General features: G+C 43.9%; 1 long non-coding RNA gene across 2 annotated transcripts; it reads left to right on the forward strand.

Annotated features, from left to right (window-relative positions):
- The first annotated feature begins 14,144 nt into the window (after nt 1–14,144).
- On the forward strand, nt 14,145–21,194 carry LOC122231937. Of its 2 annotated transcripts, none has more exons than XR_006209235.1 (3): nt 14,145–14,414; nt 19,478–19,603; nt 21,031–21,194. It is a non-coding gene; the product is annotated as an uncharacterized LOC122231937 (long non-coding RNA). The 2 variants fall into 2 exon arrangements; XR_006209236.1 differs by lacking the exon at nt 14,145–14,414 and adding an exon at nt 18,814–18,914.
- The last annotated feature ends 50,895 nt before the right edge of the window (nt 21,195–72,089 follow it).

Here is a 72,089-nt window from a genome sequence, read left to right on the forward strand (position 1 = left end):
TATTGCAGGGGCGAGGGGCTTTCTCTGTTCCCCCTGCCTGGTGGTGGATTTGTGCCAAGACAGATTTCCAGTTCTTATCAGCTGTGTGTCTCAACAGGCCATCATAGGCCGGGGACGGGGAGGTCACAGCTGGCAGTCCTGTCTCTGGTAAAGCTCCCCCATTGCATTTGAAAGGACAAGCGACTGGTCCTTGCTTGTAGATAACGTATGGCCTTGGGAATTGGTGGGACCGGCTGTTGGCCGTGTGAATGCTGCCGTGCGGTGTGGCCGGATGAGACTCTGAGATAATTTGAGCGCAGTTGTAAGACATGATGTATACAGTCACATCCTGTAATTTGATTTTTGCTTTCAACAGGTAAGAGGACCTTAATATTGCTTTATTAATTCTTTGAAAAAATTATTATTAGCTCATATTATGGGCCACTCGATGGAAAATAAGTGGGTGCTGATATCTAAGACTGGTTGAGTGATGGGACAATATGGGGACAAGCAAGCATGAATTGAGGGAGGCTAAAGTAGGGAGCTGAGGAAGCATCCATTAAACCACATTTGTTCTTGGAACTTTCAGGTAAGTCATCTCATTGGCTTTTTGAGGGGGGAGGGAGGGGGCAATGGGAGGGAGAGGGCAAATCTTAAGCACACTCCATGCCCAACACAGAGCCCAGTGTGGGCTCAATCCCACAACCCTGGGATCATGAGCTGAGCTGAAATCAAGAGCCACTGATGGAGCCACCCAGGTGCCCCTCTCACCAACTTCTTAAAGGAACTGATTTTTGTTGAGAGCCCTGTACACGCCACCTGCTCCCCACATATCTCCTCGAGCCCTCCAACAGCCCTGCGAAGGAGGAGGTGTGCTTCCATTTTTAAGATGAACTTTTAGGGCAGCTGTAGATTGATGGAAAAATCGCAGATAGCACAGAGCATTCCTATACATCCCAGAGCCTGTTTCTGCTATTGCTAACATCTTACATTAGTGTGGTGCATTTGTCCCAAAGAACGAATCAATACTGATATATTATTATCAACCAAATTCCATACTTCCTTCAGATTTCCTTAGTTTTTTACTTAGTGCCCTTTTTCTGTTCCGGGATCACATCCAAGATACCACATTACATTTAACCATCAGGTTCCTTAGGCTCTCCTTAGCTGTGATAGTGTCTCAGACTCTCCTTGTTTTCAACATTAATGGATTTGAGGAGTTTTGGCCACATATATATATATATATATAATGTTTATTTGTTTTTGAGAGAGAGAGAGAGAAAAGGGGAGGGACACAGAGAGAGGGAGACACAGAATCTGAAGCAGGCTTGAGGCTCTGAGCTGTCAGCACAGAGCCCAACATGGGGCTCAAACTCATGAACTGTGAGATCATGACCTGAGCCAAAGTCAGACACTTAACCAACTGAGCTACCCATGTGCCCTGGTCATTTTTAATTTTTTTAATTTTTTAACTAGTTAATTTTATTTTTTAAATTTAATTAATTAATTAATTAAATATAATTTCTTGTCAAATTGGCTAACATACAGTGTGTAAAGTGTGCTCTTGGTTTTTGGGGTAGATTCCCATGGTTCATCACTTACATACAACACCCAGTGTTCATCCTAACCAGTGCCCTCCTCATACCCATCATGCATTTTCCCCTCTCCCCAACGCCCCCTATCCACCCTCAGTCTGTTCTCTGTATTTAAGAGTCTCTTATGATTTGCCTCCCTCCCTTTCTATTTGTAACTATTTTCCCCCTTCCCTTCCCCCATGGTCTTCTGTTAAGTTTCTCAAGATCCACATATGAGTGAAGACATATGATTATCTGTCCTTCTCTGACTGACTTATTTCACTTAGCGTAATACCTTCTAGTTCCATCCACGTTGCTACAAATGGCCAGATTTCATTCTTTCTCATTGCCAAGTAGTATTTCATTATATGTATAAACCACATCTTTATCCATTCGTCAGTCGATGGACATTTAGGCTCTTTCCATAATTTGGCTATTGTTGAAAGTGCTGCTATAAACATGGGGGTCCAAGTGCCCCTATGCGTCAGCACTCCTGTATCCCTCAGGTAAATTCCTAGCAGTGCTATTGCTGGGTCATAGGGTAGATCTATTTTTAACTTTATGAGGAACTCCCACACTGTTTTCCAGAGTGGCTGCACCAGTTTGCATTCCCACCAGCAGTGCAAGAGGGTTCCCGTTTCTCCACATGCTCGCCAGCACCTATAGTTTCCCGATTTGTTCATTTTAGCCACTCTGACCAGTCATCTATTTGTAGAATGCCCCTTAAGTGCAGACAGTAGCTGTCTGATGTTTTTCTCCTGATTCTAGGTTTTGGGGTGGAAGACCACAGAGGTAAGCTGCCATTCTCATTATGTCATATCCAGGGCACTCCTTTTTGCTGGTGAGGAAACTGATGCAGAGAGGGGGCAGTGGCCTGCCCAGGCCTCCAGGAGGGTCCAGCACCCATTTGAATCTGGCTTTGTCTAGTCCTTTTACTCCATGATATTGTTCTGTCACAGGCTGGAGGGTGCAACCAGGTCCCAGAAGGGTGGTCCCCTCCAGCAAATAGCCACCTCTTCCTATGTCGAGCCCCTTGCCTCCTTATCTTTCTGGTACAGGCGTTTGGAGCTTTTGGGGGAGATGGGAAGGTGGGGAGGTGTGTTCTAAGTGGGGATGCGGTGTCCAAGCCAACTGGAGGAGACAGACATCCCCTCTGCCCTCGGTTAAGTGTCTACCATACCTTCCATGGTGTTTGACATTAAAATGCGTATTTCCTTCAAGTTTCCACTTAATTTGTCGCACTTAAAATAATAGTTCTGACAGGGTCATTAGCCAAGGCAATGTTTTCCTAGCCTCTAGTCATTCGGCAGCAGGAGATCTGGAGCAGCTTTCTAGGCTGCTATGACTCAGCCGTGACTTTGAGAGTCAGCTCTGATGACTTCTAGTCTGTGTCTCTCTTCTCAATTTCCGGTTCTTGGGAAAAACAATTAAACTGGCTCAACTCTGATAAGCTCTGAACAAGTGGCAGAGTCAAATGGCACAACATGGCCCCTGGGGGCCCACACAGTACACTGGGGCCGGAGGAGGGTAGGGTCTGGGGAATAGACCCTCACTCCTAACTGGAATCTTCCACCTCTATCTTTGTATTTCTAATGCACAAATAACGGTTTTCAGAGTGTAATCCTCGGACCCGTTGCATCAGTGTCTCCTGGGAACTTGATAGAAACACAAATTTATCTGCCTCATCTCAGGCCTGCTATCTCTCAAACTCTGAGGATGAGATCCGTATCCAGAGGTGGCAGCGCTTAGCATATATTTGACTTTTTCATTTTGTGTCCCTCGATATTGAAAACAGTCTCCTTCAAGGCACGCTCACAGCCTTTGCACTAATAGATGTGCTGTTAGGATGTGTCCGGTTGGCGGGAAGCCAGCTCTGCTGTCTGCTCTGATCTTTCCCATTCCCTCCTGGCGGGTCGCTGACAATTTTTACTTGATAAGCACAAAACCGAAACCGGAGCCCCGTGGTCCACTTAAATCCTACTTGGAAAGGTATGTAGGTCAGAACTTTTCCAGCTACAAAGGACAGAAACAAAGGGACTTCCAATGTGTCAAGCCCCAAAGGAATTTTTCCACTCATGTGTCTGAAAACTCCAGGAACTGGTTCTTGCTTCAGCAACTCCAGGCTTACATGTTATCTCCAGCTTGCAGTCTCAAAGAGAGAAAGATCCTTGCTCTGCCGGTATCTACACTGGTCTTCTCTCCAAGCATCTCTGGCTGGGTCTGTTTGGGTTACGTGACCTTTCTTGGGCCCATCACCACCTCTAAGGACCTACATTCCCTATGTGGAGGACAACCTGACAACCATAGAGTCTTGCCCCCTGGAGGTGAGTTAGAACCAGTGGTGTCCTAAATGTCTACCTGCCCACTCTGCTGAAGGGACCCGGGAGGCCCTAATTTGTGTCATTTGCTGATTTCCATGGCGTAGTTGTTCCCACCACGGCTGATTTCAAGCCGCCAACGTGGTATCGCCGAAGGCGGAGTTGGGAAGAAATGTGCGGTAGCATGCCACGAAGAGACCATTTTCTCCATGCAGATATGACAGGTGTAAGTCACCTCAAAACGATTGGTAATTAATTATAAGCTGTAGTGAAGTAATTAGGAACTGATGAGTTTTGAGTAATCATTGCCTTTGTTTTTTCATTATTTGTTTAATTGCAAATCTACGTAAGTTTTTCTTTTTTTCTTTTTTAAAAATATTTATTTTTGAGACAGAGAGAGAGAGACAGAGTGTGAGCAGGGGATGGGCGGAGAGAGAAAGGGAGATACAAAATCTGAAGCAGGCTCCAGTTTCTGAGCTAGCAGCACAGAGCCCAATGTGGGGCTCGAACCCACGAACTGTGAGATCATGATTTGAGCCTAAGTTAGACGCTCAACCGACTGTGCCACCCAGGTGCCCTTAAGTTAGTTTTTCAATAACCCCTGTTCAACAAGTAGCTCACAAAACTCCTGAAAATTTAGCGGTCACCTCTCTCAAGCTGGTACAAGCCAGGTCTAGCACCCCACTGGTCAGAACCCAAGAGGGCAGAAAAAGAATGGCGTGGCCACTCTACCTGCCATTTTTTCTCCCACTCCCAGGTGGAGACGATACCAGATTTACTCCTGAGCGTTACTGCAGCGGGCTCATCGAAGTCGATGGGTGTTAATAGTTTAGCACCCAGGTCTTTACAGACACCTGGCCCGTAGCCCCTTGCTGTTGAACAGTTCACTGCCAAGTAGAGCTCAGATGGGAGCACAGAGCATTAGTAGCCTTTGGGCATAAGGCACAGTTCAACATAAATGTCTCAGCAGAGCGAGACAGCATTACACTACTTCAGTCTTAAATGTGTTTTGCAAAGTTTGAACTAAGCAGAAACCGAATCTCTTGCTCGTGCTTGGCTCATCAGAATGAAAGTTTGCTTGTTGCCAAGTGCTTTCACTTACAAAAAGTCACACGCAGAGGAAGGAGTATTGAACATGTGCCTACTCATCTTTTCTTCATTTTCATCTTGCTTTTCTTGAATTTACTGGGAAGGAGCAACACTTTATACCTGCTGTTTGCCCCACCCCTGAAGCTTCCTCTCACTTAGAGGGGCTGAGGCTAGAGGCAGGGAAACCAGTAGCAAGCTACTGCACTAGTCCAGGCAAGAGACGACTGAGCCTGAACTTGAGCATGCCAATGGGGATGGAGAGAGGTGCCCAAGGGCACCTCTAAGTTAGACCCAGTGATCTAACTTTTCGCTAGAAGACCACAGGGCACAGACCTGCATGCTCAAAGAAGGTAGATCATGTGAGTACAAATGTACTCTGTATGCCAATAAGTTTAACACATTTCTTGGGAAAAGCTACTTACCAAGAAGAACTGAACAAATTATTTCATGACAAAAGTCAGATGCACTCCAGCCTCGAATATGCAGTGTAAAAATTTCACTTGTACACTGTAGGATTTGGAGATGCAAAGAAAGAATGGAGCACTATTTTACTGGGGATGTTTTCAGTAGGTAAAATTAAGAGAGTTAAAGAATTAATGCATACACAGTGTGTGATATATCTCAGTAAATATGGGGCCACTTGGAGATGATCTATTATCTACAAGAAACCTAGTGAAGGTCAACACGAGACATTAAATCCATTTTAGAGGCTGCGATCAAAGAAAACTCCTAGGGCAGCTTGCTTAAAAAAGAGTATTAATGTAACAAAGCTGTGTTGCTTTCCTCTTGAATTGGCTGAAAGCATCAAACCATTTCTTCTATGGAAATTGAGTCACCTTTTCATCTAGAGAACAAAGCGGTCAGACAGGGACCAGACTAAGGTATAAACTCAAAAAGGGCACTTCATGCACCCACCAGAAGCAACATGGCTCCAGTTAAATAATGTTCGCATAAGCTCTATTAAAGGACGAAAGAATAATCCCTTAGTGCCTCTGAGAAACTGTTGAAAGTCTTTCTAATGTCAATCAAAAGCCTTACAATGCACATCACTGTACATCATCAGTAAATACCCTTCCAATGCACCCTAAGAACCATCTTTATAAAGTGAAACCTTCTTGGGAATATGGAAAGATACCAGCAATATCTAACAGATGAATGACTGAATTTTTTTAAAGGGGCAGGTACGTCGTTCCTTAGATTGTGTTTGTTTCCAACAAGTTAATGAATTAGCGTCAATTTTTTATGTTCAGATTTGGCTTTGGGTCCAGGAAATTCGGCTTCTGCTGTGACCTGGTAGGATTTTAGAACTACTTCTTTGTTTAGGTCACAACTATCACTAGGTGCCACTAGCTGGGTACCAGTCTTTTTTTTTAATATTACAATTTTTTTTAATGTTTATTTTTGAGGGAGGGAGAGAGAGGGAGAGAGAGAGAAACCAAAGTAGGCTCCAGGCTTTGAGCTGTCAGCACAGAGCCCGATGTGAGGCTTGAACTCAGGAACCGTGAGATCATGACCTTAGCTGAAGTTGGACGCTTAACCGACTGAGCCACCCAGGCACCCTTGGGTACCAGTCTTTATAAGCATTTTCTCTGGGAGATACAGATGAGGTAACTGAGTCTCAGAGAAGTTAGGTAACCCCCAAAGCCAAGAAGTGATGGCTTTGGGTTTTGAACTCACACGCCTCACCCTAGAATTTGTCCTCTTAATCACTATCTTATATTGGTTGCCCCGCTGAGTAATAACTATACCTAATATATAGGGTGTACTTTACAGTTTGCAAAGTGTTTTGCCAAACCTGATCTAATTTGAACATAATATTAGGAATATGATGACAGAATTATTCTTCATCTCTGCGTTACTCATTTTAATTATTGACTTCCTTCATTCATAGGGAGAAAATGAAATGATTGGGCGAGTGAAGGGTGTGTATACACTTACCCTGGGATGTGGGGTTTCAGCTGGGCTCTCTGTGTCTCTCCCCATCTCGATGTAAAGCATCCATCTCACTTGGTTTCACACTCAGCTCTTAGGCTCCACTAATCACTGGCTGGCTGATTGCTCTATTGTTTTCAACACTGCCCTGGGGCATTGGTTGCCCCACATCTGTTCCAAGTTCACTAGGGTAGGGGTAGTTTTGGAGGCCAGCCTTTGAGGTTTGTTCTGATCCCAGTAAGGCTCTGCTTAGCTGTCTCTTTCCTTGATTCTCTCTGATGAACTGGCTGGCCTGTGGTTTAGCTTGTTTCTCTTAATTAAGAAGAGCTACCGTCCCTCTCTCATTTTTGTAGGACCCAAATCTCCTTGTTTCCAAGATAACCCTTAGGCTCAAGCTTTCCCATGCTGTTTCAAATAAGGTTGATTCCTTTGGGGACTGCTACTTCCCCCCAGGAAAATTCTCTGAACCACTACTCCAGTCACTGGGTGGGCAGTAGCCTCTGGCCTTCTGGGCTTGCCTCTGTCAGTGTGGAGCCTCTGTCCTATGAGTGAGCTGGGGAGGGACAATGGGGGCCCCAGTATTCCTGTTCTGATGAGCCCTGAATCGAGTGTCCATCCTTCTGACTGGGGGAATGGGTGCAGGAAAGGAAGCCCCTGATGTCTTGACTGAGCTCACCAGGAATGTAGCCTCTTCAATAGAAGTTGGAAGGAATGAGGAATGCGGGCCACCTGCTCCCTTCAGTGAGCCGTATCCTTATTTAGGAGCTGAGGGGAGAGGGAGCCCTCTTTTTTGGCCACAGCTACCCAGAGTGGATGGTTGGGGGTAGGAGCTGAGCTGGGTGGGGGAAGAGAGGGAGTAGTGGTTCAGGGGCCACAAACTTCTACAGTTCTTAGCAAGTTCTGGTAGATTTTCTTCCCCCCTCCCTCTCTCCCTCCCTCCCTTCCTTCCTTCCTTCCTTCCTTCCTTCCTTCCTTCCTTCCTTCCTTCCTTCCTTCCTCTTTCCTTATTTAAATTTATTCTCAAGTTAGCTAACATACTATGTAGTCTTGCCTTCAGGAGTAGATCCCAGTGATTCATCTCTTACGTTTGGCACCCAGTGCTCATCCCAAGTGCCCTCCTCAATGCCCACCACCCACTTCCCCCACCCGCATCAACCCTCAGCTTGTTCTCTGTATTTAAGAGTCTCTTATGGTTTGCCTCCCTCTCTGTTTTTGTCTTATTTTTTCTACCCTTCCCCTCTGGTCATCTGTTAAATTTCTCAAATTCCACATATGAGTGAAATCATAGGATATTTGCCTGTCTCTCACTTATTTCACTTAGCATAATACCCTCCGGTTCCATCCACGTTGTTGCTCATGGCTCCAGTAGATTTTCTTGAATAAATGTTTCTTCGTTTGCTATGGGCCCTTGAAACAATTTCCAGAGGAAATCGGTTGTTTTTAAATAGTTTTCACCAGGTGTGCTGGTTTCTCCAGGTAGCCGGTCTGCAGAGCTCCTCACAAATGCTCCTTCTTGCCATGAGCAGTTTGTAGATGAGAAACCTTAGGCACAGAGAGGTGAAGTGACTTGCCTCAAGTTACACAATAAATGGCAAAGCTGGGCTGCAGAACCATGTGGTCTGACTCCTAAAGTTTGCGCTGGGCTGAAAGGAAGGAAATTTCTGGGGGAGGTGGCACCCCCATATCCTCAGGTGGGGGAGAGGCTCGAGAGCGAGGCATACTGGGAACTGTACTGAAAACCTTGCCCTCCCTGACACAGCTGCGTGTTGAGGCCTGTGCCACGTCACGCTGACTTTCTCTGGTCAGCTTGAGACATCCTCAGGGAGGCTGTGCGTGTACCTTTCCGGCAGGCAGTGGAAATGGATTCCGCCTAAGCCAGTATGGCTGTCCCTCTGCAGGAGAAACGCCGCCTCACGGAAATCTCCGCTGCTTGTCTTAAATTGACATCTTTGTCTCTGCAGTCGGGAATTTGGGCTGAATACAAGGGGGTTTGGTTCAGGTCTGTCATGCAGGCCCTAATTGACAGTCTCCTCCTGAGACGCCTTCCACTCTGGCCGCCTCCCAGGGCCTGCCCCGGGCTTGTCTCTCATCATCAAAAATGTCCCATCCTGTGCCCTCCTCCCTACCTCCTTCCTCCCTCCAGGCTCACAGCCTCCTAAGGAGAGGGCTTTCAGATCCCATCACCTGAACTGTGGTCGTGTGTGAGTCCATAGTATGCTGTAGGCCATTTGTTAACACCCCCCCTGGAGACCCAAAGCCTTTCTCCAATGAAATGAAGCCAGTAATGGGCATTTCAAACCACTGTGACTGTTGGAAAAGTGTCTTGGGGTGGGTAGAACTCTGTGGTATCTGCTTGCCTTTCAAATCATACGTTGCCTACTTTATAGAGCTGCTTAGATGCCTAAGCGCCACATTGGCAATGCAGGTTCAAGGCCGAGCTCTTGATCTTCAACCCCAAACCTGTTCTAGTGTCTTTCCTTCTTACCCTTAACAGCTCACTTGCCAATCCATCGATAATCTCCTCGAAAACATGTTTCGTGTCTCCTCCTTCCCTCCACCTCCATTGCTAACACTGTCCCAGGCTCGCCCCCCCACCCCCGCCATCATGTATCCAGAACACTGCAGTCACCACCTGTCTCCCCACTTCACGCTCTTGCCCCTCCCCCATCCATTCTCTACCCAGTAGCTGATCATTAAAAAAAAAAGTGAACCTGACATATTTCCCCCATTTATAAGCCTTTCATAGCTCCTCATAGCACGTAGAACAAAATCTTGACTTCTTAATGGCTTGCAAAGCTCGTGGCATCCAGGCCCTGGCCACCCTCCAGCCTGGGCCAGTGAGTTCCTTCCTCACTGTCCCATCTTCTGGCCACACTGGTCTTCTTTCAGCTCCTATGCCAAGGCCTTTGCATGCGTTGTTCCCTCTACCTGTGGGGGTAGGCAGAGGGGACTCCAGAGATAAGCACTGCCTCCTCCCTAAACCACTGCTATGTTTTGTTGGACAGCAACAGGTGCCATTAATGCTATAGACCTTAAAGTAGGGAGTGGCCTTTGTCGTCCAGGTGGGTGCGATTTCATCACGTGAGCCCTTAATAGCAGAGAACTTCCTCGAGTCGGAGGCAGGAGGGATGCAGTATGAGGCAGGGATGACCAACATGTGTGGGCTCCGTGCTCTGTTGCTGGTTTAGAGATGGAGGTGGCCACAGGATGAGCTGAGAGGAGTCCCTGGCTGACCGCTAGTGAGAAGTCAGGAACTCGGCCCCCTGAGCACAAGCAAGTAAAGTTAAGTTCTGCCAGCAACCTGAGCTTAGAAGCCGGTTCTCCCATGGGGCTTTCGATAGAACTCAGCCAGCTGATGCCTGCATTTTGGCCTCGAGCGGAGACATCAGTAGACACCCTCGATTCTGACCTGCAGAACTGTGAGGTGGCAAATTGTTGTTGTTTTGAGGGGCTAAGTGCATGGTCATTTGAACAGCAGTCATAGAAAATGAATGCAGCCCAAAATGTTCTCTCCTCCCTGCTATGTTCCTGGGTGACCATTTCTCATGCTTTAAGGTACAACCATTCTCCAACAAGCTTACCTAGCATAGGCCCAACTGTTTCATGCCACCCTATTCCTTTTCTTCCTAACGTTCAAACCACACGTGGGCTTTTGAGGGGCTGATCTGGTACGGGAGAGCTGGTGTGGTGCTAGGCAGTGTTCTTGTATCTAAGGTCTGGAGCTGCAGGGCTCCAAGCCTCATTCATTCCATTTGCTACTTGTGTGACTTTGAGTTATTCACATTTCTATGCCTTAGTTTTCTCATCTGTCAAACGGGCATGATACTAGCTCAGAGGGTTGTGAGGATTACAGGAGGAAAAATCTATAAATTATGTCCCACGGCACTTAATACGCAGCAGTCTCCAGTCATTGTAGCGATTAACTGTGTTTAATGGCCTTGTGGATCTGAGGTTGGCAGACTACTGCCTGTGGGTCCTATCCAGCCACCGCTTTTGTAAACAAAGTTTTATTGGAGCATAGCCATGCCTATTCATTGACATATGATCTTCGTTTATATATAGCGCCGTCAGGCTGTGAAGGCAGACCTGAGTAGTTGTGACCGCAGGGCCTAGAAAGCCTCAATTATTTGTTCTCTGGCCTTGGATAGAAAAACGTCGCTCCCGATTAGACCAGGAGAGTTGCGGTCCCGTGTGTCTTGTTCATCTCTGTGTACTCTGTTCTCCGCACGCTCCCGGGACACAGTAGGTGCACAGTGCGCGGGCTTGAGCTGAGAGAGGAGGAGCTGTGTGTGAGGCGGGTGTTCCCCGCCCACGTGTGGAAAAAAGCATGTGGGATCCACGCGGCTTTAGAAGCGGCGCTCCGCTGGATCCTTTCTCCACCCCCACTCCTCACCGGCCTCACTAGGGCTCTCCTGGCGGGGGCCTTGGGCTCTGCCATCCTGTGCTGTTTTTACTTTCTCAATTAAAGCTGCTTTGAGGCTGTAGTTAAGAGGCTCCGTGTCCTTCTGTTCATCTCCAGGATCGGGACCTGAGTTTCTGAGATGTTTCCCAGTGTCCAACTGGCCAAGTGGTAAATCGGTAGGAGTCCTGAAACACACAGCTTTAATGAAACCCTGATGAGAGCTTTCAGTTGTCCCATAAGGAGCTTTAAATTGCCTCTTTAGAGGCCGAAAGATAGCGCCCGCCTTTGACCTGTGCTGCTGGAAAGTTGTACAGCATCTGAAGTTTTCATCAGTTACATCCTTGCCTTCTTGCAGCTGTGTTTTCTGGGGCTGGTCGATTGCCACCCAACATGATCTTTTCATGTTTCTGTTCTCCTACTGTTTCATTATTCCATGGAGCTTTCAGAGTCTTTAATGATCAAATATATTATACTTGCAGGGAAATCAGGTTCCCTTTCCACGAGGAGAAGAGACGGCTGTTACTAATTGAGCTGCTTGCCACTGGGATCCGTTGCCTCTGCCAGAGCCTTCTTGGTTGGAGGGGACAGAGGCTGGCAAGTTCCCCTCTGCTGATGCCAGAAAGTCTACCACCGGCTGATAATCACCTTGCATTAGTCACTATGTATGTATTCGTCAATGCTGATCTATAATAAAGTTTCATGTATTTCGCTTTTAAAAATGTATGTTCACGCAGATAAGTACTGCCTAACACTGGCATCTGCCCGTGAGCCCAGGCTTCTCACTGAGCACGGCGATTGCTTGAAAGGCAGAGCACTTAGGGGCACCCAGGTGGATCAAGTCTGTGAAGCATCCGACTCTTGATTTTGGCTTGGGTCATGATTCCCTGGTTTGTGGGTTCAAGCCCCACATCGGGCTCTGTGCTGGCTGATGTGGGGAACCTGCTTGGGATTCTCTCTCTCTCTCTCTCTCTCTCTCTCTCTCTCTCCCCCTCCCTCCCTCCCCCCCCAACCCCTCCCCCACTTACACTATCTCAAAATTAAAAAAAGAATTAAAACAAAGCAGATCATTTAGATAAATTAGGCATCACTTCCTCTAAGAAGCTGTTTCTTGTTCTCAACCTACCCCCCAACCCCTGTGCAACCTAGCTTTTGCTTCCATCTGTATTATTGTCTAGGGAGGTTGCTTTTTAATGATTATTGGCATAACTTCACAATAACTTGCTGTATGAATTTAGGCAGGTTACTTTACCTCTCTGTGCTTCAGTTTCCATAGATTTATAGCCTGTAGGGCTGTAAGGAGAAGTGAAATCATTTTTGTATACTTTTCTCATAGACGTGATGTTCTGCCTTGTAATTTTAGGTTGAATTAAGAGAGCTTATCAAGCCTGTGGGAAAAGCTGATTTCCAACCATTAAAAAAGATAAAAACCATTTTTTAGCCGTGGACCATATGAAAACAGTAAAAGGCCAGATTAGGTGCATAGGCTATGAATTTGCTGACTCCTAGTCACAGAGATGTTGGGATCGTGATTTTACTGCAGCATATGTCTATAAACAAGATTTATACACACACAAAATCTGTGTACATGCTTGTTGGAATTTGGTATTAGAGCTAGCTTTGAAGAAATAACTGGGAATTTTGGAAGTCTGTTTCTATACTCTGCAAACTTAAAACACAGATTTTGTTTACAAGGTTTATTAGAACTTCCCTATTAAGAGACATCTTAAAACTTAAAACACAGATTTTGTTTACAAGGTTTATTAGAACTTCCCTTAATATTAAGAGACATCCAAGGCTAGAATATGTTTTTGGAGTGTGTCTTTGGCTACTCTTTCAATTATAGTTGCTACCAGCCATTTGTGATAACTTAAATTTAAATTAATTAAAATTAAATAAAAATTCACTTCCTCAGATGCACTAACAATATATCAATTGCTTAATAGTTGCATGTGGTTAGTGGCTAACATTTGACCGTGCAGGTACTAAATATTTCCATCTTTGCAGAATGTTCTATTGGATGGTATTAGAAAATTACCATTTTAATTGGGTTTTCCAGTTTTTGGCATAAAATTATAAAAAGTCTTAAAAAAATAACTTGAGTCTATGTGGAATTATTTCTTTTTGTATGCCTAATGTTTATTTACATCTTCTCTCCCTCTCTCTCTCTGCCAGTTAGAAATTGGAAATGCCAAAAATCTTTTTCATTCACCTTCTCAAAGAATGTTTGATTTTTATTGACTATTTAAAACATTTAATTCATATTAAAATTTTTATTACAGCTCCTTTTTAATTTTTAGAGTATACTTTTGGCTCTTTCAATCGAGTTTCTTGAGTCAAATGCTTTGTTTTCTTCCATTCTTTCCTGGTTTCTAATAAATACTAGATTTTAAGCTGGAAATATTCCTTAATTTGGCTGCATCCTGTGGGCTTTGATATGTAGTGTTTTCACTTTTATTCATTTCTAAGTAGTTTGTAATTTCGGTTTGGTCTCTTTAACCAAGAATCATTTAAAAGGGTTTCAAAATTCCAAGAATAAATTATTTTTGTCATTAACATTTAATTGTATTTGTGGTCAGGCCAAGTATAAATTTCAGTTTGGAGAAAAAATTTTTTCTTTTAGTGGCTTGTATTAGTTACCTATTGTTGTGCAACAAGTTACCCCCCCAACTTCGTAGTTGGAAGTATTTGTTATCTCGGTTTCTGAGGGTCAGGAATCTAGAAAGAGCTTAGATGAGATCCTATCTAAGGATCTCTCATGAGGTTTCAATGAGCTGTGGTTGAGACTCTAGGCATCCGAAGATTTGGCTGGGGCTGGGGTAGCACCTTCTTTGGGTCAGTCACCTGGCTGTTGGCAGGAGGCCATGTGGAGGGGCGGTGGCCTACAGCACGTGGAACCACATGCAGACTATTCTATTCATTACATCACATTCACCCTATTCTATTCATTAAAGGGAACTCTCCCTTGTATTCGTTGGGAGAGAATCACTAAATCCGACCATACTCAGTGGAAGGGGACCACACAAAGAAAGGGTTCTGGGGAGATGAGGGTCACTGGGGCTCATCTTGGAGGCTGCCCACCACAGTCAGATCCATGTTCAATTTTCGATACTGACTCCTAAGGTTTGAAAAGTTTTCTTTTTTTTTTTTTTTTTTGGGTCCATGTTGTGATATGTTCCATGTAGATCTGTTGGCTCCAACTTGTGTTAAATCCTCAAAATTATTTCCCATTTTGCTCGTTATAGCAGTTGATTTTTGGTCTGGGATAAGTGTCTATCTTGATGAGTATTTCATGTGCCTTAGAGGAGATAGTGCATTCTACAGTTGTCGGGTAGAGTGTTCTAGAAAGGTCAGTGAGGTGAGTTGTTAGCTAGTATTAGCTAGTGTTTTAGGTCCTTACTTTCTGTCCCCTCCCCCCAGCCCCACTCCCAATGATTACTGAGCAAAGAATGGCAAATTCTCCAACTATGATTGTAGATTGTTTATTTCTCTTTTTGAGTTCTGTCAACTTTTACTGCATGTGTTTTGAAGCTCTATTGGGTATGTCACATTTAGAATTAGGTCTTGATGAACTGACCGTCTTATCCTATGAAATGATTCTCATTTTCCCTGTAATATTCCTTGTCTACTTCGGCTGATTCTTATGCTTAGTGTTTCCATGCCTTATCTTTTTCCATCTTGTTATTTTCTACTTGCCTGTATTTTTAAAATTTAAATTCTGTCTCTAACAGCACATAATTGAGCCTTGCTTTTCTATCCAAACTGATCATTTTTGCTTTTTAATTGTAAAGTTTAAGATCAGTTGATTTTTGGAAGCCGATATATTAAAATCTCCTACCGATGATTTGTCGGTTTTCTTTAGCAAATTTTGATGTGCGTATTTAAAAGCTAAACAGTTACGTACCTTTTGAGTTAGAAACTACATCTAGCTCCAGGTTACATGGTAAGGGTTTGTTGTTCTTTTGCTTAGAAGTCTGGATGTCCAGGCCTGGCACGGTGGTTCTGTAATGTCAGCAGGGACCCAGGCTCCATCTAGCTTTCTACTTCACCAGCTCAGGACATGACCCACCTCCTCATGAACATGGAGTGGTTGCCATAGCTCCGCCCATTACATCCAGTTCTAAATGCAGAAGAAGGGAAAGGGCAAGGGATTAAAAATAGAGCCTAAAGCATATTAACCTCACCTAGTGACTTCCACTTAAATGTCATTGGCTAGAACGTGACCACTTTAGCCACATGAAGGTCAGGAAATGGATTTTTAGGGTGTATGGTAAGTCATTCCTTTTCTTCAAGGCTGTTCTCTGCTTTTAGCCTGAGGCCTAACATTTCTGCCCTCGTAGATCAATCTCTTCAGGTGACCCAAACTCATTTCTCAGGTTTCACTGGCGATGGCCAGGCCCTCTTCCTCCCCTGAACCTGTGCTCTGGGTGGCTAGCCTATTCCTATACCTGCTCCTGCCCTGTGAGACCAGTACACCTGTGTTCTCTCTCGACAGCTCTTCCTTTCTCTGCTCGTTTCTTGGTCTGTTTGGTTCTCTCTGCTTTCTGTCTCCCGATAATTCATCCTACTTCCTGGTTCTCTGATGGAGCCCTTCCCATGCTGTCTCCCTGCTATGCTTTTATGGACCCATCTTTAAAAAAATACAACTTCTGATATTTAAGGAATCTTGGAAGTACATTTTTTGCTTGGATGGTTTACTTCTGCTGGTTTGATTGACCTAATCATGTCACACATTTTTTGTGTGGTCTTTCACAATTTTTTTCCTTGCTGTAGTGAAAGAGAAGTTTATGCAATGTATATTTAATAGTCTCATACAGGAGTTATTAAATTTTATATAACTTGCATCCAGTTATTTACATAATTTTGGTCTTATAATTTTCCAGGTGGCTTCTTGGGTTTTCTAAAGAGACCACTGCAATTTCTGCAAGTTTTTCTTTTTCAATATCTATACCTCTTATGTATGTTTAATATTTTAACTGGTTTTTAAAGTGGAAGAGGCTCAACTAGAAGAGGTTAATATTCTTTTAAGTTAGAACAAAGTCAACAGGGGACCCAGAGTATGAACTGCCTTAGTTTTACTCAAGATGTATTTTCTAAACTCTGCTCCCCCCCTCCGCTAAGAGGGACTTCTGTTTTTCCTTCTTTATTAATGAGCACAAGCTCTGTGTGGGAATGCTATTGACCACCTTGTTGGAAATGGATGGGCAAAGCGAATGCTGGTGGCACCTGAGGTTCCTTTCAAGCCACATGGTCCAATTTGAAGGATTCTGCGCCCCACCTGGTGCTAAGTTCTTAGTTCTCGGTTAGAACATGGCAGTCTGGTTACGCTCGGCTTTTAGATTTAGAAGGGAGTGAGAAAGTTCTGGTTTTTTAAAATCGAACTCTCTCTTAATACCACCAGCAACAACCTCCTCCTCCCCCAACAACAATAACGCCACCCACAAACGAAGTTGAACGGCTTTTAAAAGGTCATCAGAGGAGATGGACCGACTTTACCAGGAAATTGTCCGAGCTACGGACTCTCAGCTCCAAATTCAGATGTTTTGGCTGCTCTGTAAAGATGGATCCGGATCCTTTGAAATATTTTTCCTGAGCCAGCCGACGCTGCCATTTTGTCAACAGAGGCTGCTGGAGAGACACTGCGGGAGGAGAAGGGTTTTGCCTCCTGGGTCTGGTGCGCTTGCCTGGCAGGCTCCTGTCGCGTGCCTAGCTTTCTCCAGCGTGCACCAGGCTCATGCAGTGTCGGCAGCTTCTCCAGCCCAGCTCTGTAGCACACGGTGGCCGGGGGCTTCTCCGGCACTGCTGTAGGAGGCTTTGTAGCAGAGGCTCTTGGGCCCCGGCACTGCTCACTGCCTGTAGCATGCTGCAGCCAGCAGCTTCCCCAGAACCTTGTCCTCATACTGCAGTGCCTCTGGCGAGACCCCTCCCACAAACAGGTTTTCACAGCCCTCTAGAAGGTGCCCACCAGTGTCTCCTCTGCCATCCATTGAACCACAGCTATGCCCTTTCTAACAAGGTCCGACCTCAGCCCTGGGGCAAGCTGGGGATGCTGTCTCCTCTCTACAGGTAGTGGCTCCTCCTTATGAGTGCTTTTCCCGAATTCTTTAAACCTCCTTTCACTGCTTTTTAACTGGTCCCTTGGAAATCTAATCGCTTTTATCATTAATACTTTTTTACATTAACTTTTTACTGTTCAAATTACTGTATGATTTCTCTCTCCTGATTATACTCGGATTGATCTGGAAGTCCTCCCAGTTAGACAGTTAATCCCCGATCATCGTGAAACAGATTGCTGGGAATTTGAAAAGGGGAGATCAAAATGGCAAGAGTGTGGCACTGAAGAAAAACAAAGGATCAGCCTCTTTATTTCTCAAAGTCATGGTTTCTGAATTCAGGTCATTTATCACAGGCTATTGTTAGTCACTTTTATTGAATTCAGATCTGCAGTTGAAACCAAGGCAAGAAGCCAAAGATCTGGATTCCATTCTCCACTCTCTGCTTAGCTCTTCCTGGGCTGCCATTACTTCTCCCAGATTTCTGTCTCTTGTTCTGCTTATTTTCCTAGGTCTCTGCCCCACATCGGCAGCCTCCTGTTGACAGTTTGAAAATAGAATACAAAATCATGGTCTCTGTTCAAGTCTCTACTCCCTACATGACCTTGGCCTCTGTTCTCCCACCGTAAAAGGGGGATACTATGCCCGTCTCCTGGAGCTTCCTTGATGAGTACATGAGCTAATATGCATAAAGGGCTGAGAATGTAGTTGGCCCATGGTGAGCTTTGAATAAATGACTGTTTTATTGCTAGACATTTTTCTATGTAAAATCTGCAATCATCATATTTACTCTGCTTGAGTCTGTATTGTGTTGATTAATGACCCCAGTCATCTGGGTCTAAAAATACAGGGTCTGCTTGCGGCCTCTGTCTTCCCTATCCACTTTGTCTCCAAACCAGAACATTCCATTTTCTCAGCATCCCTTACCCACCTCCTTCCTCCCATTCCCTCTGTCACGACCTTGGCTTAGGTGTGATCTACTTCAGGGGACTCGCACTGATCCCCCCCCCCCATCCTGTAATTCATGCCCCCACCCCTGCATTTTGTACGGTGTAGGAACATGACTCTAAATCCTGTCCTTCCTTTGCTCAGCCATCTGTTTTTTCCCCAGTTGTCTCCAGGAAACCACCCAGACTCTACAGCGTGGTGTGCGGTGTTATTCACTCTCTTGTGTTACTTGTATCTCTAGTTCCTTCTCTGAGTCCTCACTGTAGGTAAAGCTCTTGGTTTGGCTTCTCCCCACCATTGTATTTGTTTTTTTTTTTGTTTTTGTTTTCTCTTTTCTGTAAGCTATTCCCTTTCTCTCCAACCTGGCTGGAAAGTCCTCTCTCCAGCGCCTGCCCTTTCTGCTACATTCAACACACACTGCCCCCCACCCCCACCCCCTCCTGACCACCTTGGAGGAAGAGGAGTGTTCATCCAATATGCTGCTTTCCATGGATATCTTTTTCCACAGCCGCCCTATTTCCAAGTTTCACTGAGCATTCCGCAAAGATTTTTACAGACGTCTGGCAACAGAGACCACTTTCGAATGTTTTGTTGTCGCTCTATAGTGCCTCACCCATTTTAGGTATGCTGTGCATGTTAGGGTGGATTAACATTTCCTCTGTGTCCCACTGGTTTATACCCAACCATCGGAAATCTGCTCCCCTCAGTATTTGTTCATTAGTTCGGTGATTTTATCTGCCATCCTTCAAGCAGTAGCCATTACTGCAAGTTTTGGAAGAAAATAAAGAAAATGTGAAACTGGGAAAATGGTGCCTGTTTTTGTTTTCCCTTTGCAAATTGGGAAAGGTTAGCCAACATTAGATGCGTTTTAGTCTGAATCACAGAACACCTTGGCACTAAAAGGCAGAATTTGAAAGTCCCAGGTGTAGGTACAGATTTTTCAAAAGTCATAAAAAGGAGGGCTTCATAACTGCAAAGAAACTATTTAAAGTTATGAGGTAAAATGCAATGGTGGCCAAGACTTTTGGAATTGTGACAGGAGAATCCTTTAAATTCCTCAAGAGACCATAGGAAAATTGTATCTAGAGGGCTTTGCATTTGCATCCAGTAAACCACTTACTTAGGGGAGGTTTACCTCTAGAAAGTTCCCATTTGTTAATATGGAAATTATCACTTCTAAATTAGAAGCAATTCCAAGGGCAAACATCTTGAGCAATATTACCAGAGACAAGAAGATAGGACCCTGGGATCCTGCTGGCTGCACAGTGAAAAATCTTCTTGGTCATTATTTCAGAACAGCTAAAGCCTGGGGTAAGTCCCATCTCCATCAGGCCATTGAATCTACTGTTAGTCTGGGCTGGTCATGTTGGATCTTCAACTTCCTAAGGGGATAGGAAGGTACCTGTGGTGACTTTCATTAATAAAAGAACACTAGATAATTTCCAAATTAAGTTCCATTAGAGGTTTAAAATTTTCATAGAGAAGTATAGAGTTGGGTGATTTATTGTGTAAATCTAAGTTAGATTCCTTAATTTTTGTTATAAGTTGTTTCTGTGCTCCGTACCAACCATGATGCTGACAACTGACTTTACAAATTGTAAAGTTACATGGAGATTTGGTACAAAGTGGGGCACTCCAGTTAAAATCCCGGCAGGTAGTATTTGTTTACTGGATGAGGACTGGTCTCCTTGGTCCTGGGGAGCAGCTGCAGCATTTACCACCATGATGAACTCTCACCAGAGGAAGAGACCCAAGTTCTCTCATGTACAGCTTTTTTGTGTATTACCATTGAACTTTATACTGGTCAGTATTGGAATTATGAATGGAAATGGCAAGTTTTTTAGTGAAGTCTTTCTAAAGCCTTGAGGATTCATTTTCAGAAATGCCAAATAAAAGCTGTGTTGTCTAATTAACAATAGGTTTATAACCTATTGGAAATATGTGTGACCCCCACCTCCTCCCATAGTAGAGTCCCAAACCCTTAGACACTCTGATTCATGGTTTTTCTTCCCCTCTCCATTTTTTGTGGGCTTATTTTCATGGGCTTTGCAATGAGCATTCGCCAAAGAGTAAAGGGAGGAGGGACTGAAAGTCTCTGCGTCACCTCAGGGAAGTTCCAATCAGACTACTTTTTGCCTTACATGGGCATAGGCGATGTCTGGGTAAGGCTGTAACCTCTGTAGGACTCAGCCAATGAGGAACCAGGGGAGGGACTTATCTCTGTAGTGCTCAGCCAGTGAGGAACCAGGGGAGGGACTTGCCTGTTAGGAGATAAATTGTCTGCTGTAACCGCCCAGAGTGTACCTGTTTGTCAGACAGCTGCTCTTGCAAGAATGTTGATTAAAGCCTCCCTTCACTGTGCTCTGTGTCCCTCCTTTGACTGGGTCAATGGGCTTATTTCTAACAATGACCAAGGAGAAGGCATCTCTAAGCAGGCATGTGAATTTTTCAAATATGGGTATATTGATTACAATTATGAAATTCAAGCATACAAGTTGTCAAAGATGGCTTTTGGAAGAGGACAAGCTCATTGAATAGATAAAACAAGTCAAATACACATTGAAAACACATAAAGCACTCATAAAATACAGTCTGGTTGCCAGGGCTGTAGAAGATGTTTGGTTCCAGGACTCTGGTGTTCAACTCTGTCCTGTGACTTTTTCCTCAGCTAACTATGTAGGGTGAAGTTCTTACTTTGCAGAAACTCATTAATTTCTTTATCTGCCCATTTGTTACAGAGCTGTGTGCTGGAGATAGATGAGCGAAATAAGTTCTTCCAGGCACTCCTCTCTAGTGGGGAAAATGGATATGGAGACCAATCACTACAGTACAGCGAAATAAACACTAAAATGAAGACATTTTCCAAGAGCCATAGAGTAAGGGGAAGGGAGGTAAATCAGAGAGGGCTTCCCAGAGGTGGTGACACTTGGGCAGGTGATGTTAAGTCAGTGATGGCCTGGGGGCTTCTAGCAAATCACCTGAAAAGTAAAAGATCTGGAGATTTATACAATTACCTGGAAAGATGTTAGAGGCTATTTCTATTGTTTTCTTTTCTCTTTTACTATTTTTTTAAAAGTTTATTTATTTTGAGAAAGCAAGTGTGGAAGTGGAAAGACAGAAACACAAGCAGGCTCTGTGGTCTCAGCACAGAGCACAATGTGGGGCTTGAACTCACGAACCATTGGAACCATGAGATCATGACCTGAGCCAAGATCAAGGGTCAATTGCTTAACCGAATGAGCCACCCAGACACCCCTAGAGGCTATTTCTTCATTTTACAAATGGAGAAAGTAACACACCATGATGTATCCAAGGTCACACAGCCCATCCCCCTTACATCACTACTGAGGCTCTTCTCTCCATATGCTGTGCTTGGGAATCCAATAAAATGGCACCTATTCCTCTCAATGGCTCTATTTCATTACCAAGTATTTTCTTTGTAGAAGGAAATAATTAAATTCAGTGAGTCAGCATTATGGGTGGAAAACAAAAAACAAATGAAGTCTTGGGTTGTATATTAGTTTTCTATTGCTGCTGTAACAAAATGCCATAAACTTGGTAATAACAGAAATGTATTCTCCCTTGCTCTGGAGGCTAGAAGTCTGAAACTGGTATCACTGGGCTGAAATCAAGGAATCTGTGTGGCCGTGCTCCCTCCTAAACTCTACGCTGTTGCCTTTTCTAGCCTTTTCTGTGACTCTAGGCATCATGTGGCCACATCACTCCAATCACTGCTACGTCTTCACGTTGCCTTCTCTTCTGTGTGTATAACACCTTCTGCCTCTTTCTTATAAAGATGTTCATGATGGTGCTTAGGCCCACTCACCTAATCTGGGACAAACTCATCATTTCAAAATTCTTCATTCCTTAATTTCATCACATCTGCAAAGACCAATTATTCCAACTACATTAACACTCCCAGGTTCTGGGGTTTAGGACATGGGCATATCTTTGTGGGTTATTCTCTGCCTCCCACAGGGTACGTTAGCAGGGGGTAGTGTGAGAACAATGGAGGTGCTAGCTCTCCTCTTTTCCTCAGGCCTAGACTTCAGTGTGATTTGTACACTCACTTCTGGGCCCCACAACCTCAAGGGATAGAACCTGGAGCTCATTCAAGGAGAGTAAACCGGATGGTAAAGGGCCTTTCTAGGAAAGGACAATGGGACATTGACTATGGAGAAAAGGCCGGAAGCAGCAGGGTGGGGCTCCAGAGTGGAAATAATGACTGAAGGTTGAGGAGTGACCTCTGTGAGTGAGGCTGGAGGGTGGCCGGTGGCTTTTCTATCATTGCTACAGTGGCTTTTTGAGGTAGAGTCGAGAGGAGGGGAGATTGGAGGTTCAGCCTCTGGTTCCTGTGATTCCAAAGGATTTTCATCCATCGGGGAGCTTGGCTGATCACCTTAGTCTCAGGACAGGGACTCAATGGTGGCAGCTTTCAGATACCAAGGGTTTGTACCTGCTCTGGGAGAATTATGGAGACATCAGTATTCAACGTTATTTTTTTTTTTTTTGCAAAACCCTGTGACCATTTAAGTAAATATAATCACCGAAGAAAGGACTCCAACACAAAGTATAAAGTACATTAGAAAGTGCTTCTCTACTAAGAATTGCCTGTGGCCAAAAATGATTTTTCTAGCATCACTAGAGGACTTTTAAAAGACTGTTTTCCTGGGGCACCTGGGTGGCTCAGTTGGTTAAGTGACTTTAGTTCAGGTTGTGATCTCACGGCTTGTGGATTCGAACCCTGCATCGGACTCTGTGCTGACAGCTCAGAGCCTGAAGCCTGCTTCAGATTCTGTGTCTCCCTCTCTGCCACCCTCCCACCCGCCCCGCTCTCAAAAATAAAAAAAAAAAAACATTAAAAAAAAAAAAAGACTATTTTCCTGAGAACATAAAGAATTTCAAATGGAAAAACTATATAATAAGTTATTTAAAACCTACAACTAGATATATAAAATATATAAACTATACTAATTGTGTATCTGAAAACTACAACTATATATGTATACATATATACTTTTTGTTCTAGAAGATTCCACATTTAGGTCTTTTGTACTGAAAGCTGCACAGCTGTTTCTGTGCCTCTATCTTCTCCAAATAGAATGATTCATCTGCCATATGCCCGGTGCTTGGTAGGTCATGGTGTCCCCTGTAGCAATAATTTGGAACAATCTCCATGCTGTCCTTCTGGCTACACATTGGAGGACAGAGGCGGAAGTGAGAGGTCTTGGATCTTGGCTAAGAGACCATTTCCAAGTGCCCCCGGTCTTGGCATAGAGGCCAATGTCCCATCCCCAGCTGACCACGGATTTGTGCGGTTCTATCTGGTGAGGTTAGGATTTCAGCTGCAGACAGATGAACAGTGTGGAGTGGCTGTCAGCAGTGGGTAGACCACCTCCCAGGATTACCCAGGCCTCCAGCAGAGTTCCATCAGCATTGCTACATCTGCACAAGAGTCAGCCCCACCTGGAGAAGGCATAATTTCTGAGCCCCAGGAGTCCCGCTCATTATTTTGGTGGACTTTTCAGTGAAGGATCGTACTTACCTGAAGGTGAGTACACAGATTCTGAGTGTACAGCTTGAGCTTTCCCTAAGCGTACTCATCCTTTCCTGAGCACCCCCTCAAGTAAGAGAACGTTACCATCACCCCAGAGATTCTTTTAATCTCCTTCAGCTGCTATGCCTCAAGAGTAACCAGTTTCTTGACTTTTGAGACAGAGTATATTAGAATAGTTTCACCTGCTTTTGTACATTCTGGAATCATGCCCCGGGCACTGGGTTGGGTTGTCTGGCTTCTCTGTCAATGTTATGCCTGTGTGATTCGTCTATGTTGCTGTGGCTGTTCGTACATTCTCACTGCAGGATAGTAATCCAGTGGAGAGTGTACCACCATTTACCCTTTCTCCTGTTAATGTACTAGTCAATTTCTCCATGGGTGGCCAGGTCTTATCCATTGTACTCTTTGGTAGTTTCCAGTTTGGGGGATATCACAGAAAATGCTATTATAGACATTCTTGCACATGGTGAACATCTGTACACATTTCTGTTGGGTACGTACCTGGGAGTGAACTCGCTGCCACGTAGGACTATGGTCAACTTCAGTAGACACTTGGGCCTAACATTCATGGGGGCATTAATGAGACCCCTCAGCCATACTAAATGTAAAGGATGTGAAGATTAAAAAAAAAAAAAACTTGATGAACTAATTGAATTCTTTCCTTTTCTTATTGCACTGAGTTTTTCATCCTTTGTGCTGATTTCTGGGCACTAACACTGTGTCGAGGGCTGGACATGCCACTATCTTGTTCAGTCTGCATGATAACCCTGCGACTCTGGTACACTGGTACTATTTCCAATCTCTATTTTACAGATGAGAAAGCTGAGGCTGCTCATGACAGAGCCAGATTCAAACTTGACTGTTAACCCCTATGTATATACTATTGCCTTTCATCCATTCCATTTATGCTACTTTACAAAACCCAAGGAGCCTAATTCCTTTTCCTTGAGAGAGTCCAGAGGTATCAGCCAATGGATTGTAATCTTCACATCCCTCCATCCTTAGATGTGTTTATGCAAAGATGAAAGGCAACTCAGTGTAGGTTTATTTTAATTCAGTAATTCAACGTAGGTCAGTTTTTAAAGAGATTTAAAACTGATCTGAACCCATTGGGACTTTTATATCAGTCCATTTTCTTTCCAGCCACCATCTAGTTTTCTGCACACACTTTAGGATGATGGACATTTAATTATCATGCCGATTTTATTGTTCAACAGCGCATGGGTGAAAGGGAGCCTTCACCTGCCCTCTGCACCTTTTAGCAAATTTGCCTTATGGTATTTTGAGCTGGGAAAGTGAAAAGATAATTACCTATCTAATAGAGTTTATAAGAATGAGTGCAAATATTTCAGTGGTGCCTGTTTAATAAACAGGCCACTGAGATTTCAGGAGTCAGGCAAAAGTCACACTTGCCTTGATGCAATTAAAGTGGAATTATGCTTTAGGCTTGTTTTCTATTAAAAGTTTGCAAGATTTAACAGGTTGTAGTATTCTGTGATATATCACAATGCACAGTAGCATCTAGATATTACTTACAAATGGAATGTATGTAATTAAAAAAGGCAACTGGTTTATAGGAGCATCTTATGATAGTATAGCCAAGTTAATGACGATTGGGTGTGGGTACAATCCAATTAGCGGACTCTCTCATTTGGTAAATGCAACCTAATTTCCTGGCCAAGAAATGGTGGCGGGCCTGCTCTATACAAAGCCTCTTATCAAGAGCCCTGGGGTCTAGAAGGTGAAGAAGAAACAACCCCTTCCCTTCAGGAGCTCATACTGTCTTTGGAAAGATAGGTGGGTGAACAATGAAAGGTAATACGAGATAAGACAGTGTTGTACTAATGGGAGTCCTACAGATGTTAGGTTTTCTGCCTTGCCAGCACCCCTTTCTGGGAGAATATGCCTTACTTGCCTCAGGTAGGGTTTCTCTAGCAGCAGATCTTGAGACAAGAATGTGATCGCAGATAGTTCATTTTGGAAGGTGATCCTAGGAGCTGTGAAGGTAGTCAGTAAAGGGTGTGTTATCAAGCAGGTTAATACTGTGGGCAACTAAGGCTTGATTCTGCCAACCAGGTCAGGGACAGCGTGATGAGCACCCCATGTCATTAACCCAACAGAGCGCTAGAGCTGGCTTATTAACCATCTCCCATCAAGTCTTTGGTGGAGAGTTTCGGTGGGGTATCAGTTCCCCAGCACACTTGACCTTCTCTGTGAGGCACCCAGGGAAAGCCCTCGACAGAGTGCCTCAGGTGCTGGCAGTAGGGTGCCACTGGGTTGCTGTGCACAGGAATGGTGGGAGGAGGGGGACGCGGGCAGGGCATCCACAGCCCCTGTTGAAAGGCAGACCTCAGCAGATGGGCTTGTCTTAGGACAGCATCCGGTAGCCACAGTTGAGTTACCTGGTGGGATGAGAAAATGGGATTATCTGGGAATGTGCATAAGTGGCAGAGACCTGCTGAGGAGGCACTGGACGTTTGTCTGCCAGGAGGATGGGAGCTAGGGTAGAGACTGCAGGAAGACTGAAGGCAAGGAGTAGGGGAATGTGGGTAGATGGAAGAGGTTTGCTGAGAATGTCAGTCTGTGGAGGGAAGCTGGTGGATGGGGAGAGAGACATGGAAGGGAACAGGAGAGAGCTGTGAGTCCGGGAGACCTTGGGGAGCCAGCAGGCTTGAATCCCCAGTTGGTGGTTTGAGTCCTAGTGTGGCTTGGCTGCCTTTTATTTCCTGTCCTTAGAAGCTGGTGCGACTGCACAATGTCCTCCCGGTACACATCCCCTTACCTAAGCTACCTCGAGAGGGTTCCTGCTCCTTGTAAGCGGTCGGTCTCCAGGACGAGTGTGCCAAGGGTACCAGCATAAGAGGTGCACTGGAAGTGATGTTTGATCTGGGTCTCTGCAGAGAGGGAAGGAGTGGGGAGGACATTGCTGGCAGAGGGTCCAGCATAATCAACGGCATGAGACTTTGTGTCCTGTTGGAGCAAGGAGACCCCTGCTTCAGACATACCTTAGGATCCTGGAAGAATGTGGTGATGGGCCCCAAGTGGGAAGAGCTCTGAGGGCCATGTTAGGAGCTTACACTGTATTTAGTAGGTGCTATTGGGAGACACTGGCACTTTCACAGGAGGGGACTACCACAGTGATTAAGATCAAGGGCCTCGGAATTAGGCAGATTTGAGTTTCAGTCTAGGCTCTCCACTGCTTAATAGTGTGACCTTGGACCACTTCTTCATCTTTCAAAAACTCCTTTTCTATAACATGGAGTTAACAATAGCTCCTACCTCATAAGATTCTTATGAGGGTCATATGTGATTATGCACATAAAATACTCAAACCAGTGTCTGATGCCTCATAAGTGTTCAATAAATGTCATAATATAATGTCATTCTCCAAGAACTATAGTTTAAAGAGTAGCTTTTCCTTGGGGCGCCTGGGTGGCTCAGTCGGTTAAGTGTCTGACTTTGACTCAGGTCATGATCTCACAGTTCATGAGTTCGAACCCTGCACTGGGCTCTGTGCTGACAGCTCAGAACTGGAGCCTGCTTCGGATTCTGTGTCTCCCTTTCTTTCTGCCCTTCCCCTGCTCACACACTATCACTCTCTCAAAAATAAATAAACATTAAAGACTAGCGATTCCAGGAGCAGGTGGAGTGAACAGGATACTACTCTTCATAAAATGAGAGCCTGAACTGTTAGTGTGGCTGAGGCGAAGGGAATGAATTTGTTTTAGGATTATCAGATTGGGAGGAACAGAAAGCCCAATTCACACTAACATCAAATAAAGAGAAGTATAGGTATATTTAGGTAGAGAGCTCAGCAGTAAATGCAACCTTCGGGCAGAGCTTGATCCGTCAACAGTGTCCCTGGAGACCTGGCTCCTTTTTAGATTTCTGATCTTCTCCGGTTGGGTTTCCCCTAGAACCAGTGCTCTCTTATCCACCAGTGAGGGAGAGAGCGTGCACTTCAGCAGTTCCCGTAGAAGACTGAGGATATTCCTTTCCTTGGCGCTTTCCTCAACCATCTCTTTGCATTTCACTGGTCTGAACTGGGTCTTGTGCCCAACTCCCGAAGGATGGCTGTAGACAGGAAGGATGAGCCGTGCTTACTCTTTATACCCATTGGTGCCCACTCCTGGGGCTGGTGGTGGCCAGACTGACCCAACTGAACAGCATGATTGGGAAATTCAGGGTCCTGTTAGGAAGGGGAACGTGAGGGAGTGGAGAGTGGTAGGGTCACAACCACTACAGGAATCAAGACACGTTTTCTAAGGGTCATGAGTGTGGCATGGAGACACTGGGTGGGAGGGAGGTGAGACAGAGGTGGAAGACAATATGGAAGTTTCAGGCATGGGCATCTGGTAAACAGGTTATTGACTGTGACTATACAAACAGGATAGGTTTTATGGAGAGTAGGTGGGGAACAGGCTACTTTGTTTAATTTTAAATGTATTGACTTCTGGTTACCCACTGATCACTCTTACTGGTTACAGAATGAGATTAATTTTAATGAATGGCATGGGCACACAAACCACCCTGAAGAAGCACTTCATGTCAACTTTGAAGTAGAAATCATAAACGTGAAGAAACGTTTGTGTGCTTTCAATTTCAAGCGTTCGCGAGCTTGCAATTTTAGGACAAGTGTCCACTGGCACATTAGCCCCGTGTTCCCCGGGGGCTTTCTGGCTTGTTCCTGTCAGGATTGTGCACACATTCTCTGAAAGGCTCAGGCTTTACAGAGACAGCAGGAACAGAATAGGTCCTTTGAGGGGGTCTGTCCCCACTGTGAGCATTCCCTCTATGCAAATGGAGCTTTGGTCCGGGCTATTGAAAATGGAATGCTTAATGCATTCTCATAAATCCTTAGTGGCACCTGAATGGTCTGAAAAAGAGACTGCTTTATGAGGACCAGAGAATAATTTATTTTCAGTAGGTTGAAGTCCAAGGGCATTAGACTCAAATCATGTGGGGGCAAAGAGCCCTGAACTAGGAATCCGAAGTCCTGACTGCAGCCCTGGCTTTACCCCTGACCAGTCTTACTGGTTTGGGCAAAACAGGAAAGCTTTGTGTCTCCCGCTTTCGCTGTGAAACAGCAGCAATGAACTGGATTTCTACTGTACTTTCTCTCAGGTGTGATGGTCTGTAATTCTAATGCTTTTCTTAGCCATAAAAACCTCACCTAGGAGAAGCTGAATGATGAGTAAATGCAAGATACGGGTTGTTTTACACATATGCCACCAAAAAAGTACAAAAGGACAATATGGAAAGACATAGCCCTCATGTTCCTTGGCGAGTTAATGGTGTAGCAAAATTACCATGTCTGTATCTATCTAGAAATAAATATATTCATTGGCCAAGGAGCTAATGGGTCTGAAACAAATTTTCAAAACCGTGAACATGAGAAGCATGGTATTTGTTCCTGACGATATGGAGAGGTGTTCGTTACCAAACAGTGATGAAGGGATTCTTACTAGTGTGAAATCCATCAGGAGACCACATTGCAATGTGCTTCCAAGGCTCTTGATAAATCACTCAGATCTTAGGTGCAGTATAGGAAACAGTCTCTTGGGATGTTCCTTCTTCCTTGTGTTTTGATTATAATATGGCTTCTGAATGGTTAACCTTCCCTGGGGGAAAGTCTCTCGTGACATATCTAACTTGAATCTTATGAAGTTGGGCATAAAATGGTTAATGGAAAAAACATAGGTTACTACACTCTTGGGTGTGATTAATCAAATAAGACTAAAGACATTATTAAGTTCATGAATTCTTTTGAGGTTACGTGTAATTTGGATGTTCGCTCTTGCCAAAGACAAAGGATATCGAAAACAGAACTCAGACAGTATAGCTGATTGAGTCCAGAAGCATGCATTTTGCCAAGCCCCATTTAGCAATATCACTAATCCTAGAGATCTACAGTTGCTAGTTGAAATAGGGATGCTAAAAGGAGAGAAAATTCAGTTCATGGTGATTTTGTTTTTCAAGCCTAAATTCTGAGCAACTGAGGTCAAGACCGTGCATTCTTGACAGCTGTCGTGAAAAGCCCAGCTATGAGGAAGAAACCAATGGAGCATAGACCAGAATGATGATGTGGATTACTTTCTTTCTTTCATTCACTCATTCATTCATTTATCCGCTTTGATGGATTCGGTTTCAGATGTGCCAGGTTTGAGTTCACCCCTAGCACATTCATGACAAGTAGTCATGAAACAGCTACTACCCTTTGGTGAGGGCGTGTCCAATGGCCCAGTGGGGTCCAGGCTTCTTGAGAGGTTATTCCAGGCTAAGCCACATTATCCCCCCTTTCAGAAAAAAGGGCAGAAACCTACAGAGCTCAAATCGATGGCCCTAAATCACACAATTAGGAAGATAGAAAAACCCAGATTTTTTTTTTTTTTAAAAAAGCTTTTGTAACATTTTATTATAGAACATTTCAGACATACACAAAAGGAGAAAAATAACCTATTGGACCTTAGTGTGTAGTGTCACTTAGCTCCACTAATTATCAGGTTATCTTGTTTTATCTGTACCTGCCATTGGATCATTTTGGTGGCAAACACCACTTCATATGTAAATATTTCAATGTGTCTCTAAAAGATAAGGGCTTAAAAAACCCCTCCAATCTTATCTCCCCACATTAACGATAATTCCTTAGCAGGAAATGTCCAGCAGACAATGTTCATTGTCTCCTACTTCAAACTTTTGTTCAAATCAGGGTCTAAGAGGGTCACATGTTACAATAAAGTGATAGGTTTCTTGTCTTTTTAATCCATGGTTTTCTCCTTGTGCTCTTACAAATTGTTTGCTGAAGAAATACATGGACGTTTACTTCTCTATTTCCCCGCCCCCACCCCCGTCCTTTTTTTCTTCCCACAGGGAACTACTTTCAAGTATTTATTAGTCTGTAATACCTTTTTATGCCTTGTAGACATACATACATGTATTTCATGTGTATCAGTGTATGCCCTGGTGATCCCTCTGTGTTGAGGATATAGATTGACCTAATCCTCCTAGTTGCTATCTGGTAATTTCATGGATGGGTCCCTGTACTACAGTGTATCTCAATGAGGCTATTTTAGATTCTTTTTTTTTTTTTTTTTTAAAATCTCTGAATCTGACTGTGGAACATAGTTGAAAAGACAGGCTCAAAATCTTTCTGTTCTGTGGTCCTGGAAGAAACGATACACATAATAACCACTAGTATTTGTAGAGTGCTTGATTTCTTTGCTAAATATTTTCATACCCCTTTTCTTGTAGAACTTTATAACTTAGGAGTTAAAAAATGTTTCTCTTACTCACTGGAAAGTAGGCTTGGTATAGGAATGAAAATTCTATTTTGGAATTATTATTACTCCAATCTGTTTTTTTTTTTTTAAGTTTATTTATTTTGAAAGAGAGCATGAACAGGGGAGGAGCAGAGAGACAGGAAGAGAGAGAATCCCAAGCAGGCCCTGTGCTGTCAGCACAGAGCCTGATGCTGGCTTGAACTCATGAACTGTGAGATGGTGACCTGAGCCAAATGAATAGTTGGATGCTTAACCCACCGAGGCACCCAGGCACCCCTTACTCCAATCTGTTTTCTTTTAAAGTTTATTTATTTTTGAGAGAGAGAGAGAAAGAGAGCTAGAGTGAAAGTGGGGGAGGGGGAGAGGGAGAGAGGGAACATCCCAAGCAGGCTTTGCACTGTCAGTGAAGAGCCCCATGCAGGGCTGGAACTCACGAACTGTGAGATCATGATCTGAGCCAAAATTAAGAGTCAGATGCTTAACTGACTGAGCCACCCAGGCACCCCCATTTTTAAGCCTTTATCTACACAGCTCCCAGTGGCAATATTATCAATGGTTCCATTGGTGGGGACCCCCTGCAAGAAAGCTGTATTGTCCCTCAAGGGCATGAAGGGCAATGGATCTGGCAGTGAGAAGTATGAGCCAGAATCAAGGGGACAGAGGCAAAGGCTGGTCATGTTTGGTAAAAGCCAAGGAAGGAGATGATTTGCCTTTGGGGATTATAAAGACACAGGAAGCCTAATTAGTTCAGGAGCCCAAACTGGAAAACTGAGGCTGACCTTGCCTCTCTTATATATTATATTCTTACTATAGAGCTGCACCCCCACCCCGACGCCCATGACCAGGGTCTCAGATGCTGTTACCAAGATCCTGACAGTACCTGCCATGTGCAAAGAAGAACAAAACAGGTCAGTCTAAGTTACTGAAAACTGTGCATGGCGTCCTACTAATATAGTAGATTGAACCAAATGAGATTGCCATTATGTCTATTTTTGATCCACAAAAGTGCCAAATTTGTCATATACATAAAATGAAATGTCATTCAGTCTTAAAGGAAAGAAATCCTGTCACCTGCTTCAACATGGATGAACCTTGAGGACATTACGCTCAGTGAAACAGAGCAAATACTCTGATTCCACGTACAGGAGATACTTAGTCAAAATCAGAGACAGAAAGTGGAACGGTGGTTTCCATGAGAGGGGGAAGGGGCAATTACTGTTTGATGGGTACAGAGTTTCAGTTTTACAAGATGGAGTCTGGAGATGTAAGGTGGTGATGGCTGTACAAATTTGTGAATGTATTTAACCCCACTGAATGGTACACCTAAAAATGGTTAAAATGGCAAAGTTATGTGTATTTTTTCCACAGTAAAAAATGGAGAAAAAGTGCCAAATTTTATATTTGGCATATTTTAACTGTGTGAGACAACTTAAATTCGGCCAGCCATTTTCCCTAGGAATAAACAGACCCAGCTGTTTTACCTGGTAAGTAGACTTGAGTTAATGAGCAGGAAAGACTCTGTTGCCACATTTATTTTCTGGAGTTGTTGAATGGTAATTTTGAACTTCTAGAGATGCACACAAATACAGTAATTGGTACTTGGGTAGTTTATTCTTTCTGTAATCGTGACCCCTCTAAAGGCTGACCTGTGTCGTCATCTGTCCCGTGGGAATGCTAGCATCTACCTTGTTGTATAGGAATATCCACTTAGAGTTGGATGACAGTAATATCATTAATATATTAGTAATGGAAAAATAGTTTAAATCTGAATTGCCCATAGAAACTGCCATAGAATCCCTATGTTATACACCTGAAACTAATAAAACACTGTATATTAACTATACTGGAATTAAGATTAAAAATAAAACACACTGCCATAGACAGACTCATTTAAGTCAAACTCCCTTAACAGATGATGATAATATTAGAGCATTTTTAAAAAACACTTTTGAACAGACAAAATTCTTGCAAACGATGGAAGTATGCCAAGCGTGTGATTCAGACTTTTCTAGAGACATGATGAAAAATGTCTCAGATGATGACAATGTTGAGGCTTGAAATTGTGCAAGAGGTAGGAGGCGGTTAATGGGGCTTATTTGTGTATCGGAACACATTTATGTCTTAATGAAGTCTCGCAAGTAGTATGAGAAAATCCACCAGCCTATTGTACCTTTTTTTTTTTTTTTCTTTCAGGCTCTGGGTTTCCAAGAGCTGTTTTTCTCCTTTTATAGACCCTTTCAGTCGGTCTTGTGGATATGGAATGGCATCATTTCCCTGCCTCTGTCTCTTTCCCTTTCAACCTGTTGTCTACAATAGTCATTGTTACAGTCACAGTGACTTTGAAAAATACAATTCTGATCATCGCATTACTCCCTGATGATGAGGCTCATCCATACCCACATAATAAGGCCTAGAGCCTTCATGTCTGAATCCAGGCCTTTCCTCCTCTGGAAGCAGAGAGGTATGAAGGAGCTGGACGGCCTGTGTTGTACACATGAAGAGCTGAGAACGGTGCTTGGCATGAGGGACACTGAGCCTTGAGGACGATCTGACTCTGCCATACCTTCTGTCTCCTCTCCATCCTCAAGCCCTCCGTATTCTCATTCTCACGACAGCCCATGGAGCTGGGATTTTTGAAATTAACTCCTTTTTATAGTGAGCCATGGGACTCCTACTATATCGGAGTCAGTTGGGATGCTTTTAAAACCACTGCTGCTGGAACCCACACCTTGAGATTCTGATATAATTAGTTTGGAGAGGGACCCAAGCACTGGTTTTTATTTTTTTTTAAGCCTCTGGTTGATGCCGATGTGCAGGTAGAGAGGCAGAGTTCCTCTGAGGCAGAGTTTGGCGATTTGCTCAAAGTTCTCCTCGATCACAGACCAGTGGGCTCAGAGCTGCCCTCCTCACCCTGCTGGGCTCCTAGCTGTTCGGCCCTCACTCTTCCTATTTCTGGCCCTGGTGTCTTTGCCAGCATTGCTCCTTCCACCCCATGGAAACCCCATTCCCTCACTTCTTCACGCAATGAATTTTCCCCTTTCAACTCTTAGCTCATGATGCTCTTGGGCACACATCACCACGTACTGTAATGTGTTCACTAGTTTGGTTCTCCTCCTGGACTCAGCTCTTCGCAGGCAGGCCCGTCTCCTGCCTTTAGGGGCCCAGCACAGGGATTGGCATCGAGTAGATGCCAAGAAGTGTTTGGCGAATCAAAGAATGGATGAATGGCTGAGTGCTTTTGGGTCAGATTCTTCCTGTAGAAGAGCCGGATACCTGTTCAGAGTCCCTAAATTTTTCTTTTAGGGGATTAGGGGATTAGTTCCCCCCCACCCCTACCACCCCCCCTCCCCCCGCCTTTCTTTGTAAGTAATTGGCCCCGTTCTTTTTCCCTCTGGTGGACTTCTGGGAAGAGGCGTTCTAAAGGCCCGTTCTAAACATCACCTGTGTTCTCCTCCACTTGATATCTTGTAAGTCAAATCCTTAATGTAGTTGTAGGAAATGAGTCTTAGTCTTTACTTCCCCTCTGGGTCTTTGGAGGGAGGGTGCATAACAAAAATGCAGTTTCTTACCTTGTCATTCAAGAAAAAATTTGGCCATCTTCCTTTCCTAAGAATTCCCGAGTCTCTGAGAAAGACCATGGAACCTGTTAAAAGCAACAGTTCTTGGGAAGAGACTGAAATTTTACCCTCGAGAACAGAAGACTGTGGGCATCCTTTTCCAGAGTTACTCTCCTGACCTCCATCCAAGGAGTGTCAGTGGTATCCTGTGGTTCTAAGCTTTGGGGGGGTTTGCTGACGTTAAGAGCCTTGTGATCAAGGAGGGGCCCTTGCAAAGTTAAGATGCCCATTCTGCTTGGAAAACCCCGTTAAAATACTCTAAATGTCCAAAATAAGATCCCCCCCGAATCAACAAAAGGTTTTACTTTCGACTATAAGATTTATTATTTTATAAAAAGAGTTGAAACGGGGGCATGCAACAGATTATTTACTGCATCTGAGAGAGAAATTACATTGCTTTCAGGTTTTCATCAAGAGAAGTTGATTCTCTTTTTGTGTGTGAAACCATTAGGGATTATAGTCTTGACATGGTAAAGAATATTTTCTTACTGTGTTGACTATTCACGTTACAAAATTACCATAAACTATGAATAAACATTAATGGGGATGTTAGAATGGTTATTCTCTCAGATCCTCAGGGTGTGTTCGTGGGAAAGTGATTATTCTGGCAGCCTTAATAAGTTCTAATTCTTCTAATAAAACAAAGGTGTCGAGAAAGAGCAGCTTGAGACAAGTTTTAAATAAACGGATCCGTTTTCTGTGAAGGTTTTAAAGGATAGTTTTGTGGGGTTCAAAGTTTAATAGCGCTCCCATGCCACTATGGATTGTGTTTTCTTCACTAAGACACTTTGATTTCATAAAGCATATTGGAAAGGTTTGTAGGGCAGGGAGGCACGCAACTTGTATGGATGTGTCCGCACAAAGTCATTAGGAATCTCTCCTAGGAGTAGAAAGAGCTGAATTTTTGGTGCCTAGCGATCCCCCTTTCCAGCCATGAGATTTAGCTGGGTGGACACATTTGGTCTCAATGGTTCTCCACGCACTATTTTGTAGTGATTTTTTTCCTGTTATCTTTTTTAGAGGAGTTGGCAATTATTCCTGGGTGGGTAGCAATCACTTTCAAACATACTACACGCCTCTTGAGGTTCAAGGAGCTAGTGTGTGGCAGACTGGGGCCAATTTTATTTCAACTAATGGCTTAAAGCAGAGTGCTTACCTGAATCCTCAGAAAGACGTAAGAGAGAGACTCAAGGAAGAACACTTTGGCAAACATATTCTCCATATGCCGGAAATAGTGACCCACAAAGTACATCTCAATCCCTCTTGCCCAGTGACTAATGTCACTTGCCCAGTGACTTCTCTTGGCCAGAGAAGATTGTCTCAGATAGGGTCTCTTGTATTTTTAGCATAAATTACCATTTATGGTAATACCAGGCTTCTTCCTCCCTGCCTGCCCTCCCCCCTTTTTTAAAGGCCAAACACCTACTCTCTACTGTAGGTCCTTTTTCCGCATTAATTACCTTAAGATGAGAGTTGCAATAGCCTCTAGAATTTCCTTCTAGAATTTTTCAATCTTTAATCAGTAGTGTGGAAACAAATGTTTAATGATATCTTTAATAGAAAACGTTGCTCCTGACAGGTTTTTGAGGGTAGGGATAACACACTCTTGATCTTTGATTTCTCCACGCTTAGCAGAGTTTCTGGGGTCCTTCAGGCACTTAATAGGTGTCAAAGGAACAAATCTTACCGCATGGCTGATGTTGCAGGAAAGAAAATAACTTTTTAAAAGGGAAAACTAGAAGTGGACTAGGAATGTTATATACACAGGGATGATAGAAACTGTGGTAGAAAATGTGAGACGTGTTCTATAATGTGTTGCCCCTTCTTTCCACCCTGTTCTTTTGTAATCATGTCCTTTAAATTCTTTGGTAAAGAAGGGAATTGTAAAAGTTTGTTGGAAGTTGGCCTATTCTGGGGCACCTGGGTGGCTCCGTCAGTTAAGCACCTGACTTCAGCTCAGGTCATGATCTGCTGGTTCATGAGTTTGAGCCCCACATCGGGCTCTGTGCTGACAGCTCAGAGCCGGGAGCCTGCTTCAGATTCTGTGTCTCCCTCTCTCTGCCCCTCCCGTGCTTGCACTCTGTCTCTGTCTCTGTCTCTCAAAAATTAACATTAAAACAAAAAGAGAGCCTCTTCCTCTAAAAAAAAAAAAAAAGAGAAGAAGTTGACCTATTTGTCTCCATACTGTAGTAGTGTTCCTGTGAAATAAGTGTCACCAGTTCTGATTTAGCATGTGTCAAATCATTTTCTCTAGACAGAAAGAGCCTAAGAATGTGGCAGTTGCCCAGGGGTGTGTATGTTCCTGTGTGGGGTACTCTCCCCTCTGTTTGGAGATTGTGGGAACCACAGGGAGGAGAAGAGAGATTACTTTCTGCCTTTCAATGGCCAATTTTTAGACCTCTACTTTTTAGAACAAGCAAAATTCCTTATAAGGACTATCTTAGCTGTTTTCACTCTGGGACTTTGTACTAGTTGTTTAACCTATTCGGACTGAAATGTCTTCCTCAATTTCTATGAGAGACATAAGTTTATATGGCTGCATTAGATACGGTCAAAATTAATGCTTTTCTTAGGTAGTGTAAACATATGAATATTTTTATAAAAATGATATGAACTTTGTTATATTTAAAAATCAGACTATGGGGCACCTGGGGGGCTCAGTCAGTTAAGCATCTGACTCTTGATTTTGGCTCAGATCATGATCTCACGGTTCGGGAGATTGAGCCCACGATGGGCTGTGTGCTGACAGTGAAGGGATCTTCTCGGGATTTACCCTCTCTCTCTCTCTCTCTGTCCCTCCCCTGCTCCCTCTCTCAAAATAAATAAATAAAAATAAACATGAAAAAAATCAGGCTATATGGAAAAATATAAGGATGAAAGGTAACAAATCATTAACCAGTCTCACCACCAGAGATTACTAACTTTTATTAATATTAGAACATGTGTATAAACAGAAGGAGTGACAGATGGATAAAAATGGTTTGGGAAAAACTGGATTGTAGCATATTCACTTTTTATTAACCAAACGATTACAGTTGCTTGAGTGTAACTGAAAAAAATCAGTGAAATAGAATGAGAGGATTGCTGGATTTCAGAAAAATGTCTCTGCCACTGTTGATGGGATTCTGATCGCTCTCTGAAGTACCCCACAATAATTGTCTAAGGCAGTGACCTTACAAATGTTTGTTGAATGAGCGTATGAATATATTTCTGTATTTGTTTTCGAGAATTGATTTTTCTCAAACAGATAATAATTCGGCCTTGCGTGACTTTGAACTCAAGGTCGATTTTGTGTTTGTTCATGGATTATTAATTCTTTTGTAAACATTTATTGAGACCCTATTTCTCAAACACCACGCTGAGGACTAGAATGCATGTTAACATGTCACCTGTATCCCCCTGTGACTTACTGTGGATATCCAAACTCCTGCTAGACCTGCCTTTGCCCCTCTTCAGCCTCAACTGTGACTGCCCAGCACCTCACTCCGGGACTCCAGCCACCCTGGCTTCCGGTCTTCTCCTTAAATGCTTCTTCCTTAAGTCTTTCAAGTAGGTTACTCTTTTCTTGGGATGCTAGTCCCTATCTTCTTGATAGTCAACTATTTGTATCAAAGTGACCGGTGTCTGTTTGGTTAAACATTATTCTGGGTGTGTCTGTGAGGATGTTTCCTGACGAAATTAGCACTTGAATCAGTAGACAGAGTAAAGCAGACTGCCCTCCCCAGTGTGGGTGTGTGTCATCCAGTCCATTGAGAGGTTGATAGAATAAAAGCTGAATAAGGTAGAGTTCATTCTCTGACTGTCTTCTTGCTGGGACATTGATCTTTTACTGCCTTTGGACTTGAACTTACACCTTTGGCTCTCTCAGGTCCTCAGGTTGTCAACTGCAGATCTTGGGACGTCTCAGGGTCTGTAACTGCATAATAAATTTCTTTGTCTCTGTCAATAGATCTATAGATAGATACATAAATTTAGATATAGAGGTATAGATTACATACATATTTTCTAATTGGTTCTTTTTCTCTGGAAACCCAAATGGAAATACCCAGCTTCTCTTAATTCATCCTTTAAAATTCTTCTTCTTTTTTTCTTTTTTGAATGTTTATTTATTTTTGAAGGAGAGAGAGACACAGAGCGTGAGCAGGGGAGGAGCAGAGAGGAAGGGAGACACAGAATCCAAAGCGGGCTCCAGGCTCCAAGCTGTCCGCACAGAGCCTGATGTGGGGCTCGAACCCACAAACCACGAGATCATGACCTGAGCCAAAGCCGAAGGCTTAACCTTTGACTGAGCCACCCAGGCACCCCTCTCAATTGCTCTCTTAACTCAAACATCTTTTCCTAAGGGAAGCCTTCTAGAACAAACCAGATCCCTTTGTTGTATACTTTGTACTTTCTGTGTGTAAGATTTTCACAATGTATAATTGCACACTTGTTTATGTGGTCATTCCACTGTATTTTTTCCAAACTACATGCCACGTGGGCAGAATGCCTGGGTCCTCACATTGAGTCCCCATTGCCCAGCAAGACTTGGCCAGATAGTAGCTACTTAATAAGCATTTTCTTTTCCAAATAGCACATGACAGTTAAATACAACATGGTCCTTATCCTCAAAGAACTTATACTCTACTGAGGTTAAGGGAATTAATTATCGTAGCAGGTGTGACAAGTACTATAAGAGATGTATATTTGTGGATATTTGTAGGTTGAGTATTTGGATATTCGAAGGATGGGTAGGGAGGTGCTGGATAATGGAGTGGAGGGTGGAGGGGAAGGTAGAGGTGGTGGTGGTGGGAGGGATGGGACCAGATCGTGCAGAGCAAAAGCACTTTGTCCAAAGTCACCGTGCGAAATGTTCAAAAGCGTTAAAACAGAGTGACCTGGTCTGCAGGTCGTTCAACATGGCTGAAGCCAGAGTCAGGGAGTGGAGAGGAATGAAATTGAAGAGAATCGTGGGGCAGGATATGACAGACTTTAAATGCTCCTGAAAACATATGCTGCATAATAAAGATGTGTTCAAAATTGAAAAGGATTCTTGCTTTTAGGGGAAAAAAAATAATATGCCTAGCATAAACAGTTTATTTATAGGTTACAAAAGGTCACTTCATTTTTCTCACTAAAAATGAAACCTAATTTCTTATAATGTCAGGTTTTATTTTGGTATTTATATGAAGTCATGGAAGTACAGCTTATTGTAGGAAATAAAACTTTAATTAAACCTGTGGATGAAGGATTCAAAATTAAACATAAGGAACTAACCAGAGAGGTAAACTGGATGCCTAAATAAAAGATAAAAGATCCCTAAGTTTTTCACGTAGGACTTTTAAGAAATGAGTTTCCTTTTTGTGTCAAATGCATTCTTGCTGCTGATAATTAGAGGATTCTAGTATTCTTGGGAAAGTGGAACAGTGGATTAGAGACTCATAGGAGGAAATCCTTTGTATGGAAGGGCATCACCTAAGAAAGTGATGGCATGTAGTGTGGGCTTGCTGTTTATTATTTCTAACTGGTGGACCATTAAGCTATACTTTGCTCTTCTTCTGTTGATGGAGAGAGGAAGTTTCTTGAAGGCACTAAATTAATTAGTATTCCTCCATTAGTGTTTCTGACACTAATGTTCTCTTAGGAAATATAGATTCTTAGCCTATCTCTGCCGATACGTAGGATTACTAGACCCAGCAACGTGATGAATAGATTCCTGAGTGCCACATTCAGACTTTTGGTGCAGGAAGTCTAGAATGGAACCCAGAAATCAATTTTTTAAAACCTCCTGACTTGATGTCAGGGATTGATGTCTTAATACAAAGTCTCAGTCCCATACAGGACAGCACTCTGTGCAATGCTGGGAACCTTGAAATGGAGGTATGAGAAATTCCATCCACCTGCCTGGGGAAGGAGCAAGAAAGTAGGGGCCTCTGTATGGGATGGTAAAAGGGAAAAGAATCTTCTGTGAGAACATGGACAATGCCCAGAGCGTTAGGACTCCCATGGGAAATGATGTCACTTGAAGATAAGCTCCCCATCTAAAAAATTAAAAGCTTATATGGGAAAACACCATCAAGGAGAATTATGACCCTGGAGAATTTACACCATAAGGACTAGAGATAGTAATACAATAAGATACCCCAAAAGAGAAAAGAGCTAGAAAACATAAGGCAAGAACAGAACCATATGATAAATGAATAGACACATTTGAAAAGGAACCAAATAGAAATGATAAGAAATAAAATATAGCCATTACAGGGGGAAAAATCCCTCACATGAGGGGTCTAAGTATAGGTTAGACACACCTACAAGAGACTGATTTCCCCGGGAGAAAGATCTGAGGAAATCATCCAAGATGTAGTGCAGAGAGAAAAGGAAACTATGAAAGAGAAATGACAAGATATACAGCAGAGATTGAAGGAGCATGTGGAGTCTCCAGAAGGAAAAGAAAACACACAGACACCAACATAGGGAAATGGTGGAATGCGCCTATCCAACAGAAATCCTAGAAACTGCCAAGATAATGTATAGATTATCTACAAGGAGTGACCATACACTGTGATGATAGGGTTCTCAGCAGAAATCAGATGCCAGAAGACCACAGAACGATGATTTCCTAACGCTGAACATGAAACTCAACCTAGAATTTTATACCCAAACTATTCAGGAGAGATGATGGGAAAAAAGACACCTCTAAACATACAAAGACTTGAGAGAGTTTGTTCCTTGCAGACCCCGTGGAAAGGGATGGATGTTTCCTTCTTGCTGAAGCACAATACAGATGGAAAGAGAAGGGTGCAAGAGACACTTGATGGGGAAATGGATAAGAATGTTGGCAATTCTAAATATAGGTTGGCTTAGAAAAGACCAGTTGATGGTGGTTTTAAAACAAGGTGAATCCAAGAGCAGGCAGTGGTAACAATTACAGAGGTAAAGAGGGTGGGGAGTTAGGAATTAAAATATTCCAACTTTGTATTAATGTCAGCAGGATTCAGCTACTTGTTTAAATGTTTATTGAAAATATAACAGTAACTATGAAGAGAATAAAAATGGAAAGCATGACTTCTAAACCAGTCTATAAAAAGAGACAGAACTCAATACAAGGCCAAAAACAAACAAACAAACAAAAAAAGGAGCAAAGAAAAATCAGGGTAAATAAACACAAAATATGATTGTAGAAATAAGTTATAGGAGCATCCACAACAAACACAAATTAAAATTCTTGATTCAAAGACAGCCTCAAAAAACACGAAGTTAAAAAATACAGCTTAAAAGAGATACATCAAAAACATAATGACTACTTCAAAGAAAATAAATGAAATGCATCTTCATGTATCATGGATAAATTTAGAAGAAAATGTTCAGTGAAAAATCCCAGTTATAGAATATGCACAGTGCTATATGAATATTTTAAAACCTAAAATAATACAATATGTTGTTTATGGACACACACATTTACACTAAAAATGTAAAGATACGTATGGGAAAGGAACATACCATCTTCAACATAATAATTGTCTTGGGAGAGAAACAGAAACCATGCAGGGATACAAAACATACTTGAAATGCATCTGTGATGACTTTTCATGTAAAATCAAAAAAACCCAGAGAAAACCTGGGAAAGATGAAAAATGCAAAAGTGATCTGTGCTGGGTACTTGGCTGATTTACCATATGCCATTTCTATATGTTCGAAACGTCCGGGGATATTTCAGAGCTTTAGAGTGATGCTTTTGTGCTACCTAGTACACAAATACTACCTAGAGTGAGTAGGGCAGATGATCCTGTGTCCCTTTCTAATTCAGACCTTGTTCAAGTCCCCATGTATTTGAAAAGTGCCTTGTCGGTGCTTGTGTAGACCCAAGTCTCTTTGTGTTTTCTGGAGAAGCTAGTAAGGATTGGGTCACAGAATTGCTGAAGACTTAAAGGGAGCAATTTAATCGTGGGCTGTCACATTGAATTGGTGGCTTCTGCTTGGGCCATCTGTTCCAGTCATAGTGCATTGAATCCCATCCTGTGTGCTTGGCAGGGTCTCCTTCCCATCATTACCCTTCAAAGAGCTCTGGATTGGAATTTTTAAAAATTTCGAATTGGATGTGAGGGAGAAATCGTTGGTGGGTGAAAGACTGTGGATGACATGTTTTCACCCCTGGCATTTTTCAGGGGGAGAGGGTGTGTGTGTGAAAGTATAATTAGATGATACTTCAGAGTTTTGTCCCATAGAGCTCTGTGGGCATTTTTCCCCTCCGAGCAGAATTATCTCCATTTCCTGCCAATGTGTTCTTTTTCAGTTACTCTTAATATCCCATCCAGAATTAGAAATGGAGAAAATAATTGGGTCAGCTCATTTTCGCTTTGCCAGTGCAGGTGTTTTCCAACAACATGTTTTTCATGATGATGCCCAGTTCTTAATAACAAGCCTGTGCACTGTGCAATTATTGTGATAGAGAGACGATGATAAAACAGCACCTCTTTTGTGCAGTGAGGGTGATTTCATCACAGCTGTTGTACGTAGCATCTTCGGGGAACTGATGGATTCCCACATCTGCACTGAAGACCCTTGATAAGCCCCCCTGCAGATCAGGAGTGCCAAGGATCTGGAGGCTTTAGGGGATAAGCAGAGCCTCAGGTTGCCTTAGTTTTGAAACCTTATTTTGAGGTTTCTACAGACATGGCATAGCCATGGGAAGTAGTGTAACCACAACCTTAGATATTTCAAGGCAGCCTTGATTTAGCAGAGTCTCTACTGTGGTGCTCATAGTATTCAAGAGATGATGGTCACTGTAAGTATAATTCTTTCCAAAATGGGACCCAGCCCCCTTCAGTGGTAGGTTATGTGCCTCTTATCATCTGTATTTATCGTGACATCTATCATCTTGTGTTGCAATGACCTGTCTGCCTCTCCCACTAAATTGAGAACAGAGATTGTGCCTTGTTTGCCCTCATTTTCTGAGGACTCCAGCACTATATTTGAAATGTATATGTGGGGCGCCTGGGTGGCTCAGTCGGTTAAGCGGCCGACTTCGGCTCGGGTCATGATCTCGCGGTCCGTGAGTTTGAGCCCTGCGTCGGGCTCGGTGCTGACAGCTCGGAGCCTGGAGCCTGTTTCAGATTCTGTGTCTCCCTCTCTCTGACCCTCCCCCGTTCATGCTCTGTCTCTCTCTGTCTCAAAAATAAATAAACGTTACAAAAAAAAATAAAAAAAAAAAGAAATGTATATGTGGTGATTTTTTATGTAAAATTAAAAAATCCAGAGAAAACCTGGAAAAAAATGACAAAATGCAAAAATGATCTGTGCTGGGTACTTGGCTAATTTAATATGTGGCATTTCTGCATGTTTGAAATGTTCGGGGATATTTCAAAGCTTTAGAGAGATTCTTTTGTGCTACGAGGTTTGGGAATGAGTAGGGCAGATGATCCTGTGTCCCTTTCTAGTTCAGATCTTTCAGAGGGCTCCAAGGGGGCAAAAGGGGGCTGGTTCCATTTTGGAAAGAATTATACTTACAATGATCATCCTACATAATTGGTATTAGGTAGATATTTTTGAAAGGATGAATTCAGTCAATATTAGGTCTTCATGAAACAGGTGGTTATGATGCCCTAATAGGGGGTACCACAGTTATGTGGCATAATTAGTGCTGGTGAATAACTTCAGAAAAGATAAAAATTTTACTAATCACAGTAAGAATTTGTGTGTGTTTGAGCTGATAAGATACGGTATGGCCATGTAGAGTACAAATGAGAAGACATGTTCCCTGTCCCACAGGAAAGGTAAGACAGAAATAAAGAAAAAAACGAGAGTAATGAAGTGATGCTTATTGGGAATGTTGATAAGAACACTTCAACAAGCTAGGACGTGACAGTAGTTTTTGGCTAGGTCAGAATAAATTGGTATTATCTGTTTAGGTATTATAATTTGGAGTTTTAGGGAGACAGTAAGTGGCATCCCTTTCCCCCCATGTATATAAAAAAATCTCATTGTGAATAAGAACACTTTTTTATATGACCACAACACAATGTATCCACAAATTTAAAATGCATACAATTTAGCATCCATGTTTCTAGTCACCCAGTAATGCCCTTTGTAGGTGACTTTTTTTTCATATATTGCATTTGTTTATTATATCTCTATAGTTTCTTTTTAATCGAGAAGAGTTTCCCTATTGTTTGACGTGGATACTTGGAAGGTCCTGACCTGGGTGTCTTGTAGAATGTTCCATAATCTGGATTTGCCTATATGTTTCCTTATGATCAAATAGAATGAAACATTCTTCCTGAGAATACCATAGAGGTGATGTTGTGTTCTTCCTGTTGCATCACATCAAGGGGCACACGGCTAACAGTTTGTCCCACTGGTAGTAAGGGCAGATTCCATCACTTAGTTCTAGTGTGCGTCTCCAGATTACGGCATTGTAACAATTCCCTGTTTAATCCATAATCTATGGGGTGGTGCTTTGAGACTGTGTGAATATCCTATCCTCAATAAGCTTTCACCCCATGAATTTCACTCAAGGATTTTAACATCCATAGATGATCCTAGCCTAAATCAATAATTACATCAGTGGTGAAAAAATAGTAATTTTCTAATTCTATCCTTTTACATTTCTTAGCTGACATTTTTCTATAAAGATCTCCCTCACTTATTTTTAAGTAGTAGTTTGGATTAATGGGTTTATTTTTTATTTTTTAAAAAACTTTTTAAATTTAATTTGTTTTTGTTTTTGCTTTTTGCTTTTTGAGAGAGAGACAGAGCGTTAGCAGGGGAGGGGCAGAGAGAGAAAGAGGGAGATACAGAATCCAAAGCAGGCTTCAGGCTCTGAGCCGTCAGCACAGAGCCCGACGCGGGGCTCGAACTCATGGATGTGAGATCATGACCTGAGCCAAAGCCAGACGCTCAACCGACTGAGCCACCCAGGTGCCCCTGGGTTTATTATTAAATTAACATATAATTTCCTTTTTGCTCAATTTGTTCCAAGTTTGACCAATGGAGTCCTTAGAGCTGACTCCAGTGTTCTTTTGATATGTCTCTTCATTCGAACATTTCCTTATTGTTTTTGCCTAACAAGATGGTCCAGGCTCATCTTCTACTTTCCCTGTCTCAGATATGGAATCAGCCATTTCTCCAAGGAGTTCTGATTCCTTTTATTAGAGAATAATATCTAGAAGAAGAACTGGACATTAGGTATGCTTATTGCTGCGAGGCTGTCTTTGATTCTAGACCTTTCAGTGGACAGAGCTAGGGAGAAAAGGATATTTTAACTCATGAGCTTATATTGATACCACTAATTCAAATAGAATACCATAGGTTTCTTTCTCACTCTCTGTTACTCAATATTTATATCTCCCTTCTCCTTTTTGCTAACTGGCCTTCCTGCAACTCACTATATTTATGAATTTGTTCTATCTTTAAATACACAGAAAATAGTTTCAGGATTATTATGTTAATATCACTGCCTATGACAAAGCACCAAGTAAAGTTCACGATTTTGGGGCAGTTCTTTGTGTGCTTAGAATCTATCTGAAGTCTATGCAGTCAAAGAACTGTGCTATAAAAAATTACTTGAATTAATTCCTGATCTTTTCTATATGGCATTGTTATCAACTTGATATACAGTTATATTAATGTGTGTCTGTCTTCAATTGTATAATTTGTTTTTCATTCTGTTGGTTCAATATTAATTTAATTTAATTTTTAATATTTAAAAAAAGAAAAACAGCTATATAATTCAAAAGTCAAAACTATGCAAAAGGTATAGTCAAGACTCCTCGCTATCTTTATTTTTTTCTACCTCTATTCCTGTTCTCCCCTTAGATAACTTTTTATTAGATTTTGAGCAATCCTTATGTTTGTGAAAAATGAAGTAAATACATACATGTATGTATGTGTGTATTCTTCCCCTTTACTCTTCTGCAAAACCTATGCTAAATATTTCTTTTGAATCTTGTGTTTTTCATTTAATAATACATCCTGGAAGTTATTCCATATCACTTTATACAGATCTTCCTCATTTTTATCAAATGGCTAACATTACAGTTATGTGTATGGTACCATAAGTTTGTGCAACAGTGTTCTGTGAATAGGCCTTTGAACTGTTTCTAATATTTTGCTATTTTAAACAACACGGCAATGAATACTGTGTGCATATGCCGTTTCTTACTCGTAGAGATGGCTTCTCAGGGTAAATTCTAGAAGTGAGATTTCTGGGTAAAAATTCCCTCACTTGAATTCTGAGTCAGTCTGAAATCGAGAAATCAGGCAGGTTTAGAGGAAAATGTCAGCTCTGGGACTCTTAGAGCAGTTGAAACACCATGGCCTTGGAGCTTCCTATTGTAAATCCCCAAGTTGGCAGACTTAACCATCTAGTCCAGCCCATTCTGGAAAACCGTGGATTGGTCTGCATGGGCAGAGTTTCTACTGCTAAGCTTTCAGCTTTTCCCCAGGGGAAGACCAAAGCACTTACACATTGTAGGAATGCAGGTCCCAAGGGAAAGCAAAGAAGCAGAGACACAACACGCAAGTCTTTATCCCAACCCCAACCATCAGCGAAGCCCCTTCTCCTCCCATGGGGAGGGAAAGTGAAGGTCAGGGAGAGGCAGGGAGTATTACTCTGACTGATGTCCCTGTATGTGGAAACAAGGAGAGACAGGAAAAATCTTCCCTCTTTCCAAATACCTTCTAGCTACTAGTGTTGGAGCCCTTTTGGTGGACTCTGGAAGAGTGGGTGAGTGCTAGGAACAGCTGAAGAATAGATAAAAATGAAAAAGCATAAACAAGTAAAACGTAGGAAGCTTCGAGACTGGTATTCACATATTCAGCTGAATGGCCTAAGGAAACCCAGTGCCACTTTCCCTCTGTTTTGGTCCTGTGATAGAATTTAAAATGTAAAATTCCGGCGTACCTCCGCCATGACGGTGCACGTAGGGCAGGGATGGGACGTCTCCGTTGACCCTGCCATGCTGGAAGTTGTGTTCTTTGCTTACATGTCCCGCGCTACCATGACCTCATGGAGGGCTCATCGTGTTACACGTGGGTTCTACTGAAAATTTCCTGGCTAGGCAGGGGATGTGAGCGGGGTACGCATTGCTTCTTGTCTATAAAATGTTGCTGAGGCATTTAGGACACTGCGGTGGGGGAGGGGGGTGGTGGTGGTAGCATTTGGAGTTTAAATTCTCCAGAAGCTGTTTGGCAAATAGCTATGCTTTTAAATATTTTGTATAAAGGAGGGTAGTGCTTTGAGTTGTCAAGCTAGTTCGTTGAAGGATAGGACTCCAAAAGAGTTTGAAGAAAACATTTCCATGTTTTCCTTCAGATTATTAAAAATTAAACATTTTCAATAATGTTTCACTGCAAATATGAAAAATTCATACCCAGAGCCTGATAAGATTTTGGACTTTTTTGAAGTTTTATTTTGAAACAGGAATTTTTTTCTTACTCATGTGGTAAACGTTGAAACCCTGGAGAAATGTGTAAAGGAGAAAGTGGGAATTCTCCACAGTCCCACATTGCAGAGATCATCTTTTTTATGGTTTGGTATATAGCCCTCCAGCTTTTTGTCTATTGTCTTGGTAGTTGTTCTTTTCTTATATTTGGGTTGTTCAGTCATATTTCTTTTCCTTGGGTTATAGGAGTTAATAACTTTTCCTTTTCTCTCCTAATCTTGTGTGAATTGTGTTTCTTGCTATGTATACTCAAAAGTATCTTTACTAATACATATTCCCATGCCAATAATCATTGTCCACTTGTTTTATAGGGTAGATTTTCTTGATATGTAAACTCATGTTTTAAAAATCTATTTATAATTTGTATTTTGAAATTTTAACTTCAGACAATGTGGCCATATGTGGTTTTGTATACTTCCACAGTTGTTGAATATATCTCTAGAGAAAAATGCTAGGAGAAAAGTAAAAGGGTTCAGACATGTTGGGGTTAGATTGTATCAAATTACCATGGCAAAAATCAGCACTAATTTGTATTCCCACCAACAAGGCACATAGTGCCCGTGTCTTCCCAGCTAGACAATAGTTCAGATCTTTGCAAATAGAACAGACGGAAAACATTTTATGGTTGTTACTTGTATTTTAAAATTATTCCTGTGGAAAAACACTTTTTTAACATACATATTACATGTAGAGGAACAAACACAAGGATGATAGCAGATTTCTTGTTGTAAATGATCAAACCCGAAGACCATGGAACAGTATTTAAAAATACTGAGAGGAAAACCAACAACCTAGAATTCTATATCCATTGAAAGTCTACCAGGAATTTGTTGTTGTTGCTGTTGTATAAATTGATAAGGTAATTCAATGCAATTCCAATCAAAATGTGAATAGACTTTTTTTTTTTCTTAAACTGACAAGTGGATCTCAAATTCATATGGAAATGCAAAGTGTCTGGTATAAATAAAACAACTTTGTTGAAGAACAAATTTGAAAGACTTATACTCCCTGACTTCGAGACATATTTAAAAAAAATTTTTTTTTAATGTTTATTTATTTTTGAGAGACAGAGAGTGAGACAGAGTGTGAGTGGGGGAGGGTCAGAGAGAGGGAGACACAGAATCGGAAGCAGGCTCCAGGCTCTGAGCTGTCAGCACAGAGCCTGATGCGGGGCTCGAACCCATGGACCACGAGATCATGACCTGAGCTGAAGTCAGACACCCAACCGACTGAGCCACCCAGGCGCCCCAAGACATATTTCAAAGCTATAGCAACCAGGGCAGTGTGGTATTGGCATCAGGATAGATAAATAGTGAATGGAACAGAACAGGGTTCAGTAATAACCCGTGTGTGTACAATTTGTTTTTGATAAAGCTACAAAGACAATCTAACAAAAGAAGGATAATTATTTTTCAACAGATGATGTCGAACAATTAGACATTTCTACTTAAAAAGCTAACTTTGATTCCTGCCTCTCACATGTACAAAATTAACTCAATGGATTATAAACACCAAACTGTAAACCTTCCGGGAGAAAATACTTGCACCTTTGGATCAGGCAAAGAATTTTTTTTAAAGGGCATCAAAAGCACAATCCGTAAAAGTAAGACCTTACCAAAGTTAAGAATGGTTCCTCTTTGATAGGCACTCTTAAGAGTGAAAATGCAAGCTAAGGAGAGAAAACATTTACAAATCAATCTGACAAAGTATTTATGTCCAGAGAATAATTTTAAAACTCATAAAACTCAGTAACCACAAAACCCAATAAAAACCATGCAAAGATTTGGACATTTCACTAAAGAAAATATATGGATGGCCAATAAATGTATGAAAAGATACTCACCATTATCATCATGAAGGTAAATGTGAATTAAAATCAACAGAGACTATCACACACGTTTTGGGATGTTCAAAATTGGAAATGACTGATCATATCAACGGTTGGCAAAGACGTAGCATAACTGGAGCTCTGATCCACTGCCGGCAAGAATAGGAAATGGAGAAAGGACTTTGGGAACCAGTTTGGTAGATTCTTTAAAAGTGAACCATACAGGGGCGCCTGGGTGGCTCAGTCGGTTAAGTGTCCGACTTCGGCTCAGGTCACCATCTCACGGTTCATGGGTTGGAGCCCTGCATTGGGCTCTGTGCTGACAGCTCAGAGCCCGGAGCCTGCTTCGGATTCTGTGTCTCCCCCTCTCTCTGACCCTCCCCTGCTCTCTCTGTCTCTGAAAATTAAATAAACATTTAAAAAATTTTTTTAAAAACTGAATCACACATTTATGATCTAGCCACTCCTAGGCATTTACCCAGGAGAAATGAAGACAGAAGTCCATACAAATACTTGTCACAAATATTGAGAGCATCTTGAGCTGTGACAGCCACATCTGGAAACGACCCATTATCCGTCAATAGGTAAATGGAAAAACAAATGGTGTGTCTATGTAATGAAGTAGGACTCGGCAACACATGTAATGCATTATTGATACATGCAACAACATGGATGAATCTCAAAGCTATTAGGCCTTGTGATAGAAACCAGACCACAGAAATAGTATGGTATGATAGGATTCCATTTATATAAAATTCTAGAAAATGTAAACTAGAGTGACAGCAACAGCAAGTTGTGGGGAGTGGGAGATAGGGCAGCATATGAGGAAGGATTATAAAGGGGTACAAGGAAACTTTTGTGATGTGTAATGGAGACATTATTACCTTGATTGTCTTGTTGGTTTCACAAGGGTCTATATGTCAAGACTTACAATGTATTCCTTATGGGTGTGTAGTTTATTCCATGTCTATAATGCTTCAATATGGGTTTTTTTTGTTGTTTTGTTTTAAAGCTGGCACTGAAGAAACCGTTAACCACAGGTGCATTGATCTAGAACATGGGCTTTGGAGGCTGATACACTGGGGTGACACCCTAACTCTGAATCTTGGAAAAATTTCTTTCTAGAAATCTCCATTTCTTTATGGTAGAGGATAATGGTGAATTAGAAAATGTATTCTGCACACAGAATGGGGATAATCATGCTTCAACAGAGTTGTGATAAGGATCACTTGTACTATATATAATAGTACAATTATATAAATTGAATGCCATTATAGAAAAGGGAACACTTGTACACTGTTGATGGGAATGTAAATTGCTTCAGCCACTATAGAACACAGTGTGGAGGTAACTCAGAGAATTAAAAATAGAACTGCTGTAGGATCTAGCAGTTCTACTGGGTGTATATCCAAAGGAAATGAAAATAAGAAATCAAAATATCTGTGCTTCCATGTTTATTGCAGCGTTATTCACAATAGCCAAGGTATGGAAACAACCTAAGTGTCCATCAACAGATAAGCGGATAAAGACAATGCGATATGTATGTATATATGTGTATATGTATACACATATACACATATGTATATACACATATACGTACATACAGTGGAATATTCAAGCTGTGCTTCTGCTCAGAAACAAAGCTGCAAATGTGCCTCTAAGCTTTGCAGAAAATGCAACTGGTTGCTCTTGTACCAGGAGCCATACCTTTTGGAATCTCTGCATTGCTGGATTGATCCTGAGACTTCTGTAGGATAAGTTATATAAACAAACTCTCTTGGTGGTGAGTGTTTGTCAGCTGAAACAGAGACCAGCTTCTAGAGCCTGGTTTACAGATCGTGGTTCCTGTGCTACACAAATCCCGCCTTGTTCCCAAAGCTACATCCTGTAAGAAGGGGTTTGAGGGTTGATGGACGTGGCTTTTAACAGATGACAGAAAGGGTGATGCCAATTAACGTAAGCCTGATCCCCAGGGGCCTCATGAAGGCTGCCCATTGTTTCACATTTTAGAAATGGTAGTACTCGAGACCGTGCCTTGGATAGGGTACTGTTTCTGCCGGCTTTGTAGGAATGATGGTAATGTTATTTGTGAATATTTAATTTTGGGTGCACTGTGATCAAATTTTCATCCTGGTGCCAAAGAACAGTGACTTTTATAGGGGAGTCACTACACTTTTTTTTTAAATGACAGATAGACCATTTAAAGTTGTCTGTAATGACTCCAGTATGCCTTCAATTAGAGTGTTTTTAAAGCCAATCAGCCTTAAAGCCTGTAATGTGCCCACGATCTTGTTATGCTTGTGTTTTTTCCCACAGATAGTTGAGCCAGCAGCTCATATCCTGCTCAGTCCACATCAAGATGGCGATGGTTTGAGCATGTCAGTTATGTGGAAACTCCATGCGTTCTGGGGAGACTGCACTGAGGGCTCTGTGAGACTGAAAACCCAGCTTGACTGGTTATGATCATAACCATAGCAACAAGCCCAGAGCCTGCCTTTTCCTCCGTGCTAAATCAATCCTTGTTGAGTGGCTGATTGATCTCTGAAGCCTGCTACTCTAGCAACGACTTATTTTTAAAAATCTATCTATGCATCCTCTACCTGTCCATTCATTTACTATATCTCTTCCTCTGTTAAAGGTGCTTTTCATGTATTCGTGCATGTAATTCTCACATACCCTGTGCAGTTGGTACTAAGATTATCCAGATTTTACCAATAAGAAAACAGACACAGAGAGGTTAAGCAATTTGCCGAAGGTCACACAGGTCGTGGCTTGTGGAGCTTGCATAAAAAACCTTGTGGTATTTTCCACACCTTGGCCTCATTCATTGATTCATTCATTCATTTTAACAAAGACCATCTTTCCCCAAGGTCACGTCCTTGGGATGTAGGAATAAGTGGAGTAGGATAGATTTTCTCTTTTTGACACTTATCCTAACCTGTGATTCCAATCTAAGCTGAAGGCAGAAAGGTGAAGTCCCAAAGCAATTCAACTCTGTATGTGTATATGCATATGGCTGCACGAGTACACAATGTATGCCCTATTTGGGGGGCCTGGGGAACCTGATGCAGAGAGGTGTAGAGACCCAGTTAGAGTAACCTGAGCATCCCAGTGAGAACTTGGCCATGACTCTTTTTGGAAACATAAGAATAAGACTTTTCTGACATTAAAAAATTTTGTTCATATGTCTTGGGTGATGATATTCCCTTTGAAGAAGCTTAACAATATGACATAGCTGAAAATTCTCTTGAACCTAAGAAAAGTAACAGAGAGTAACAGATGTTGACCGTGGAGCATTAAAGTATATTCCAGTGACTATATATATATATATATATATATATATATATATAATCAATTAGCTTTTGCTTTTCTGTAGCATTAACCACGGTGATGTTTGGATTGTAAGGGAAAAATAATTAGGCTAAAAAAAGGCACGGTGATTGTAATCCATATTCTACTTTCTGAAACTTCTGTGGGTAAACTTCCCTTAACAGACATAGTTTGGTTTTGCTGATGGCGTAATTTTAATAATGAATAATTCAAAGAAGCATGCAGCAAATGTTAGCTGAAGACAGAAAAAAAATATCTTTGAATTCCTGTTTCTTTTATGGGGCTTCAGAAACCACTACCTATCTATATAGAGCCTCTCTCTAAGGGAGAAATGGGTACCATTCTTAGGCTAATGGGAAATAATGGTGTGATCTGTGAAGCTCTTTTCCTGGAAGCTAAGATAGAGATAAGCCACCTGAATTTCTCCACATCCCTGCTCTAGTATCTGGAATATTAGCAAGCAAGGGATGTCCAAATGGCAGGCTTTTTACAGGGGTCGTCAGCAATCCACCTAAGGCAGGGCTGGTCTCTGGTGTGCAGGTCTGGGAGGAAAACCAAAGGGAACACCGACAAGGCATCATTTCATCCAGCAGACCATGCAAGTGAGAATTCCAGCTTGCTCTGTTGTTTTCCAGTTTCTCTATGCCCAGAATGAAAATCTTGTGCTTTCTGGATTCTGAGACAGGCAGCGATGCTTGCTGGAGGGGAGCTGATGGGATTTCATGCTGTCAAATCAGGGAGCCTGGCTGCTGCCATTTTAGCTGACTCCCTCCAGCTGGTGCAGAACCTTCTATAAGTGATGTCTTTGCACTTGGTTGAGCACATATATAGAAACAGACATCTATACAGAGGCAAATGTGTGTAACTGAATCAAATGGATGAATGTCTTTCTGTCCAGGTATACCCGTTGTTTCTACCTTTGCTACCAAGCCCCATTTCTTTCTTCTGGATATTTTAGGAGCCTTTTAATTTAAAGAATTGGCACTGAGAGGAAATGACAGAGGTGATGGAAGCTTGAGGGGTTGGGAGCAGGAAAGAAAGGTTTGCTTGTCCTCTGAGCAGTTGTGCTCAAATGGGCTGGATGCTCCCTTTGCTGCAGTGAGCATTTGAAAACATGGGGGGTGTTTCTGATTGTCACATGACTGGGGGGCCCTACCAGAACCTTCTGGGCAGGAGCCATGAATGCAATATGTCCTTTAATGTGGAGATAATTGTATGCAACAAGGACATGCTGTATTAGTTTCTTATGGTTGCTGTAACAAATTGCCCCAAACTTACTGGCTTAAAATAACATAAATTTACTATAATTCCAAGTTTAGCATGGGTCTTGTTGGGCTAAGGTCAAGGTTATCAGCAGAGCTGACTTCTTTCTGGAGGCTCTAGGGAAGAATCCATTCCATTATCTTTTTAAGCTTCTAGAAGCTGCTGGCATTTATTCTTGGCTCTTGGCCCCTTTCCACCATCTTCAAAGCTGGCAGTGTAGCATCTTCAAATCTCTCTCTTCTGCCTCCCTCTTTCCCTTATAAAGACCCTGTGATTATATTGGGCCCACTCTGATATTCTAGCATAATCTTTCTATTTCAAGATTTTCTTTTCATTTTATTTAAAAAAATTTTTAAATTTTGGGGCACCTAGCATCTTCAAATCTCTCTCTTCTGCCTCCCCCTTTCCCTTATAAAGACCCTGTGATTATACTGGGCCCACTCTGATATTCTAGCATAATCTTTCTGTTTCAAGATTTTCTTTTTATTTAATTTTAAAAATTTTTTAAAAATTTTGGGGCACCAGGGTGGCTTAGTTGCTTGAGCATCTGACTTTGGCTCAGGTCCTGGTCTCACAGTTCTTGAGTTTGAACCCCTCATCAGGCTCTGTGCTGACAGCTCAGAGCCTGGAGCCTGTTTTGGATTCTGTGTCTCCCTCTCTCTCTGTTCCTCCCCCACTTGTGCTCTGTCTCTCTGTCTCTCTCTCTCTCAAAAATAAATCGACATTAAAAATTTTTTAATAAAGAATATTTTTTAAATATTTATTTATTTTTAAGTTAATTTATTTATTTTTGAGAGAGAGAGTATGCCAGGAAGGGACAGAAAGAGAGGGAGAGAGAATCACAAGTAGGCTCCATACCACCAGTGTGGAGCCCGATGTGGGGCTTGAACTCACAAACCATGAGATCATGACCTGAGCCAAAGTCAGATGCTTAACCAACTGAGCCACCCAGTTGCCCCTCTATTTCAAGATTTTTAAAAAATGTTTATTTATTGATTTTGAGAGAGAGAGCGAGAGTAGGGGGAGGGGCAGAGAGAGGGAGAGAGAGAATCCCAAATAGGCTCTGCACTAACAGTGATGCAGGGCTTGAACTCATGAACTGGGAGATCATGACCTGAGCTGAAATCAAGAGACGGATGCTCAACCGACTGAGCCACCCAGGTGCCCCTCAAGATTTTCAACTTAATCACATCTAAGTCCCTCTCATTATATAGGTAACATAGTCCTAAGTCCCCAAAATTAAAACATAGAAATCTTTGGCAGAGGATATTATTCTGCCTGCTACACATGCCCGCTCCAAGTGCCAAAAGTGAGTTTGGACTTGATTGGCAAAGAGTTAGCTTATATTCTTTTCTCTCTGGTGATGGCAGGAGTCTTGTGTCTTTCTGGTTAGATAGGCCTGATGATTTGACAGGGGCTTTTGGCCACTGCATGTGTAATGAGTGGGGTGTTCCAAGCCAAACAAACTTTCCAGCCTCCTAGGAGAGTGTTGGGAAGTATCAATCATCAATACCCCTTTACCCAGTCTTTCTCTCTGAATGATCAGTATGAGGTCCCAGATGGTTTTCAGGTCTCAACACATCTTTGACTGGAGGTTCCATGGTATGGCCAACTGAGGTATTCTTTCTTCCCAGGAACAATCCCTATACCCTTCCTTCATTGCCTAGCCCAGCCCAGCTGACCAGTTTCCTTACTGGCTTCATTTCCATCCCTGCTCACCCATTTCCCCCACATCTACTTGAATTTACCTAAACCATTGGTGGGTTTGTGGGTTTTGTGTTCTTCTTTACACTCTGTGTAATGTCCAGTCTTTTTTCCAATAAGTACTTTAATGATTAGAAACTCCTCTAACAAACTCCCCAGATCATAACCATCAAGGGCATCCTCTCTGGCTTCTAGGACTTCACTTTCCTTTCCAGTATGAGCTATGCTTTTTCTCAGTGCCCTGCTGGATCTCATGATCCACCTCTACCCTAACACCCACTCATTCATTCCTTTGCAGCAATTATTTGAGTTCCAGCTATGAGGAGGACCCTGTGTTGTCGTACTGCAGAACATCTACTGTTTACATTTCTGTCTCCCCTCATAGGCTGAGTTCTACGTGAAGTATAAATTTATGCAGACTGAATCTCTAAAAGCAATGTTCATACACAGATATCAAATTTACTACAGTGCAAGAGGAGATGCATTTTCTAGGAGGAAGACAAAGTTTGACAGCTGCTCCAAGTTGGCATGCTGTTTTGCTGTATAATAGTTTGACTATATAATTGCCTCATGGATGGGTATGACCTTGAGATACCCATCTCGATTTTGGTTTCTTGGCCTAGCTATTTTCATATCATTTTCTGAGTTTAGCATGGCCAGAATGACATTGAGCCCCTGGTCAAAGGCTGGCTGATGAGACCTTGGTGTAGCTCTGGTGGTGGAAGTCAAGCTTATAAATTCAGTCGAGGGTCTGCCCAGGCTTGATTCCATCCTTTTCCTCTGCTGGAACAGTGCTTCTTCTGGAAAGGACAATGTGTGGAAAGGTGAGCTCCAATAACTCACCTAAGGGACCAGAAGCCCTTTTGGCCACCTGGACCATTTGGAACTTAGACCTGTCTCTAGATCCCAACTCAGAGGGACTGGCTAAGGTCTTAGGACTCCCAGTCTCTGACTACTGTTGTCTCCCTGGCTTGTCCTTTCTTTATCCTACATGCTTCACCCTCCCCAGCTCTACTGTTTAGGTTCTTGATCTGTCCGTGGCTCCTGTCAATCAGCATACTACTTGTCTTCTAGTCCCTTTCCTATGTCCCTCTCTTTTCTCATATCAGCTCTCTTCCTCTTCTTCAAACATTTAATGAAAACTACTCCTGTGTCAGGCAGGCAATTTGATAGATAGAGAGTGGCATAGTAAATAACTGATTGATTCATCTGTTTACCACATATGGGTATCGAGGAGTTGCCGTGGGCCAGACATTGGGACTAGCATGCCCAGGAGATGGGAGACGAGGGAGGATGACACATTTGAGGAATTAAAACAGGTCCAGCCTGGCTAAGCACAGAGTAGGAAGAGGAGGGCAGTCTGAGAAATGATGCCGGAGGGGTAGGCCGCAGCCAGGACATGCAGGCTCTTGAGAGCCATTTTGGACATTGGCCTAAGAGCAGTGGGAAACCATGGCAGCATTTAAGCTGAGGAGTGATATGGCCAGATTTGCATTTTGGAAAGCTTGCTTTGCCTGGAGCGTGGATGGCCAATTGTGGAGGGGCAGGAGTAGAGTCTGGGAGAACATGGGAGTGGCTGCCAAGGGGTGGACTCAAGTGAGGTGCGGCAGAGGGAATAAAAAGGAATGCAAAGATTCATGGTGTGGAAATATTCAGGAGTGGAGCCCACTACCCTTGGGGACTGATCAAAAGTGCGGCCCACGGGAGTGGATGACAGTGCCTCCCTTAGAGGAACTTACAGTTGAACATAAGTGACTCCCAGGCTCTGGAGTAGAAGAAACAGATGCCAGGAGGGCTGGTACAAACCTCTGGGGAGGGGTATGTGGCTTAAAAACATGCTTTCAAATACCTATTTCAAACACAAACTGTAGAAAACGAAGTTCTACAAAACCTTGGTGAGATCCATGGAGAAGCAGGAGGGAGTCATGGGTTATAAAAGGTGTCAAAATCCTGACATAGTGTAGGAAGTAGAACATTACAAACAGATTACAAAATGGTGGGATCCATGTGTGGTCAGGACAAGGGGAAATGCTATTTTGAAAACTGCTAAAGTTTCTTTATGCCATGGTGGAAACAAAGTAATGTTGGGGGAAGACAGGCCTTTGTTTTGGAAGGGACCTTTGGTGAGCCCTTCTACGGGGTGCTACTGGGGGCATCTTAGCTACTAGTATTGTACTTGGGATTCTTGTAGCCTTGAAAGAAAGATATTCAAAGTTTTCACATTCCTTATGTAGCCAGAGATGGAGGCTTGATGTCTCTGAGGGCCCAGGGATCCCCACTTTGGGGGAAATTACTATTTGATGCTTCTGGCTGTGGAAAAGATAAAAGTATGAGCCAAGCCTGGAATGGGCAGTGAGGCATCCTCTGCATAAGGACGGTGGCTCTGTGGAGGGTACAGGTGACTGCAGAGGTTTTATCACGTGACCAAGGGACATGAACTTGGAGGTTTGGTGTGGGGGTTGGGGTGAACCAGCAACCTGGCAGCTGGCTTGGGGCCAATGAGCAAGCCCCATGAAATAGTTGGTCCATGGGGCTGTGACATAATCCACCTCTGCCCCCCCCCGCCCCCACATTGAATTCTATTATGTGTTTCTTTATCTTTGGCAACAGGTCTGTGTTTGTGGTTTCTTTCCTTTTCTTTTTTAATTTTTTTTTAAATCTTTATTTATTTTTGAGAGAGAGAGAGACAGAGTGCAAGTGGGGAAGGAACAGAGAGAGAGAGGGAGACACAGAATCTGAAGCAGGCTCCAGGCTTTGAGCTGTCAGCATAGAGCCTGATGTGGAGCTTGGACCCACAACTGCAAGATCATGACCTGAGCCGAAGTTGGATGCCCAACCGAGCCACCCAGGCACCCCATGTGTTTGTGGTTTCTGAGGCTGTGTTCACTGGGAAGATGGCAGAGAATTAGGGTAAGATGGCAGGAAACAGGTAGAAGGTAGCCAGGTATGCTAGGTGAGAAGCTGAGGGTGAGTGGAGCTATGGGCCCTGCGTACACTTCTGGAATGTTCTTGGGAACACTGATAGGGGGACTTTTGTGGTGGCGTGGGAGGGAGCTGAGGTTATTATTACTTGGTTATTAAAGGAAAAGTAGCCTCTGGGGGTTGTAAAACTCAGCTTTCATGTGTTGTCACAGGGGACTCTCAGGTGACAAGAGGAAGGAGTCGCCAACTCCACCTTAGGAGCCAGTGCAGGAGAAGCGACATTTTGGTTCCCAGAATTATTTGTGAGTTTTCTGGCTGGAGCCACCTGTTTGTATTTCACTGGAATACAGAGCCTCAGGACTGACTCAGTTTCCCAGCCTTTGAAGATTGTCAGCCAAAGGAGCCAGAATCAAGTTTGGAAGCAATAAGAAGCGATAATAAAATATGGCGACCTTATAGCCAATGAGCTCTTCCGTGCCAGGTATTGTGCTGTGGGTTCTCGTAACTCTTCTATGGGGTTGGTGCTGCTAGCCTCCCACATAGATGGCAAATGGGGGCTCAGGAAGGGTGGTTGCTAGGCAGGGACTGTCTCACTCAGGTTAGATCAGGTGAGTTGACCGGGATTAAATGTTCAGCATCTGGAGAAGGGAACCCAGACTAGGAGGACTCTGGTTCCAAACCTGGAGCCGATTCATCCATGTGTGAGAACTGAACTCCAGCCCCAGGGCCCTCTTCTGAGACCCTTGGGATCCCCACCTCTGTCTTCACCATTGACCAGTGGTCTGTCTGCCTCGGCTAAACCCTGGTCAAGATCAAGGCGTGGGTGGGCTTCCTGCCTGCTGTCCAGGAACCTCACTGTACTCCTCTAAGGTGATTCTGCCTCCCAGGCTCTGGAGCCACAGGGGCACGGTGCTTGGCACAGCCCAGGTAAATGTTGCTCCTGTATAGAAAGAAGGTGATCCACGGAGAGGTTTCCAGCTTCTGCATGGAAATAACAAATCACAGTCCTCCTTAAGGGTGTTATAAATTAGATCCCTCTGGTGCCTTTGTGAAATAGATCAGTTGGCAAATCATGCTGTGCAGATGCTGATCTGCACTTAGAATGCTTACCGCAGAATTAATGGATCTACTTAAGAGATCTCCATAAAATAGGGATGACCAAAGTTCCAACTGTAGAGATGGAAAGCGATGACCATGGCTCCAGTGTGTAATTTATTGAAGGCTGTAAGTTCATAAGACGCCTTGCAGAATGTATAAAGAGCCGAGGCTTCTGACCCCAAGGATTGCAGGCCTCACTAAGACTGATGTCATTGAGGATCGAAGTTCAGATATACTGGCAACCTGAGAGATCATTACCAGAAATACTTTAGGCAGAAAGGCTAAAGACAGCTGTTGGCTTTGAGGCAGTGTTTAAAGGAGATTAAGAATGATGAGCCAGGAAGAAAGGCAAAATGTTAACTTGGCATGAAAAGGAAACGTCTGTAGGTCTTGAATGCCTCAGAGACAAGGAGCTATATTAAATGTCAAATTAAAAGCTAAGTAATCAATGATAATAAATGCCAGCATCTTTAAAATGCAGCAGAAGGCTGCCATGAACTGGGTGAGGCATGGATCATTTCTGTTCTACTGATCAAATTACTTTGGTTATATCTTCTCTGGGGGCAAAAGCCTCCATACTTGGAAAGATGTGGTTAGACATTTAGGTGAATTTCCTGGCACTGATGAGGTTTTGGCGTGATGGTGGGGCTCTTGGGGTTGGGAGCTGATGGCCAGGAAAGAATTCTCGAAGACGTCTTTGGTGCAAAAAGGTGGTTTTTATTAAAGCATGAGGACAGGACCCGTGGCCAGGAAGAGCTGCATTGTGAGTATAGGGGGTGACCGTTTTATGGAGTCCAGGAGATGGTCAGGAGGGAATTTCCAAAGAGACTTGTACATGCTAAAGACTTGCTGGAAGCCTAGGTCCTGTGAAGCTAAGGTTGTTTTTCCTTCTAGCAAAGCATTAACATGAAGAGAATAGGAGTTCCTGGACTTTGGGCCATTGATGGGATTGCCTTTTTCTTGTAAACTGGTAGAGACACTTATTTGTTTTTTGTCCTTTCCTGTTTTGGGGTAGCTGGGAGTGAGTGTACAAGGAATATCATACATGTCCCACCTGGGGGAGGGTGCTGTTAGCTTGTACTTTGCCCTCAGCTTGGCCCACGCTCCCTCATCAGCACAAGGTAAGAATTTTACACCTGGGAAGGAGAGTGCTTAACATACACACCTTTGTAGGGGAACACACAGAACTGAACTGTTGTGCTAAGTCTGATGAATTATAAAATTCCCCTCCTGCCCTTCCTCACTTCCATACCATCTCCCTTCTAGAAGTTTTGAAAAATTAGCTAGCACTCAATCATGCATCATCTGATATGACACATCTCTAAATTATGTTGGAAAAACCCAGAATATATTAGTTGTGCTCACCATTACCCCTCAATTCCAGGAAGCAGCTTTGTTTGTGCCAGCACGGGCTCAGTGGGCTAAGACCCGAAAGGCTGAGCCCTGAGTGCAGCAGGGGGGGTTGCCATTGGTACAGTTTTTGCTCCTTTGTCTCTCGTGTATGGTAACATACAGTCTGAATGGGCGGTCTAAGTTACAGAGTCGTGAGGAATGTCGCCCATGTGCACATACCCAGGTTGTCTTCCCTTGTCTTGAGGTTTTCACAACATTCCTTAGGGAAGGGCTCTATCACATCCCCCCCTGTTGATGCTCAGAACCCCTATTTTGGGTCAAAGAGCATCATCTTGGTTTAGAGTTTTATATTTCCATAGCATCACATGCATGGCTGTTTTGCTTTTGACCATTACCTCAGTGCGGCTGGAGACAGACCATATAAGCAGGGGACCAAGGCAAGGTAGGATTAGGCAAGCTCCCAAAATCAAGAAGATAATACCTATGAGGGTTTTGAATCCCCCGAGAGTTGAAAACCATCCTCCAAATAACTCCCCGGGATCTCAACCTTTCCAGGTCTGGACTGGGACATGAGCAGCCTTTCTCATTCAGTCTGTGATCTCCTCTATGACTTTTCCTTCATCATCTGTCTGTAGGCAGCAGTTGCTCAGGTTAAACTTTCTACAAACTCCTCCCTCCCTTAGGTTACTTACTTGATTGATAGCATTGTGCATTTTGGTTTGCTGCTTGGCTAGCAAGTTAAGAGCCCTGACAGTTTCATTGGTTATAATTTCTACAACTGCTTGCAGTCTGATTATGCGGTTTAGCATGTAAATGGGAGTGTGGTAGCCCCAGGACCCATCCTTTGCCCAGGTGGCAGGACTGTAATATTGGATTCTATGCTCCGGAGGCCACTCGTCAACTTTCCAATTGCCAATTTGTAGGGCACATCATTTCCTTTGAGTCTCCCTTTCCCCATACATTTGGACTCCCAAATTTCTCCTTTGGCAAGTAGGAGCAGGAAGAAAAATGGATGAATAGTTCCCAGCACACATGACCCTGACCAGCCTGTGGGAAATACTGTACAGACTGTCCTTCCACATATCCAGTATAGTCCACCTGGGACCCGCCATTCGATGGCTGTGCCAACATTGTCCCAGGCCTCTTGGAGATGAGAGAAGTTAGACGAGGGGTGGGGATCTGGCTCAAGGTGATCTGGGGACTCCCACCATTGGGTTTCCCAGGCAGTTGAGTTATAAAACCTTTGGCCTAGGCACGTTAAGCTTTCAACAGAGTTGGTGAACTTTCTTCTCCACTGGGCAGGCAGTTTTTCCCAATAATTGAGGTTTTGGGGAGCCAAACTCCAGCAGTAGGACTGGGGTATTCTGTTCCATCATAAGGTTCATGGGGATCTAATTCTCTAGCCTCCTATGGCCATTGATCCCCCCATGTTGGTTCCCTCGCATACATAGCAAGAAGAGACCTTCAGAGTCTGGGCTATAGTCTCTGCTAGAGCTAGAAACAAGTTCCTTGCTGTGACTGAAATGGGAGGGGGGGCTACTTCTTATTTCTTCATAGAAGGAGTGGAAGACTTGATGGGACATGGTTGGATGGGCAGTAGTCTCTCTTGAACTATAGCACGATCCCTGGGTCTCTGCCTCACCCGTGGATCTAGATGCCAATTTGGGTGCCTCATTACCATTTGGAATCACCTGGGTTAATGACGGTAAAATTAACAGGGTGACAGGCCTTGGACTGACAACCTGATGTAGCAGCCCCCTTCTGAAGGAGCACTGTTGTGCCTTCTTTTTTCCAAGGAGCCCATGAAACACGGCTCCACCTGGGGCATAAAAACTCAGGTGTGCGGCACATAAACCATTTTCCTCACACATGTATTTGTCCTTGTTGGTATTCCCGTTCCCAGTCTAAGCCTCCGCATGGTATATCAAGAGTCCTTGGGCCCCCTGTGACAAGTGCCTGCTTTTTTCATATGACAGATACCTCTGGGCCAATACCTATAACTGCACATATGTCAAACAGCATTGACATTGGTCATTTTGGGTTAGTAATTTGTGTCCAGCTGACCAAGGGCCCCAAGCCTTGGTTGGATAGGACGTCTAACCAATCTTCACTAGAGGAATAGTGTGGGTCAAGGCAAGTGTATTGACCCTCCCATTGGCAGATAGAATAGGTGGTCTCGTTGTGTCTGCAGGTCCCCAGGACTCCTCCCTGGCATGAGAAGTGGGTATGGTACAGTAAGGTCCATACCCTTTGCTGTCCCTTTGCTGTCCCCGACAAGTGACTCCCTGGCCTGACCTGGTTATGTGACTACATGGGTCATGTGATGAAGAATCTAGGTCTACAGAAGGGGTGCAGGTCAAAAGCAACCAATACCAATGAAGCATCCTATCCACAAAAGGAAGGTGCTAACAGAAACCTCTCACCACACTCCCGGCCGGCTAGGGTGGCCTCTGCCAACTGGCTGGCTAGGGTGGCCTCTGCCAACTGGCCGGCTAGGGTGGCCTCTGCCAATCCGATAGCGAAAAGTCGAGCAACAATCACAGTAACAGTGAGAAACAAGGGGTGACAGTGCATCACAGTAAGGAAACAGAGCAAACAAGGACAGTCTATTTGTTGCACCTGACCTTCGATTCCTCAAGCTCCTGCCGTGCGTAGATCAGTCAGTTTCTGGAGTGACTGACGCAGGGCTGCAGTCTCCCGGAGTTGCACATTGCTTCTTTCATATGGTCAGCTTGCACGGTGTTGATGGACCGGGAATGCGCTCCCGGTTTCGAGATGCTGGCTTCGCTCTGCTGTAGTGAATCCGGGGACCCATCTCAGCCACCTGTACTCCAGTGGGGGTGAACAAAATGACAGTGAACGGGCCTCTTCAGAGGGGTTTTAGGGGTTGGACATTTGACTCCTTCATACAGCATCTCCTGGTTTAAAGGGGCAAGTGTCTGTGGTCAGACTCACAGGTTGCTCCCTAGCCCACTGGTGTCAGGTGGTTAGGGTAGAGCCAAGGGCCCACATCTATTGCCTTAGGGTTAGATTGCCTATCTCATGTAGATCCTCCCCAATGGCCTTGATAATGGGGGGAGGGCACCCGTAAAGGATTTCATAAGGGGAGAACCCCGTCTACTTAGTGGGGCTACCCCTGATTCTTAACAAGGTGATTGGCAACACCTGGTCCCAGTGTAGGTGGGTTTCCTGACATAGTTTACTTAATCGCAGCTTCAGGGTTCCGTTCATTCGTTCCACCTTCCAGGAGCTCTGGGGTCGGTGTGCCGTGTGTAACTTCCTCTTTAACTCCTTTGCCACCAGCCACACCGCCTCGGCCACGAACGCTGGCCTGTTATCTGACCGTCCCACGGTGATAGGGATCCCAAATCAAGGGAGGATTTCTTTTAGAAGAAGTCAGGCCCCTTCATGTGCCTTTTCTGTGCGAGTGGGGAAGCCTTCCATCCAGCCTGAGAAAGCGCACACAAACACCAGCAGGTATTTACAGCCTCGGACCTGGGGAAGCTCAGTGAAGTCCACCATCATGTTTTCAAATGGGGCTCCCCCGAAACTCTGACCCCAGGGGCGGCCGTGGGTCCCTGACGTGGGTCATCCCGGGCACACGTTTCACGTTGCTCATGTACTGCCCGGGCTGTGCTGGAGAGTCGAGGGATGTAGAAATGTCGGCTCAATGTAGTCTCGACAGCTGTCTGGCCAATGTGGGTTTCCTGATGGAACCGCTTGACAAAAACTGCAGCCAGGGCCTCAGGAATTGCCACTCGGCAGTCTTCAAATTTCCACCTACCTGGGAGGTAGCTTCCATTTTCACTCTTAAGCCGGGTGCTCTCGTGTCCTGAGTAATCAGGGTCCCATTCTGCCCAGTGGACGAGGGAGCAGCGTGGCGGCTAAAGCCGCAGATCGCTGTTCCTTTGGAGGCCGCAAAGGAGGCTCCCTTGCCTCTCGTTCTGCCTTATGGTTCCCCCGTGCAGACCTGGTGTCTCCCTTTGCTGTCCCTGACAATGCATGACTGCCACTCTCTTAGGGGCCCTGCTGAGAGTTACCCGGCCGCAGGGGGCACTCATTTTTCCAGTGGTCCTCCCGATGACGGAACATGGGTTCCGTCCTAACTTTGGTCCTGGGCGAGATGATCCTCCCTGCCATCGCCCTTTTTGGCCCCGTCCCTGCGGGGCACTTTTCCGGGAGCATTCCGATCTCTCCACCAAGGCAGCAGCTAACGAGTCTGCCTTCTTCTGCATCTTCCGGCGTTCTTCCTCGGTCACCGTTGACAAACCCCTTAGTTGCTGCATCCAGCAACTGACATTCACGCCGGTGAAACCCTCTAGCTTTTGCAGCTTGCGCCGGATGTCCCCCCGGGCCTGACCTACCAAAGCTGCATTGATCATCCGCTGGTTAATGGGAGCCTCTGGATCAAAAGGGGTGTAGAGACAAAATGCCTCACATAGTGTCTCATAGAACTGGCTGGGGCTCTCCTCGGTCCCTGGAGCACTTCTGATGTTTTACTCATATTTATGGCTCCCCCCTCCCCCTGCTTCCTTCATGCTGTTTAGAAGGGCTTCTTGAGACTGTTCAGTCCTTGCAAGCCTTCCATCTACACTTCAGTCACTTGGGTCTTATTTGGGGTCCTCCCCAGGGAAGTGAGCCCGAGCATAAGCCTGGGTGTCTGGCGTCCCAGCTGGGGCATTCTCCTCTAACCATTTTAGGGCCGCCTGGGTAATTCGGCGAGCCTCCTCTGTGTCGAAGGGAGTCAGGTGGAGTTGGCAGCGGTCCATCCAAGTAGGTTTATGGGTTTGAATCACAGACTGCATTAGTTCAATCACAGCCTGGGGCTTCTCCGGATAGGAAGGGGTAGGTGCTTCCAATTTGGGAGGTCTGTAGTGGTAAAGGGTTGGTCCACAAAATCATGCCGGCCTCCTTGGATCTGGCCTTCCTGATCATAATAGATGGGTCCCCTAGTTTCCCTCAGTGGCATCTGTAGGACTCTCCAGTGTTGCTATAGGGAGGGACTGTCTCCACTGGCCCGATTTCTCATCGCCTTCTGGGAGGGGTGTATGGGGTTAGGACCGGTGGTCTGAGCGAGCCGGTCACATCCGGAGAGGCGGGTGGTGCTGGAGGTGGCGAGGCCTCAGGACTAAGGAGAGGCTCTGGTGGGGTTTCCGTAGCCAGGGCGGCTGGAGGCGCAGGTGACAGTGAGGGCATATGGAGGTGGGGTCCTCTCAGGTTCTGCCAACAGTATGGGTTTTTCAGTTTTTGGTCGGCATTTAGAGGAAGCGTGACATGAGCCATCGTAACTTTACAGTTCTCTTCAGTACAGACTTTTGGCCAAGGTGGCCGGGATAGGACCAGGTCTTGCCAACGGTCAACATAAGGAAATTGGTCGGGGTGGCCTGGATCCCTGACAAAGACCCTGAATACTTGGCCAACTAGCTCCTTATCAAGTGAGCCCCTGGAGGGCCAGCCCACCCTGAATGATGGCCAATCAATTTCACAGACTATCCGGAGCTTTCCAAGAGTTAATTTCACACCATAATCTCCTGAATATCCCTTTTTGAAATTCATCAACATACACTCTAGGGGAGTCGGTTTACTCTGCTTTGTACCCATCTCCTCCCCATAATGGACAACTTTCATGAACAAGAGAGGGAAAAAGGGGATGGGGGGGCTAATTTGGAGAGGATGCACACTTGCTTTATCTGCTCTCCTCCTGGAGATATTTCAGGCACCTCTTAGCATTGGTAGGTTCAGTATTAAGCTCTGACCCGGATCAGACTCCGAGGAAGTCTGATGCTGCCCTGAGCTGTATGAGGTCGCCACGGAACTGTGGATCGGGACTCAACACTCACTGCAGCCCATTGGTCAGGCCAGAACCTTTCTGCCTCCGTCTCATTTACACACAGTCACACAGTGACTCTAACCTGCTGCCCAGCAGCCAGTGCTTTAGAGTTGCAGCTTCTTTCCTTCTGAAACTACTTGAGCAACTCTGGGAGGTGATCGGGCTCCCCTTCTGCCTCTTGGGAGCAGGTCTACAAAAACCAACCTGGGTTCTTGCCAGTCTGATGGGCAGCACTCCCTGAGCTGGTTCTTGGGCCTCACTGGGTTCTTTTGTGCATCCGGGGCCCTCATCCCAGTTTGCTAGGAGGGGCTAGTCTCCTGCAGATCAAGCAGGCCCCTGGTGCCAGGCAAGGTTACCTCTCCTGGTGCCCTGAGGATTGTACCCTGGTGACAAGGGAAGTGAAACCCCGCCTCCACCTCCTGGGCGAGCCCCCGTGTAACGTAGCAGTGGGTCACACACAGAGTCAGAACACCGAGGCTTTTCTTTCCAGGAAGCAGCTTTATTCGTGCGAGCACAGACTCAGCAGGCTAAGACCCAATAGGCTGATCCCCGAACACAGTGGGGGTTGCCTTTGGTACAATTTTTGCTCCCTTGTCTCCCATATATGGTAATATACAGTCTGAATGGGTGGTCTGTGTTACAGAGTCGTGGGGCATGTCGTGCACATACACGTAGCCAGGCTGTCTTTCCCTTGTCTTGAGGTTTTCACCACATTCCTTAAGGAGGGGCTCTACCACACTGATGGGGGTTCAGACACCGTACAAGACAGCTGTTGCTGGGAGGCTGACTGGCTGCTGGTCAGAAGATTGTCCTCCCTCCTCTCTGTCTCTTTCCCTACTCAGTTCTTTCCCGTTTCCTTCTTTTTCAGATATCACAGTTTGAAGGGCAGGTTGGATGGCTTTGGGAAGTTGTTGTGGCTTCAGGACTCCCCTTAACTGGCCTTGGCCCCCATGTGCTCACTTGATTTCCAAAGAGCATTGGAGCACAATGATAGAGAACACCCTATGCGATCGTTGATTTTATGTGTCCCCTTGATTGGGGTAAGGGATGCCCAGAAAGCCAGTAAAATACTTCTGGGTGTACCTGTGAGGTGTTTCCAGAAATGTTAGCATTTGAATTGGTGAACTGAATAAACCTCACTGCTTTCACCAGTGTAGGTGGCCCATTGAACCTATGGAGGGCCCAAACAGAACAAAAAGGTGGAAGAAGGGTGGATTCACCCCGCTTGAACTGACCTCCCATTTTTCCCCTGCCCTTGGACCCTGGTTCTCATGGGTTCACAGGCTTTTGGACTCTGACTGAGTGACTCCACCGGCTTTCCAGGTTTTGGCAGATCTGGCAGACTTCTCAGTCTCCATAATTGCATGAGCTAATTCCTATAATAAATCTCCTCCTATATATCCCTGTACATATCCTGTTGGTTCTGTTTCTCTATCAAGCCCTGACTCATATGCCCTGCTAACACTTGATGGTTAATTGGCCTTTGGACCCGAGAGCCGGCATAGATCTCCCAGGTAGGGTAGGTTTGACCTTGTAGAGGACCTTTGTTTCTTTCCTAAACCTGAACAGCTTCAGAGGAAAGCCACCCAACACTGCCCCCAGCTCTGAGCGGTGGCCGATAGGGGGCGGGCGGTACTCCCACAGAGAAGAAAATAGCAAGAAAGAGCCCTGTGTGGTCCCAATGCCCAGGGCTGACAATGGCCTGACATTGGGCAGAGCACACTGGCCTATAAGATTAGAAGACAGGGGAGACAGGGTGCCCGGGTGGCTCAGTTGGTTAAGTGTCTGCCTCTTGGTTTTGGCTCAGGTCATGATCCTGTGACTTCATGGGTTTGAGCCCCACATTGGGCTCTACACTGGCAGCTGGGAGCCTGCTTGGGATTCTCTTTCTCTCTCTCTGCCCCCTCTGCTACTCACCCTATCTGTGTCACTCTCTTAAAAAAAAAAATCGAGGAGACCTGCTTAACCCTGGAGCACTCACCAATAAGTGTGGCTCAGCAAAACAGTTGGCCCTAACAAAGCCGCATCTTTGTGGCAGGCAGACAGGGATGGGCTAGATGGAGAACCTTCACCTTCTTTCTCTAGAGGTTACTGAAAATCACCCTTCTGTATTATTTCTATCTTTTTGGACAACATCTGCCCTGTTTTCAGGATCTCTATTACCTCCCCCAAGCAGAATGATGCCAGATTTACCCAAATCTTAAAAAAAAAAAAAAATTGAATACTGTGTATTTTATTAAAAAAAATTTTTTTTTAATGTTTATTTATTTTTGAGACAGAGAGACAGAGCATGAACAGGGGAGGGGCAGAGAGAGAGGGAGACACAGAATCTGAAACAGGCTCCAGGCTCTGAGCTGTCAGCGCAGAGCCCGACGCGGGGCTTGAACTCACAGACCGCGAGATCATGACCTGAGCCGAAGTCGGACGCTTAACTGACTGAACCACCCAGGTGCCCCGAATACTGTGTATTTTAGATACTATTACTACATATAATTAGCTTTTGAAGTGAAAATGTTTCTAACAGAATAGGGACTTTATAAAATATTAAATGCTAGGATCCATTTTTCCATTTGTACATTAAAAACAATTTTATTAGCCCCGTCACGTCGTTTTGAGACATTATCTGAAGATGAGATTGCTTGGTCAAGATTGTTCTAAAGGCTCAAAACCACGCAGCTTCTTTTTCTAAAAGCTGCGAATCAAATCTGTTTTATACAATCAATAATGAGGGCGTTGACCTTATTTCTTAGAATTTCCACCAATTTAGTGTTTGTGCAACTTCGGGGCAGGGGTTAATGGTTCGAAGCAAGGTGTTTTCCTCCTACTTCCTCCCCACTTCCCCCTCCAGCCAGGCAGGGGCTGTGTCCAACAGACCCTGAGACACAGGCCAGAGCAGGTCCTGAAAAGCCCGCAGAGGCTCCTCTGTAGAGAGGCCCTGACCCCTCAGCCCCTGCTGATAGGAATTTCCTCTGTCTGCTCTGACAAGTGGCCACAAATGGAGCGGCTTAAAACAACATGCATTTAGGAGTTCATAGGCTGTGTAGGTCAGAGGTCCCATGCAGGGCTCACTGGGCTAAGGTCAGGGGTCAGCTGGGCTGCCTTCCTTTCTGAGGCTCAAGGGGAAATCCATTTCCTTGCCTTTCCACTTCTGCAGGTTGCCTGAATTTTGCCTCCTCCAGCTTTGAAGCCAGGTAGAGGCCCGTCCCCAGGAAAACTCTCTGAGCCTCTCTCTTGCCTCTTTTCCTTCCACTTTTAAGGATTCGTGCATGTGATTAGATGGACCCCAGCTGGATAATCCAGGATAACCACCTGTCTCCAGGCTGGCTGGTCAGCAACCTTCACTGCACCTGAACCTTAAGTCCCTTTGCCATGTAGCACCCCCAGGTCCCAAGAGCAGGATGTGGGGCATCTTTGGGAGGTGTTATTTTGCCTGCCACGCTGACCCAGGCCAATGTCACACGTAGGTCAGTTTCTCTACCTGGAGCCTGAGGAACTACAACCTGGTGAGGCAGGGCCAACTGGAATGTCCCCTAGACCGCAGGTTGGGGGTTTGGAGCCTTTTATAGGGAAGGGGAGGGGGATCTGCAGATGGTGAGGTCCTGTTTGGTCTGGGAGGTGACCTGAGGCCATGGTCGAAGAAGTGGGGGGTCTGGGTCCGTGCAAACCACCTGGGTAATCTGCAATGCCAGGAGCCCACTGCTGAGTAACGAGGCCTTTGCTGTGTCGGCCTCGACTCAGCAATGCCAGACTCCCCATCTGTTCCCGCAGACCCACACTGCGGTGTGTGCAAATCATTGAAAAGGCACAGCAAACCCTGGGATTCTGAAGTGCAGCCCGACAGCAGGTTAACCCAGGAGAATCATTTACTTAACTCTAGATGACTAGGGGCCGGGTCTCCCCTTTCCCACTTAAGGGAACATCTATTCTTGGCTGAAATTGATGTTTGATTTCTTCCTTTTATGCCCTTACATTCTTGAAGGTGACAAAGAGTCTTTTGGCAAACACTGACTCCCTCTGAAATCCTGCTGACTGTGGCCTCATTTCCTCCCCCTTGCATGTTGACGAGACTCCCCACAGCAGAGATTGATCCAGCTTGTTTACAGTGGGGTGAAGCAATTGATTTTAATTAAATCCTCTTTTTAGAAATCAGCAGAATGTGTCCATTTTGGGCCCCTCCCCTTTTCTCAGAACATTAATCAACTTGTTAAATAATTTCTTCTAATTTATGGGCCCCAATTAGCCTCTCTCTGGAGACCTGGAGAATTAAGTGAGACGTACCATTCATTTCCAATAACCTTGAGTCATTAATTTTGAATCCTCACATCCACAGTTCAGGGTAATTGTTCATTAAGACTGTAGTCCATTTTCCAGTTTTTCCAGTTTTTTTTTAATTTTTCATTTCATGTGTCAATAATTGGCTTGGGGTTAGCGGGTAATTAGACTAGAATCCCTTTGTTGAAAGGGGTCCTCCCCCTGGCTCATTTTGTCTCTCCACTACTAGAATTTTCTCTCTGATGGTTTCTCTGTCAGGGAGCCTCAAACTTGATTGTGCATGAGAACCACATGGGGAGCTTGTTAAAACAGGTCCCTGATT

The sequence above is a fragment of the Panthera tigris genome, chromosome D2, assembly GCF_018350195.1.
Source record: "Panthera tigris isolate Pti1 chromosome D2, P.tigris_Pti1_mat1.1, whole genome shotgun sequence".
NCBI classification, from domain to species: domain Eukaryota; kingdom Metazoa; phylum Chordata; class Mammalia; order Carnivora; family Felidae; genus Panthera; species Panthera tigris.